This window comes from Micromys minutus (genome assembly GCF_963924665.1).
Source record: "Micromys minutus genome assembly, chromosome: 8".
Classification (NCBI taxonomy): domain Eukaryota; kingdom Metazoa; phylum Chordata; class Mammalia; order Rodentia; family Muridae; genus Micromys; species Micromys minutus.
Genome location: NC_137977.1, coordinates 19,552,753 through 19,624,545, shown reverse-complemented (window position 1 = coordinate 19,624,545; position 71,793 = coordinate 19,552,753). Strand labels below are relative to the sequence as shown.

Here is a 71,793-nt window from a genome sequence, read left to right as displayed (position 1 = left end):
GAAGGTAGAGGTATGTGCTGGATCCTTGAGTACGAACAAGGCCAGCCTGATCTATAGAGTGAGTTCCAAGACAGCCAAGGCTACACAGAGAAAGGAAATGAAATAAAATGATTACACTATCATCAACAGAAAATGAATTGAATCTGTTGAATATGGAAAAGAACATGTAAAATCCCTCTAAAATATTGAACAATGTGAATATGGTTCCTGGTTATAAATTCCAAAGGAACTCTTGGGCACATTCACAGAGCTGTTGAGTAGATAGTTTTTCAGGGCTCCTAAATCATCATTTCCTAGCAACACCTGACAGCTTTTCATTCACCTTGGGATGCTGCTTTTCCAACACCATCAAAGGCATCTCTATTCAAGAGTAATACTAAGACCCTCAGCAGTATGAACCTATATATTCCAGAATTCTATGGAAATTACAACATGATAAAAGCCATTCAGAGCACATTATCCTAACAGTAGTGAAAAAAAATGAATAAAAGAATGGGTACAAAAGGAAAATTATTAGTAGTAAACCAACTAATATAATGTTTAATTTTTGTTTCATCAAATATTTTTTTGTTTTGTTTTTCAGTCAGGGTCTCTCTATGTAGTCATGGTTGTCCTGGAACTGTATAGACTAGGCTGGCCTTGAACTCATAGAGACCCTCCTGCTTCTGAGATTAAAGGCCTATGCCACCTTGTCCAACCTTGTCAAATACATTTGTAAAAGCAACGATTAATTTTTCAAATAAATATCTAACTGAATACTTACCCTCACTACAAACACTGGACACTTCACTTTATTTGTTGATGTTCTAACAAATTTTGTTGTTACTGCATTCATAGGATTATTCAACATTCCTATAGGTGGGACCAGCTTGAAAAAAAAAAAAGAGCACTGGGTAAACACAAAGGAAAGAAACAAGGTACATGAAGAGATAACTAAGAGATAACTATTTCAACTTCTAAAGAAAACTTCAGGAAAATTTCCCAAACCATTAGGAGATTAAAAGTATTCTACATTATTAAAAGAGAATTTAGATGCAAAGTTAAACACCTATTAGCATTAATCTGGAAGTTACTTTCAGTGTCTATTTAAGTATCATATTTCCTAAATTGTTTATCAAAGTCAATACAGCAAAGTATGCTTGTAAAAACCCAAACTTAAAATTAAACTTTCTATTAAAAGACTTGAGACTGTTTAATGTTTGAATATTGCTTTCTGCCCCCAAAGTTTATTCATCATTAAATTTAAAGAAATACTGAGGCTGAGACAAAGTTAAATCAAAGTAAATACAGACATACTCCATTACCCTTCTGAAAATATGTTATTTATAAAAATATAAGAAACAACCTTGAACCAGAATTTCCATTGTTTAAGGATTCCATCACCAAACAAGGAGGTTGTAAGCTAGTATGGTAGAATTTATACTTACATCATTATAATAACCTGCATCCGGCTGAATTGCCCGCATATCTCTCTGATCTCTTTGCCATATCCTATTCTGTTAAAAACAAATTAACTTATGAGTATATGGTCTTGCAACAATCATGTAAAATTTAATTATTAATGAGATCTAATGTGTATGTTTTTATTAATGTGTGCAAATATTTGCCTTCACCCATATGCATGTAGATACCAAGTAACACATGCATGCTTGGCACCTACAGAGATCAAAAGAGCACCAGATACTCTAAAATTGGAATTACAGATGGCTATGGGCCACCACGTACATACTGAGAATCAAACCCAGGTCCTCTTGAAGAGCAGCCTGTGTTCTTAAATACACATGGAAATTCTGAGCCACCTCCCAAGCCCCTAAATGTAATGTGTATTTAAAAAGAAGAAAATAGGATTTGTGCCTATCATGATTTTTATTTTTCTTTCTTTCCTTAGACATGATCTCGATGTATAGCTCTTTCTAGCCTACAGCTCCTTGCATAGGCCATGGCAGCTTGGAATTCAAAGAGAGAAACAAACTTGTACTTCCTGAGTACTAGGATTAAAGGAGTACCCAACAGGTCTGACTATTTTCTTTCCTTTTTTGTTTGTTTTTTTGTTCCTTTTTCTTTTGATTTTTTGAGATAGCTTCTCTATGTAGCCCTAGCTGTCCTAGAACTTACTCTGTAGACCAGGCTGGCCTCGAACTCAGAGACCCACCTGACTCTCTGCCTCCTGAGTGCTGGGATCAAAGGCATGTGCCACCATCTTCTAGTTCTGATCCCTAACACATTTTCACTCACATACCCTAATAAATGGAATTGGGGGAGTGGAGGATGGGGCACATGCTAGAGAGATACCTCAGTAGTTAAAAGGCACAGTCAGCTCCCCTAAAAGACTTCGGCACCAGTAGCTCAAAGCTTGTTAATTCCAGTTTAAGAGGACATAATACACACAGTAGACATACAGGCAAACAGTAATACACATAAAATAAAAATAAGTAAGTTAAGAGGGAGGTGAGGATAGATTGACAACCATATTTCTGCCAAAACCATTAGCACAGAACAATTCTTGCATTTTGCTTTTGGATTCTTTATTCTTTTCAAATTCTAGCTTTATATTCTAGTTTCCCAAATGAAATTCCAACAAACACTAAATTAACCAGTATGACATCACACACCTTAATCTCAGTACTTAGAGGGTGGAGGAAAAGATTCAGGAATTCAAAGCCAGCCTGTACTACATAAGATCCTGTCTAAAAAAAAAAAAAACTAAAGTCTAAATGCGTCCTTACATCTGACATTTTTTACCATGTACCTGTAATATATTGGTTAGGTCAATGTGCAACAGGCCTTTGACTAAGGACATAAGGAACTCAAATGTAGAGAAGCAGAGCTGAGAGCCTTTCACTCCAATACACTCCACGGGGCTGTCGCAGGTACTTGATCTTCAAGTAAATACAGAGTGCCTCCTCCAATACAATACCTTTCTGAGAACTCAGAAGAGGACATGGCATGTCCTCAGTGCAAGGGTCTCAAAACACTGCTATGTTGATAACTTATTATTTCACATATACTGAGCCATTTTCAGAAGATAGCTAATGAATTCATCATCTGAAATGCTAATCTATCTCACTAATTCAAGAAATATGAGTAATACTTGTTACTCTTTATTAATTTATTTTTTAAAAAGCACTTTGGCTGGGGCTAGAGCTCAGCAGTGAGGCTCAGCACTGGCTGATCTTCTAGAGTTTAATTCTCAGCAACCACATGGTAGTTCACAACCATCTGTAATGTGATCTGATGCCCTCTTCTGGCATGAAGGTGTGCAAATAGAGCATTCATATATATAAAATAAATAGCTTTAAAAAAAAAAAACCACTTTGGCCACTGGATATACTTTTACTGTACTTACCTCCAAATACTTAATTACAGAGGGATTGTAGTCTATGGTTTTTCGGTTTACAGCTTTTCTCATTCGTTTTCCATCAAAGGTGAGCTGCTGCATTGCTTGCTGCTGTGCAAAATCAGGTCGCTTATAAAATAATTGTCGGGGAGCCTGGTGCTGAAACCTCGGCATATGGAAAAATCGTGGAGGAGAGCCAATTTCTGTAGCCATGGTGATGTTTCCCTACTAAGTCACTAGAATAGAAGATGAAGTATTTCAGTACACATATCACATGACTTGACAACTATGGCTAAAAACTTAATTTTTAACCTGAAAACATTTTCAGACTTTTTCAAAATGTGTGTAGGTGGTTTTGCCTACATGTATATTCTGAAGAGGCCGTAAGAGGGCATCAGATCCCTGGAACTGGAGTTACAGACAGGAGTGAGCTGCCATGTGCATGTTGAAAATTAAACTGGGATCATCTGTCTAGAAGGAGCAGCCAATGCTCTTAACTAATCTTTTTAGTCCTAATCTAAAAACATTTTTAAGTGAATGCTTTCTAAAATATTTGTTTATTGGGCTTGAGAGATGTCTCCATGCTTGAGAGCAATGACTGCTCTTCCAGAGGTCCTGAGTTCAATTCCCAGCAACCACATGGTGGTTCACAACCAATTGTAATGAGATCGATCCAGTGCCCTCTTCTGGTGCGTCCGAAGTCACCTACAGTGTACTCATATACATAAAAATACATAAATCCTTAAAAAATGTTTGTTTATTTCTTGGTTTTCTGAGTCAAGGTTTATCTGTGTAGCCCAGCTGTTCTGGAACTAGCTAGGTAGATCCTTGCCTCTGCCTCCAGAGTGCTGAGACTAAAGGCATGTGTCACCACCACCCAACTGTAAAGTTTTTATTATTTATTTGCAGAGAGATCATTGGATCAAACTCAGATTGCTAGTCTAAGCAGCAGGATACTTTATCCTAGTCACCTTACAAGCCCAGTAACATTTAATTAACAGTTTTCTTCCTTGCAGTATTTCCAACATTCACTCTATTTATTAAAAAAAAACAAAAACAAAAACAAAACATGAAGGTTGGAGATGCAGCTCAGTAGCAGAAAGCTTACCTAGGATGCATGTGGTCCTGAGTCTAAACCCCACCAAATAAATATAGGAACAAAAGACCAAAACATTACAGGGTTTATTACAAAAAAGTATTAATAAACATTTCTTGTAAATATTTGCCCCAATGAAAGAGAGTACAATGTATAATGTATAATGGCTTAGGGTATTATGGGTTATATTTATTTTGTGTTTCTTCTGGGGAAGAAAAGGCAAGAATCAACTGAATATTAACATTTCTCAAAAACTTACATACCATGAGCCCTTGTCTCAAAAAAATAAAGGTGGAAGAGGTGACAGAGGAAAAACAGGAGCTGAACTAAGATTTTTATTTTTATTCATGTGCACATACAAGTATACAGTTGCCAAGACTCTTAGCATTAAAGTTACATGTGACTGTGAGCTACTTAACCTGGTTGCTACAAACCAAATTTTGGTCCTCTTGAAACCCTCTGCAAGACCAATATATGCTCTCTAAACTATACAGCCATCTCTCCAACACCACTATTTTCATTTTCAAATAAAATTTTCATTTAGATGTTTTACAGTCTATTTTTAAGACTATCGTAAAACTATTTTTTATACCATTTTATCATAAAACTCTTGTTTTTACCCTTTAAAAAGTTGTAAAGCCTTTCAAACTTCCTATTAGTACCTGAGTACAGTAACTGTAATTCCAGCACTGGAGAACTAAAAGGGACCACAGTTACTATTATTTCAAAAGGAAAATTGTAATTTCCATTATTTTCTGTTCTTACATTTGTTTATGTTAGTCTCGAGATATTTTTACAGGAGCCTAGAAAAACCTATGATTTTTCTTCAGATAAAACTCCTCTTGGTACTACTTTCTCGTCTTGGCTATGCAAGGGTAAAAGCAGTGTGACAAAGGAAGGGTGATCATATGTGAAATCTAGATGCACAACACCAAAATAAATAGGGTAACAAAATACACATCTACTGTGTCAGTTCCTCCTCTAGGAAGTAATTCTTCAAGTTCCAGCATGTTAGTTTGTAACAAGAAGAGAAAGAAACATTCCACCCTTTAGGAGCTCTGGATGAGCTACCTTGTATAAAGCACTTAAGGCTGGTACTGAATTTGCTTACTGACATCTCATGAATCCGACTACATCTAAGATTTAAATTCAAAGTTTCACTCCAGATAGCTAGGTCAACTTTTCTAAAAGCCTTAAGTTTTTTCTAGATTTGTTCTGAAGACAGTTTCATTATGTAACCCAGTCTAGTTTCAAACTCAGAATCCTCCACTGTCTACCTGCAAATGCAAACTTGTGTGCCAAGGTCCCCTTAAAGAATGTCTTGGGCCTAAGCATTGGTTGCTCACAACTTTAATATCAGTACTGCGGGAGGCAGAGGATGGTAAATTTCCAAGTTCAAGGCCAGCCTGTTCTACAGAGAGTTCTAGGACAACCAGGGATACACAAAGAAACCATAGGGGTGAGGGGTATGCATGGGGTTTCCAACAGCATATTTTGGGCTGGCAAGATGGCCCAGCAGTAAAGGTAAATTAAAGGTAATTACTGCCAAGCCTGACAACCTGAGTTTGATTCTCAGGACTCACACGGTAGGAGGGCAGAACCAATCTCCCACCCCCAACTTCTTCAGGTCCTCTAATATCCACACATGTGTATATGTATATGTGTACACATACATACACACAGGCATGAATGCATTCATCCATAAAAACACACACACCACAAAATAAATTTAGCATTCTTAATTTAGTAAAACAAAAAAAAAAATTCTTAAGTTTGGGAAATGAGTGTGGTACTGGAGATTTAGTCTAGGATCTCACATGTAATGCCACTGAGGTACACAGCCCCAAACACCACAGAAAAAGCAGATTTAGATCTAGCTAGCTTGCTAGGTAGCTTGCTATTTCTGGGACAGGAACTCTCTATGCAGTTCTGGCTGCCCTTGAACTCATTCTGTAGACAAGGCTAGTCTTAAATTCAGAGATTCACCAGCCTCTGCCTCCCAAGTGCTGAGATTAAAGGTGTGAACCACCGCTGCCCAGCAAAAGTTCTATTTTTATAGCCATAAATTTTCTAATGCCCATGGAATAAAATATAATATGTATTATTATGCTGAAAATGTATTAAAGTAGGCTGGAGAGATGGCTCAGAGGTTAAGAGCATTTGGCTGCTCTTTCAGAGGTCCTGAGTTCAATTCCCAGCAACCACATAGTGGCTCACAACCCTCTAGAGTAGAATCTAATGTCCTCTTCTGACATGCAGATAGAGCACTCAAAAATATTAGAAAATAAATAAATGAATGAATAAATAAATAGAAAATGTGTTAAAGTAACCAAACACAAAGACCACATGACTTTTTTTAAAATAAATAATCTAGAATATGCTACACAGAGAACGTCTCTCAACTCCAGGTTACAAGAGTTCAGGAATGAGAGCTGGAGAGATGGCTCAGCAGTTAAGAGCACTGACTGCTCTTCCAGAGGTCCTGAGTTCAATTCCCAGCAACCACATGGTGGCTCACAGCCATCTGTAATGAGATTTGATGCCCTCTTCTGGTGTGTCTGAAGATAGCAGTGTACTAATAAGTAACTCTTTAAAAATAAACAAACAAATAGCACTCAGATGAGCTCCTGCTCCAATGTTTACGCTTTCAGTTTTCTGAAGAGTACATTCTTCTGATCAGAAGGAAAGTTAACCTTGCTGAGTGAGATACTTTAACTGGAGTGGTGTTCTCTTTCTTTGTGACACCTATCTATATCTTCTAAAGCCCAGAGATAGCTCACCATGCCTGATGATTTCCCAGGACCTACATGGTGTAAAGGCAAGAACCAACTCTCACAAGTTATCCCCAACAACATAGCAGAAGGGCCCATCCACATATACATAATCAATGAAAATACTTGAAAAGTTTAACACTAAATTAAAACAAAAAACAAACCTCATCATACAACACCATGAACATATGCTTTACAAAATCATGCAATGAGCACACTTCACAAGCTTCACATGCCTTACAAGCTTCATCTTCAAGTCAGGCAATCCATTACATAGTGGGGAGGGGCAAGAGAGAATGAGATGGCTTGGCCAGTGCAGTGCTCTGGCTTCAATTCCTAGCATCACAAAAATAAAAATAGCTGGACACAGTAGTGCACTCATGTTTTCTCAGCACTTGAAAGGTGGAGGCAAGAAGATAATCTTTCTGCAACATAAAGAATTTAAGACTAGCCTAGGCTACATAAGACTTTCCTTCTCAAAATGAGAAGGGAGAAAGAAAAACTTTTAGCCAAACTTTCAATAATGCTTCTTTGTCGGTGTTTTGAGTTAAAACTGTGCCTACCTCACTTCATTTATCAAAGCCCTAAATCCCAGTATCTCAGAACATAATGCTATTTAGCTTTAGGGTTCTAATCTAGATTAGGACTCAGACAATACAAAGAATAGCCATAGGAGAACACAGAAAGTCAAACAGAAAGGTGTAACCAAAAACTGACCCTTCTCTCATCTTAAATTTCTGAGTTGCAGCATTGAGAACTGGGAGGAACTAAATTTCTATTATTTAAACCGCCAGGCTGTAGCTCCTCTGGGCAATTATAGAGCAGCAGAGTGAGAGCAAAGTCCTGGACCTCCTGACTCTCCTTCAACAGGAGGTGCCAAAAGATTTCAGCTTTCTCTATGAGCAGAAAACCTGACACATAAATTTTTTTCAAATTTCAGTGACCCACATAGAACACAAAGTCCTTAAAGTTATCCTTCAAGCTTCACAGTGGAACTAGAACTATTAACCAAATGCAAAGAAATAGTAGCTTTAACCTTTTGAAAATTAATAGCAGGTTTTGTTCTCTCTGTAGTAGTCACTTCAGATACAATACTGGAATGACAAAATTCAACTAAAAGTTCCTTCCTTTAAACACCCCATAACTGAGCTGGGGTATGAGGGAGAGGCAGGTAGGTAAAAATAGGAACAGAAGTCAGGAAGAGACAAATTAGTTATATGTGAAAAGCCATAGTAAATTACATCTATAATAACTAAACATCCAAATTGTTAAGGATTAAAAACCTACCAAAACAACTAAATTCAGTCCATCTTTCCCCTAAAAATAAATCAGTAATGTCAAGCAAAGAGCACAATTTGCTTTATAGTACATACCTCAGGTAAAATCACATCATTCTGACTCATTAAATACAACATTCACTTCCACAGAACAGTTTCCAGGATCCCTAAAACCTAATCTATTCTATTTTTATATAACAAACATATTCTGACTATATAAAATTCCAGAAGTGGGCCAGAGGGGTGAGGGCATACCTTTACATCCAGCACTCAGGAGGTTGAGGAAGGTAGACCTCTGAGTTAGAGACCACAGATCAAGTTCTATCTAGGACAGTCAGGTCAACACAGAAAAACCATGTCTTGAGGGTCTGAGCTTGAATTCCCAGGAACCACAGAGGCATACGTCTATAACTGCAGCACTGGAAGACGCACAGAGAGGTGAGTTCCTAGAGCTCATTGGCCAGCAAGCTTAAAAAATGAGTGAGATCTAGGTTTAGTGAGAAACTTTTGTCTCAAAAAATTAAGTGAAGAAGCTAGGCATGATGGCATGCACCTTTAATTCCAGCATTCAGAAGGCAGAGGTAGGCTCTCTGAGTTTGTAACCAGCCTGATCTACACCCAGGGCTACACAAAGAGAACAGAGAGCAAGCAAAAAAGAAAGCTAAAGTCAACCTCTGGTCTCCATACACAAGCACCATGTGCATACACACATATATGAATGTATCCCCTCAACATATGTATGTTATGTTTTCCCTAATAGAAGATAACCCAAAAATACCTAAACACACATTCCAAACTTCAACATTAGGAAGTAGAGAAGCAGAAAACACCTCATGGTTGTTTACAATAAGCTCTCAGCTTTTTGGCAGCTTCCAATGAAGAAAAACCATACACAATAAAAACATGTTTGTTATCAGGTATAGTGGCACAGGCTTTTAATGCCAGCAGTGGTAGGCAGTTCTCTGAGTTCAACACCAGCCTGGTCTATAGAGAAGTGCCAGGACAGCCAAAGCTACACAGAGAAAACCCTATCTCAAAGAATCAAAGAAAAAACAGAACATGTTAGCAAATAAGGTTTTATACTTTTAAATGTGTAGCTAAAAAATAGTTTGGGGCTTGGAAGATCATTAAGTAAGTAAAACGCTTGCCATTCAAGTATGAGGATCAGAGCCTGGACCTCCAGTACCCATGTAAATGCCGAGAGAGCACAGTAGCTACCCCTGTAATCCCAGTGCATGGAAGGTAGAAATGGGGTCCCAGGAGGAAACTGGCCACTTAGACTAAATGAATCAACATGCTCTAGGCTGAATGAGAGGCCATGCCTGGATATATAGAGAACTAAACCAAGTGATACAATTCTCAACTTCTGTCCTCTACCCACATGTGCACACAGATACATGAATACGTTTCCATACATGTGGTACACATATACATGGAAAAGCCCTTCAAAAACAACTACAACAAATTTAAAATGTTTTTATTATTTAGAGTGAGACTGTGGGGGGGCGGGGATGGGGGGAAGCTGAAAACAGATAGTTGTTGTAGCAATAAAAGTAAATGGTCAGTGCTCTTTCAGAAGACCCAGGTTCTACTCCTAGAGCCTATATAACAGTTCGCAACCACCCATAACTCGTTTCAGGATATCCAATACAATCTGACCCCACAGGAATACCACTGCATACATGGAAGAATATTATATACATAACACATGTGTGTGTATATACATACATGTATATGTGTGTATACAGACAGACACATAGATATTCTTAAAAACAAAAAACAGCTCAGCAGTGTTGACACACACCTTTAATCCCAGCATTCAAGAGGCAGAGGCAAAGGCAAGTGGGTCTCTGTAAATTCCAGCCCAGCCTGATCTACATAGCAAGACAGTTTTTTGGTTTTTTTTTTTTGGGGGGGTGGGTGGGAGGGAATTGTTCAGGATTCCTATTTGTCTTTATTCTTTTTTTTTCATTTTTTAAAATTATTTATTTATTATATAAGTAAACTGTAGCTGTCTCCAGACACACCAGAAGAGAGCATCAGATCTTATAGATGGTTGTGAGTCACCATGTGGTTGCTGGGATTTGAACTCAGGACCTAAGTAAGAGCAGTTAGTGCTCTTAACTACTGAGCCATCTGTCCAGCCCTTATTTTTATTCTTAACTTTTTTTTTTTTAAATACATAGGGTCTCAACATGAAGACTGGCTGGCCTTGAACTCAGGGTGCCCTCCAAATTCTGGGACATTCCAAATTCTGAAGACTTTACACAAAACTAGGACACCACTAAGAACAACAAATATGCTTGAAGAGTGGAGAAGCACAAACCTATAGTCCCAGTACCTAGGAGGTAGAAGCACGGGAATCAGGAATTTGGCTACCTAACAAGTTTGAGACCAGCCTCAGCTACATGAGAAAGAAAAAGAACAGGAGGGAGGGAGAGACAGGGAAAAAGACCAACCATTCATTCACTGTCACTCCAGCAGTGAGGGCTCAAGTCTAACAGAAACTATTACCAGAGGCAAAGTGAGCCGTTTCACATAGGAAAGGAACATGCATTCAAGACTAGCATCAAGATTCCTCCTGTAGTCTCAGGAGACTAACCTTGAATTACACATTTGGATATACTGGTATTGTGTCATTGCACTCGTTTCCCTAAACCTTCAAAATACTGTCCCTAGATTTTTTTAGAAGGGGGATGGGAGTTATTCACTGTAGCGGCAGCTGTTTTAAATTATCCATCTAGGTTCTGAGTTGGATGATCAAACCTGAGGTACCACCCCAAACGACATATAAACAAGCCTAATCTGTTATGAAAATGAAGATGGCCACACTGATGGCCAGTAATGAAATTATCAACATGTTCGTTCTCTTCATTTTGTTCTCATATTAATAAGTAGGGATTTTACCTTGCATGTGGCATATGCTTTAACCGCACACACTTAGGAGGACAAGGCAGGCCAAACGCTGTGAGGTTCAAGGCCATCCCAGTCTACATAATGAGATCCTGTATTAAAAAGAATAAATCAGTAATCTATACATTCTGACTTATAAAGGACAAATAATGAAGCCATTAAACATGTAGAGCACCCCTCTCACTACTCCAAGGTTCTTATGACTGTCTCTTTTTTTGTTGCTTGATCAGTAGGTTTGCTGCCTTCTTTCATATGAAAAATAATCTTCATTTAAAAAACTGGTTTAGTGCTCAGTAACCTGTCCCTGAGCTCTGAGGAAGTTTACCTGAGCTACCCAAGTTTTCTTCTAGAAAGAGATATTATGAGAAAATTCTGCATCTTTCTAAACTGCTCATTTTGTTTTGTCTTTGTTTTTCTTTTCTCATAGACTGAATTTTGCATAGACCATCATGAGCTTTCTTCCCCACCCTTCCTCTTCTAATAATCTTTACATAGGGAGTTATTGGTTGTTTAGGTGCTGAGAAAATTGTTTCTTATAAGTACTTTCATTTCCTCCCATCAGGTAGTACATATATGATTTGCAATATTCCAACCTCTAATGTACTTCTCCCTAATACTCACTTTCAAATTATTTTAAAGAAAAAATCAAGAATTGTAAGGGACAGAAAAGCTTCCATTCACAACTCTGTTGTGGGTTCCTGAAGCTGTTGTATTCTAATGTTAGTTCTGCTTTAACAGGGTTTGCCCCAGATGAGCAGGTGAACATTCTCCCCATTTTAACTAGTCAGAAAGGCCAGAGCCTGTGATTGGGAGAAGATAGGTGAAACTAGAGGTTTGAGAGTGGGGGCAGGGAGAAAAGAAGAGGATGAGAGGGGAAGGAGAGAGGACTGAAGACAAGTGTACTGGCTGGTTTTGTGTCAACTTGACACAAGCTGGAGTTATCACAGAGAAAGGAGCCTCAGTTGAGGAAATGCCTCCATGAGATCCAGCTGTAAGGCATTTTCTCAACTAGTGATCAATGGCTGAGGGCTCAGACCATTGTGGGTGGTGCCATCCCTGGGCTGGTAGACCTGAGTTCTATAAGAAAGCAGGCTGAGCAAGCCAGGGGAAGCAAGCCAGTAAGTGACATCCCTCCATGATCTCTGCATCAGCTCCTGCTTCCTGACCTGCTTGAGTTCCAGTCCTGACTTCCTCTGGTGGTGAACAGCGATATGGAAGTGTAAGCTGAATAAACCCTTTCCTTCCCAACTTGCTCCTTGGTCATGACGTTTTGTGCAGGAACAGAAGCCCTAAGACAATGAGGAAGTTGCAATGGACCTAAACAATGAGACCAGGAGAAACCACAAGTAGCAAGGAGTCTTACAGTTGGAGAATAAGTGTACTGTTAGACCTGCCCAATCTAGGCATATATAGCTTACAATTATAATAACTGGATTGTATTTTTTTAAATATGGGCAAATTGGGTTGCAAAGTCCAGCAACACAGCTCCCCTACAAGGCCGCCAAAACCTTAGTGCCAGTTTAGTTTCAGCAATATATGCACCTCAACAGCAGCCAAAGGCACTGGGCTGACCATCAATGCTTTCCATGTTGTATTTATCTTCAATCGCCTTTGCTTGGCTTTCACAGACCTTAACAAGCTAACTCTATTGGGAAGCCTGTGGGCCAGCAGCAAGCTAGTACAATGAGCACAGCAGCCTGGGCTAACTCCCATATTTTGGTTCATGGCATGAACAATACGCTAGTTATACAAACTTCACTCTGCATTTCCAAGCATAGCAGTCAGGTTTACCATCTTGACAACTTATGCCATGCTACAGAACAGACATCCTTATAGATGGCTTGGCATCAAGCTTGCAGGCCGAGCAGTGACTTGGTATTCTCTACGTTAGCTGTGGTGATAAACAGACATGGTATCTTTTGGGTTTTTTGAAGACAGGGTCTCACTGTGAAACTCTGGCTCTGTTCCAGTCCTCTACCTCAGATCCAGCCTTCATAAGCCTCCTGTGCTAGGTAAAAGGTTATGTACCAGGCCCAGCTTAGCATTCTGTATTTTTTTTTAAATTTTATCTTATATACTTTATATATTTTTTTTATATATGAGTGCTCTGCATATAAACCCACATACTAGAAGAGGGACTCAGAATCTATTATAGATAGTTGTAAATCACCATGTGGTTATTGGGGATTGAGCTCAGAACTCTAGAAGAGCAGGCAGTGCTCCTAACCACTGAGCCATCTCTCCAGCCCTCTGCATTTTCTTACTTTAAGTTTATTGTTTGTTTTAATGGCATAAACACTCCTGCTCCTCTGAACAATGCAATAAAAAGGCAATCATGCTAAGTGTGTAGCTTTTGTGTGAGGGTTTTGTCTGTTGTGTGTGTGTTTGAGGCAAGGTCTCACCACGTCACTCTGGCTGGGCTGGTAATATAGTGTAGCCCAGGCTGGCCTCAAATTGATAGCAAATCTTCTGCTTTAGCCTCCAGATTTTAAGTGTTCACAAGCACAATGCCCAGTGCTCAGCATCTTTCTCTACAGGCCTATCTGACATCTCTAGCATGTTTCTACTCACACCTTTTTGTCTACTTTTTAAAATCAAGTTCCTTTTTAAAAATTATGTTTTGTGAGCTCTTTGCATGTTTAAAATAACCTTAATGATTTTGGGAGTTTTGGTTGGTTGGTTTGATTTTTAAGACATGTAGCCCTAGAAGGCCTAGAACTTTCTAGGTAGAATAGGCTGGTCTTAAACTCAGAAATCTATTCGCCTCTGCTTCCTGAGTGCTGGGATTAAAGGTGAACACCATCTATTTTCTCATGATCTATAAATTTTATCTACTTACTTATTTAAATTTACTTTTGAAGTACTGGAAATCAAATTCAGGTCCTTGCAAACAACATCCCTAATACACAAGCATCCCTAATACTGAGCTCCAAATTTATTTTGAATATTACACATATATAAATTTTTTAAAAACTTATTTCAGAGCTTTAGAGATGGCTCAGTGGCTAAGAACATGTACTCCTCTTACACAGGACCGAAATTCAATTTTCAGCAGGTCCAGAATCCTAACTCCAAAGGATCCAACACCTATTCCTGGTATCAGCACTCAAACAGGTATAAACCCATAATCAAGAACACATATACATATAATCAATTTTATAATAAAATATTAATATTTTTATGTAACACGTTTCTATATTTAATAGACCTAGTTTCACACACTGACCACAGTTAAGATATAGACTCTGGGGCTAAAGATATAGCTCAGTTGGCAAAATGCTTGTAAGTATGCCTAAAGCTTTACATTTGATGCCCAGCACTACAAAAACAGAATTTGGTGGCATACATATATCTGTAATTTTAGCACTCAAGAGGTAGCAACAGGAAAATCAGAATTCAAGATTGGCAGGGCAATGGAAGTACATGTCTAGTCTGCTGACAGACAGGCAGGACGAGAGCTACACAGAGCAACCTTGTCTCAAAAAGCTAAAAACCACTGAACCAAAAAAGAAAAAAAAAAAAAAAAAAAAAAAGGTGTTCAACATCATTTTCAGCTCCCTCTCTCTCCTCTTCAAACCCACACTCACTGTGTGCCTTGTACCAGTCTCCAATACTAACCTTAACTATAGCGCCCACTGAAATGTTTTTCATCATTAAAGTATATTTTTACAAACATCAGGCAAAAAAAAATTGTATCTCATAAATTTTGAGTTTGCCATGATGTTCTGTTTTAATTATTACTTTCTTTTATTGCTAAATTCTATGATGATAACCAAATTTTACCTATTCACTGGAGACATCTGGAATGTATACTGTTCATCAACTTGAATAAAACTACTATAAATAGTAATACAGCTTTTTCTATGACTATATTTTTCTTTTCCTGAAGTAAAAACCTAAAACTGAAACTTTTGAGTCATTTGAATTTCTCAATTTTCTGAAAAACTACCAAGCTATTTTCAAAACTAGCAGTGCTTTATGTACTATTAGTCCATCCTGTATTCCAGCCCTAGTACCATAATGTAAAATTGAGTATCACAAAAAATTAGGCAGAGTAAATATAATTTTCATTATTTTTGGGAGAGTTTTTAAGAATCAAAATTCTATCAGACATGGTGGTACAGACCTTCAATCCCAGCAATCCCAAGGCAGGCAGGGGATCTCTGAATTTCTAAGCCAGCCTCCTGAACACAATGGATTCCAGGCCAGCCAGGAACTACATAGTAAGACCCTGTCATGAAGGCAGAGACAGAGACAGGAGTGGAGGGTAAGAAGAAATGGAGAAGGGTGTATTAGTCAGGGTTCTCGAGAGTCACAGAACTTATGGGTAGTCTACATATAGTTGGTGATTTACAGTCTGTAGTTCAACTCCCCAACAATGGTCAGCAGCAGCTGTGAATGGAAGTCCTACGATCTACTAGCAGTTGCTCAGTCCCACAAGGCAAGCAGGTGAAGAGAGAGAGCCTTCATTTTTTTAAGATTTATTTATTTATTTATTACATATAAATACACTGCAGTTGTCTTCAGACACATCAGAAGAGGGCATCAGATCTCATTACAGATGGTTGTGAGCCACCATGTGGTTGCTGGGATTTGAACTCTGGACCTCGGGAAGAGCAATCAGTGCTCTTAACCACTGAGCCATCTCTCTAGCCTGGAAACATTCTTTTAGTATCTCAACTTAAATACCAATTGATGTTACAAATGTGTTCTTAACAAAATAAAACAAAAGCATTCGTATTACTTTATAATCCTCGTTTCTGTAGCTGGTTACATGGTCTTAGCTTGTATTTATAATTACCTTCCTCTACTACCCATTCTGTATTTCCTCTACCCTCTGCAAGCACCTCAGCAGGTCTTGGCTCTTTTCCTGGAGTGACCCATACCTTCATTCCTGATGGCTCTGTGCTGTTGTAGATTCCCATTGACTTTAATCACAGGACATGGTAGTACTAAGAAGACAGCCTAAGGGTTCTCCTGCACTCAGACATAATCCTTCTTACCTCCATTGTGGAGAAGCAATCCAATTTCCTCATGATAATCTGAATCTATCCCCCTCCTAACACTGTTATTCCTCTCTTAGCCTGTTGGTTCAAGGGCATTAGAAGCCCAAAATGACTAGGGGTAATTCTGAGCTTCCAGTTCAATGGAATGTTTGTTGTGGCTTCTGGTAGGATCACTCCCTGCTCTGGAAACAAAACTTCTAGGCCAGCAGAACCTAGAGTTATAGGGACAGGAAGCAAAAATTGACCTAGAGGGTCACTAGAAGTGAAAGTGAGTGGAACTATTCCCTTTTCCACCCCTTGATTCCTGGAACCATGGATCCTGGCTGTGGGAAAAACTGTACCATATATTCAAAGCATATACCACCTTCTGAACTCTGCCCCGGCCCTCCATGCTGCTGCCACCTAATTGACACAGTAAGATCATTCCATCTTTCTATCAGACCAGCTGCTTCGGGATGATGGAAACATAGTAGGACCAGTGGATTCCATGATAATGGACCCACTGTTGCACTTCTCTGGCTGTGAAATGAGTTCCTTGGTCAGAAGCAATACTGTGTTGAATAAAATGACAATGGATAAGGCATTCTGTAAGTCCACGGATGGTAGTTTTGGCAGAAGCATTACATGCAGGAGATACATAACCAGAATAAGTATCTACTCCAGTAAGAACAAAACTTTGTCCTTTCCACGGAGGAAGTGGTCCAATGTAGTCTACCTGCCACCAGGTTGCTGGCTGGTCACCTCGAGGAATGGTGCCATATCTTAGGCAGATCTGGCATTCAGCAGCAGCTGTAGCCAGGTCAGCTGTGGTGAGTGGAAGTCTGTGTTGTTGAGCCCAATCTGGGACAGGGGGTGATGTACTTAAAAACAATCAATATCCTGGATGTTTTGAGATGGCCCAGCAGATTGTTACAACCATGTAACAGAACAAGAACTACCATCACATAAAAGCTCTGACAGATAAACCCACCTACTTTGGCAGTCACTAAGTTAGGCAGAAGTGACTTATACTGAAACTTATACTGGATAGCACATAAGAGCCACAAATCGTAATAGTCACAGTTCCCTTGGCCACCTGAGTTCTATGCTGTTTTGGAAGTTTCGTTAGAAATTCTTTAGTTCCTGATGCTATTAGCTCTTGTGGAAGGAGACTGATTCTTGGTTCTTTAGTTAATTTTGGTGGTCTGTACTTTAAAAAACAAAAGGTTTCTCCCAATACGACTGCTCATGGTATCTCCTTAGTATATTAACATCTATAAATTTTTCTCGAAAATTCTTCTCTTTCATTCCTGATCCCTGATGCCCATTAGAATTTCCCAGCACACAAAAGGCAATATAAACAAATGTGGTATCTTACCATTACAATAAAAATGAAAAATACCTATTGCCTAGTAAAGTTATAGCCACCCCAACATCACAGCATAAGGCATTACTTGGATTTGTAAAAATAATGGTATAAGCGAATCTATATTGCCAAGCGCATAAAAATATAGCACATACAATTCTGAATTATGTACAACACACAGTACTTGACACTACGGCACTACAGGCTTATGTATACTATATAATATTCTATTTTAGAGTATACTCCTATTTAGAGAAAAAATACACAGAGATATACACATATACATACAGGGCACAACAGACCATGCCTAGTATTTGGAAAGCTGAGACAGGATGACCAATGGCAGCCTCAGACAAAAAGGTCTACAAATTCAGGACAGCTAGAGCTACATAGTGAGACCCTGTCTCAAAAGCACAACCACCCGAACAATCAACAAAGGAAGGAAGAAAAGAAGGAAAGGAGAAAGAAATGGAGGAAGGGAAGGAAGGAGAAAGAGTGATATAGATTGGTCTATACTATCACGTAAGCACCATCTATGGCGTTCATACAATAGCAAAAATCACCTAATGGAGCCCAGTAGTAGCTGCGCATGGCTTTAATCCCTGCATCTTAGAAGGCAGAGGCAGGAGTTTGAGGCCAGCTTGGTGTACAGAGAGTTCAAGACATGTAGGGCCTACAATAACCCCCCAATAAAGGTACCTAGGGTCAGGTGTCGTGGTATCCCTATAGTCCCAGCACTCAAGAGACTGGCAAAAAAAAAACAGCAAGTTTGAAGCCAACTTAAGCCACTTAGTTTTCCTAAGTACTCTATTTAAAAGCAAACAAACCAAAAAATAAATAAATAAAGCAAATAAGCAAATGAATAATAAATAATACTACTACCTTGATTATATGAAATAATTATATAAAGTAAGCTGGTAGTGCATGAAAAATATGTATTAATAAATGCTTAAGGACTGGAAAGATGGCTCAGTGGTTAAGAGCACTAACTATTCTTCCAGAGGTCCTGAGTTCAATTCCCAGCAACCACATGGTGGTCACACCATCTGTAATGTGATCTTGGTGCCCACTTCTGGCATACAGGCATATATTCAGGCAGAACACTGTATACATAATAAATCTTTTTTTAAAAAAAAGAAATAAAATATAAACGCTTAAATCAGCGATGGAAAGGTGTATCTTATTAGGAATTAGAGATGGCTCAGTGGTTAAAGGGGCTTATCCTTTTGCAGAGGACCCATGTTTGGGTTCACATGAAGTTTTGAAAGTGCCTATAACTCAAATTCTAGGATATCTAATCCCCTCTTCTGGCCTCCAAGAGCTCCATGTACACATGTGATGCACATAAACTCAACTGAAAAGGTACAAACACACACAAAAATAATAATAAATATTTTTAAAGACCTACAGAAATCAAAAGCTACTAGTAGCACACATCTTTAATCCCAGAACTTGGGGAGGCAGAAGCAGATGGATCTCTGAGTTTGGACCCCACCTAGTCTACATAGTTAAGTTCTAGGACAGCAAGACCTACATAGTGAAACTGACTCCAATAAAAAAAAAAAAAAGGATTGATGGAGATTGATTTACTGCTATTCATTTTCTAAATTTTTCATCTTTAATAAACACTCACTCATTTTGGAATAAACTATGCATTTTAGCAATCCTTTAAAGATGCAGGGCTGGAGAGCTCCATGGTTAAGAGTTCTTCAACCTTGCAGAGGGAGGCCGCTGTTTTGATTCAAAGCACCGGCACAGGGGCTCACAATTAGCTGTAACTCCAACTCTAGGGAATCTGATGCCTTCTTCTGGCCTCTTTCGGAACCAGGCAAGCATGTGATACAAGACATACAAAGAGGTAAAATACATTTTAAAAAATCCAGTTAATTAGGATAAAGGTAAAAAGGAGCTTAGCCTGTAACACACACACACACAAACAAGTTCAAGGCCAGCCAGATGTACAGTGAGTCTCCCTGTAGGAGAAGCTCCCATACCCCAAAACCAATACAAAACAAAACAACAAAAAGCCTGGAGTCTTTAGCTACAGCTATTGGCATGGTTAACAAGTGTACGTTAATGCTAAAAGTCCAAGAAGATGAAGCCCCTCTACTGTAGAAATCCTGCCTTGGAACTGACAGATACTCCCAATATAAGCATTCCAAAAAAGCCATGTACAAGAACAAGTACAAAGTTCAATGTTGAAAGGGGAAAAGGTGGGAGCAGAGGGTGCTACAGTAACGAAACTTATTGGTAGCGACAATATTAGCTGCAGATGCTTAAGCGTTGTAAACAGCCAGGTATGGTAGCACACACTTTTAAACCCACCACTCTCAAAAGCAGATCTTTGAACTCATCTTGGTATACAATGAGTCTGTTTAAAAAGCCAAATGTAGCTACACATACCTGTAACCCCAAACACTGTGAGGAGCAAAGAGAATTATTGAGGCTTGGTGATTGCCAGCCTGGCTCTAAAGTCAATGAAACCCTGTCTCAAAGTAATTAAAAGAGGCCTGGGGCTGGAGAGAAGGTTCAGAGGTTAAGAGCACTGACTGCTCTGCCATAAGTCCTGAGTTCAAATCCTAGCAACCACACCGGATGGCTCACAACCATCTGTAATAGGCTGTGATGCCCTCTTCTGGTATGTCTGAAGACAGCAAGTGTACTTATATTAAATAAATAAATAAATAAATAAATAAATAAATAAATAAATAAATAAATCTTTTAAATAAAAAGAGACAGGGTCTGACAGAACAAGACATTTGACATTCTTCTTTCCCTTCCCCATGAGCACACAAAGGAACATACATGTGGCACAAAAAAAAAAAAGTTAAAAAAAAAAAAGAGGGTGGGGAGACAGGTCAGATTCCCAGCATCCGGGAAAACGTACAGCAAGGTACATATGTATTCCAGAGGCAGTTTAGCTCAAACAATGTTAGTGAGAATACCATGTCTCACTAAAAAAAAAAAACTGAGGAAAACATGTGCAATCTCTAATATGTGCACATGCGTGCACACATACATACATACATACATACATACATACATACATATATATACACACCGCACATATATACCACACACATTAAAAAAAAGTGAGGTTGGAGAGATGGCTCAGTGGTTAATAACACTTGGTATTCTTGCTTAGAGGACCCAAGTTCAGTTCCCAGTACCCACATGGTAGCCCACAAGTTCCAGATCTGGTACTCCTTCTGGTTTTGCAGGACTGAATGCATGTGGCACACTCATACAGAAAAAGCATATAAAACAAAAACAAATCTTGTTAATAAAATGAAAAAGAAAGCTGGAAATACAGTCAGTGGCAGAGCACATGTGGCCTAGTATGCAGGAGGCTCTGGGTTATTATCCCAAGCAACACCAAAAAAATGAAATGAAAAACACAGAGAAAATAGCTGCATATCATAAATCTAATGAGAATCTTGCATCGGAGCAAGTCAGCACGTGTATAATCTCAGCACATGGAAGGCTAATGAGATACTGTCCCACAGAGAGGAATGAAGGTGAAAGGGATTTAGAATATATAAAGAACTCTTTTTTTTAATTTATTTTATTTATCTGAATACACTGTAGCTAATTTCAGACACACCAGAAAGCATCCGAGCCTATTACAGATGGTTGTGAGCTACCATGTGGTTGCTGGGATTTGAACTCAGGACCTCAGGAAGAGCAGTCAGTGCTCTTAACCTCAGCCATCTCTCCAGCCCAGTAAAAAACTCCTAAACTTAATAATAAAAAGAAAGTGAATCAAGAGCTGGAGAGGTGGCTCAACAGTTAGGAGCACTTGCTTTTCTTGCCGAAGACTCAGGTTCAGTTCCCAGCACATACATGGTGGCTCACAAGCCATCTTTAAGTCCAGTTCTAGGTGGCCCTGTACCCTCAGCTAACCCCCACTGGCACATGGAACACATACAGACTACAGACATGCAAGCAAAAACAAAAACAAAAAAAAAACAAACGCATAAAATAAAAATACCTAAAAAAGCAAAAAGGAGAAATAATTCATCGTGTTAATGGGCAAAAGATCTTTCTTTTTTTAGACAAGGTCTCACTATGTAGCACCAAGGCCTGGAACTTGTTACGTAAACCAGGCTAGCCTGGAAGTCAGATTCACAGCCTCTGCTTCCCAGTGCTGGATTAAATGCATGTGCACCATGCACAGAAGATCTTCTTCAAGCAAATATGCAACAGGGAGCTTAAAAAGACAGCTCAGAGGTTAGGAAAGACATATTTTCTCCCAGAAGACCAAGGTTCAACTCCAAGCACCCATGTGACAGCTCACAACCATCTGTAACTCCAGTTCTGGGGGATCTGATACCCTCTTCTAGCCTCTACAGCAATCATACACGCAAATAAAACACCCATGCACATAAAAAAATGTTTTTAAAAACACACAACAGTACAGCTGAACTGGGAGGAACACTTAGGTACTTGCCAAGCTTTGGCAAGGTTTAAAAAAAGTTCACAAATATATAGCTTAATGGTAAAAGTGCTTGACTAACATGCACAAGATCTAAAAACTTTAAACAACAACAACAACAAATAAAAACCAAAATAGCAAGGTACGGATTAGGCCAGGTCTACCTCATGGAAACTACCTTCGGCTACATACCCCAATCAAAAATTTTTAATTTTTTAAACTGGCTGTGATGTCACATATATACAGTCTCAGAACTCAGGAGGCAGTGGCAGTAACAGGTTTGGGGAATTGATCCAAGTTCAAGAGGCCAGTGTGGTTTACACAGTGAGTTCCAGATCAACCAGAGCTACATACTAAGGCCCTCCTGTCTCAAAAGAAAAAACACTAGAAAAATCAAAGGAAAAGATTTTGGACTAAAGAGGTGTCTCAGAGCAAAGGACCCTCATTCAATTCCTAGAACCCACATGGCAGCAACTGTCTGTAACTCCGGTTCCAAGGAATCAACAGCCTCACACAGACAGACATATGCACAAGCAAAACACCAATGCACATAAAGATGGGGTGGTGACACAGATCACTGCAGATTTGAGATCAGCCTAGGCTAGGCTATAAAGTTAAGAGCCTGTCTTAAGAGTCAGCTGTGGTGGTGCACCCTTTAATCCCAGCTCTTGGAAAGCAGAGGCAGGTGGATCTCCAAGTTCAAGCCCAGTCTGGTCTACAGAGCAAGTTCCAAGGCAGCAAGGGCTATACAGAGAAACTCCATCTCAAATAACAAAAACAAACAAGCAAACAAACAACAACAAAATAAGGATTGCCTGAGTTTAAGGACAATCTAGCCTGAACTACAGAATGTCCTATCTCAAACAAACTCCTAAATGAGGAAAATACACAAAGTCAGGAAAATGCTAACTAAAACTCCTATGAGACTCCACACCACTCCAATCAAAATGGCCAAAACAAAAAAAAAAGAAAAAGAAAAAGAAAAAGAAAAAAAGGTAAATTCCCAGCAACCACACTGGCAGTTCAAACCATGTTACTCCAGTTCAAGGTTCCTAGGACTCTTCACATACATGGTACACCAACATGTATGCAGTCAAACCATCTATCTATTCACAAGGGCTGAAGAAATGGTTCAGTGGTTAAGAGCACTGACTATACTTCCAGAGGTTCAATTCCCAGCAACCACATGGTGTCTCACAACCATGGGATTTGTTGCCCTTTTCTGGGGTGTCTGAATACAGCTACAGTGTACTCATTAAATCAATCAATCAATCAATCAATCAATCAAAACAAAACATCTATACACACAAAAAATTAACCTTAAAAAATGCTGGCCAATATTAGTGGTGGAACAGGCCTTTTATCCCAGCACTGGGAATATAGAAACACACAGATGTCAGTGAGTTCCCAAACCAACCAGAGTGCCATAATGAGGTTCTGACTAACAACAAAAAATGCTGGAAAGGATGAGAAGAAACTTAATTCAAATCTGATGGTAGAAATGTAAACATATGCAGCCACTATGGAATTCCTCAAATACTGAGAAGAGCTTATGACCCAACTACCCCACTGCTAGGTACATATGTATAAACTTAAGATTATGCACCAGAGATGCTTGCACAGCAGGCAGGAATGGAACCAATCCAGATGCCCATCAACAAGTGAATGAAGTGGTAGAACACATCTATAATTCTTTCACTTAGGGAGGCAAAGACAGGGAGATCTCTGTGAGGCCAGCCTGGTCTAGCTCAGCAGTGAGTACAATATAATACACACATTCAATACATTTTCATATCTTACTGGGACTGGATATGGTGAAACCACTTTTGCTTTTTGGGGGGTTTTTTGTTTTTTTGTTTTTTTGTTTTTTGGTTTTTGTTTGAGATATAGCTCTAGCTGGCCTAGAACTCACTGCAGAACAAGCCTCTATCTCCTGGAGTGCTGGGATTAAAGGCATATACTATCACAGCCATAACAACTAACATTTCTATATGTGAGGAAACTAAAACTCCAAGTGTTTAATTAACTGGCCCATTTTAAAAAATGCTTTAGAGCTCAAGGTGTACTAAACACACATTTACAATAGAATTGTTCAACACTCACCACATTCTCCTACTACAAAGCTAGCTTTCAGACCTGCTACAGAACCCCATGATTTTCTTTCCAATTCATCTCCCTCAGGTTTAGAATCTATAAACACTCAAATAATAGAAATAAGGCACCAGACAACTTTTATAAAGTTGGTGACAAAATTAGTCACTACATATTTTTACCAACCAAAGAAAGAAATGAGAACTAAGCTTTCAACTTCATAAATAACTATTTTTTCTTTCCTTTTGTTTTGGTTTTCCCTGGGGTTTCTCTGTGTAGCCCTGGCAGTCCTAGAATTCAGGCTTTGAACTGGAAAACACACTTGCCTCTGCCTCTCCAAGTGCTGAAATTAGAGGGGCATGCACCACCACCACAGCCAAATTTACTTTTTCTAATGCAGTGTGATATAAGCCAACTTCTTCCCAGGACTGGGAAAAGGGTGTCAAAAATGTTCTCCAAGTCTCTATAATAAACAAACTAAATACAGTACTTCAAGTTTTGACTCAAACCCAAATCTGTACAGTATATTGCCTTGTACTGGGCAAGAAAATAAATGCACAAGTACCTAATAGTAAGATTAGATAGTAAGATTAGAAAGGGGAAAAAAAGCCACCAGGGAAACAATTAAAGTGTTTTCTTTTAACAGTCTCTAAGTGCTTTGTTTGGGTTAAACATTCATAGGTAAAAAGCTGCCTGCGTTATGTCCAGAGTGTACATGGAAGTTTTGCTCCCAAGAGGTGTATGTAACCACTGTGCCTTGGTTCCTGTCTTCCAAAGCTCCTGAAATGCTAATGTCTCTCATATAGAATTTAAAGCATTCCTTACAATACTTACACACACTAACACACACTTTTCTGACTTTGATTCTCAATCCAAGGAGGTAATCCAGTCTCTCCGTTACTCCAGAAAGGCCATAGGATTACAACCAAATATCAACACTTACTTTCTTTAGGAGGAAGAGAGGAAGAGAGAAAAGAAGAAAGGAAGGAAGGAAGGAAGGAAGGAAGGAAGGAAGGAAGGAAGGAAGGAAGGAAGGAAGGAAAGAACCAGACAGACAGGAGAATGTATCCCAATAGATGGCTAGGCTGTAAAAGCACCTACTGCAACCTAAATTCAAGCCTCATTTGGTGGAAAAGCGTTCTCCAGGAAACTGTCCTCAGACATACCTACAAAAGAGTATGAACGTGTGTGTGCGTGCGTGTGGTCTGTCTGTCTGTCTGCACCTCTCCCTTCCTCCCTCCCTTCCATGCATACACTAACTATTCTTTAAGAAAGAAAAAACAGGAATTCTATGTAGGCCAGGTGTGGAGCCCCAGGCCTGTAATCGCATCTCTTGGGAAGCAAGAGGATTAAAGAGTAAGGCCAGGTCAGCTGCATAGGAAATAGTAGCTAGCCAAGTCTAGTGGGGCTCAGGAACATCAAGCCCACGGTTGGGATAATAAACCAGAATGATTCCGCTGAGTTTGAAACTTAGCTACACATTGAAACCCTGTATCAAAAAAAAAAAAAAATCAAAACAAAACAAACAAAAAAGACCGCTAGCCCAGGAAGGATAAGTATCCCGCTCTTATCTCTCGCTTGTGACTGGCAGGTGGAAGACTGGAAATTCTAGGTGAACACAGGCAATACAACTAGGCCAGTCTCAAAGAAATGGGGGCCCCCGCGGGGGAACGAGAGAGGGAGAGAGGGAGGAAGGGAGAGAGGGAGAGGCTTTCTAGTACCATAAATTTCTAGATGCCAGGAGGTCTTTGTTTTTCTCATATTCTGAGACCGGAATTTAATTCCCAGTTGGAAATGGAGAAACAAGGTTTAATAGGACATTCGTAAGTAGCCAGATAGGAATAAAACTCGTGCAAAAGAGCAAGGTTCTGCCTTTCTCCCACCCCCAGCATGGATCTCGATTCTCAAAAGCACCCAGGCTGAATCATTTCAGCTGTTTCTCGGGATTGCCAGGAACTTCTCCAGCCCCTTTCTGGGCTGCCCTCAAAGCCGCACTGGATTCCACTCCCCTCTCCTCCCTACGCGCTTCCTTCCTCCGAACTTCGCGTCTCTGCGGCCGGCCTCGCCGTCCCGGCTGGGCCTCGGTTGCCTCACGGCCTCCTCCGCATAGTTCCTCCGCTGGGACCCCCAGCAGCTGCGGCCGGCCCGGCGGATGTCTGCCCTCCCCTCTCCCGCGACCTGTCCCCGCCGGACCCCCGAAGCACGCAACGGCTGGGCCCAAAAATGGCGGAACGCGACCGCCCGCGGCCCTCACAGGTCCCAAGGCGGACTTACCGTGGGAGGCCGGGAGGAGCTCCTAACCGCGAGCGCGGCGTCCTTTGGCGCCGTAGGGAATGTCTCTCCGTCTGGTCCTCTTCCCTTCTCCCCACTCTCAATTCCTCTCCTTCAAAGATGCAGGCGCCATCTTCCCCGAGGAGCCACCGAGCGTACGCCTGTGCGTCATCACGGCCTCTCGACGCTGCGCCCCGCGCGCCTAAGTCGCAGGTCTACCGTAGGGCTCAAATAGAGCATGCGCGCAGGTGAGGGGGTGGAGCTTAGATATAGGCGCCTAAAGATTTGATTTCGTCTTGGTGGTGAAGGAGTTATCTTACCACTAAGACTTTTCGCCCTACTTTCCTCACCGCGTGAGCCATCCTACATGTTCTCAAAGCATCCTAATTCACAAAACTAAATAATATGCTTGTAAAAGCCGGGTGTGGTGGCTCATGTTTGTAATCCGAGCACCTAGGAGACTGAGACAGGAGAATTACCCTGAGTTCAAAGCCTCTCTCGAAAAAACATACCATAAGCCTGTGATATGGTTTATCAGTAAAGGAGCCTGCAGGATAGCCTGATTATCTTAGCTTGATCTCCAGACCTACATAGTGAGCAAGAAATAAAAATGTTCCCTACAATTGTACTGTTCTTTCTTGTGTATATACACACACACAATATATATATGTGTGTATTATAATAAGAAGGGATGTGGATGTTGCTTGGTCAAGCATTTGCGTGTAGGAAGCCTTAGAGTTCATTCACCAACACTGCATAAACTGGGTTTGAAAGCCTATGAACTGAAGGCAGGAGGGTCAGAAGTTCAAAGACAAACTTCAATAGAGAATTCAAAACTAATCTACGGAAAGACATCTACAGAAAGACACACAGAAACAAGGGAAAAGACTATTTCATGTTCTCGAATCACACCTCTTTAAGGTAATGATCATGTTATGGTATCAGCACCATAAAGATTAATTCTTTTATAATCCCAACACTCAGGAAGCAAGAAGATTGCTATTCATTCCAGACCTTTTCTCAAAAACAAAACAAAATAAGCAGGCAGGTGTTGTGGCAAATGCCTTTAATTCCAGCTAAATACCAACTATTCCTTAAAGAGATGGCCCAGTAGGTGTCCAGGATATGTAAAATAGACCTTGTGATCCTTGTTTTACAAGGGTTCAATCTATCAATTGTCTACTCTCAAGCACCTTCTCCACCTCCCTTGCATTCTTCCTGGCCATCACTGGCCTTCCCAGTAGCCACTGGATCCCCATTTCTTCTCAACAGTTCAGAAAGTGAACTTCTGTGTATTTGCATTGTTCCTCTGAGCACAGACAAGCACTCTGCAGCTCTGTCCCATGGCTGTTCCCTCACATGGTCTCACACGGTGTCTGTCTTCCAGCTCCTCTCTACACACTTCCATGCTGAAACAGACTCTTCTGTAGCCACTCCTGCCTGGAGCCCATCATATTCTTCATTTTTGGTAAGCAGGGTCTTTGATTGCACAGGCCTCCTCATCCACTCCTCAGGCCTCCAGAGAGCAGTCTGAGCAACTTGAATTCATTCTCCCCATCAGTAATCGAAAACACCTGCTTGTCTATTTCGTTTTTTTCCTGCCATATAGCTGTTTCCTCCAAGCTGGCTGTGAGCACTGCCATCTTGAATCACAGTAGCCTGTGATCCATTACAGTGAAAGCCCCCCCCCCCCCGCAGAGGGGAGACCCTCACTCAAGTCTTGGGATAACACAACCCCCCAAGAACTCACGAGAGACCATCCTTGCTGCAATTACACAAGGTTTATTGATGAACCAGTGCACTGGGGTCAAGACTCATATCCCACACAGGGGTAGAGAAATCTGACTCCAAGTGGCTGGGAGAAGGGGTTTTTAAAGAAAAAAAATCACAACCAAGGGGGGAGGGAGTACGTCATTGGAAAATGCCCAAAATATCAGTGAAGAATCGCAAGGGAAACACCCGGTTTCTCAAGAATGTTTATAAGGTGTTATTTTAACTTTTATGGTTTTATGGTTAGTCAGCTCCTGAAACAGAGTCACTGACCAGATATCCTACATTTTTGGCTCTATTCTACCTGCTAGGGGTCTTCTACTTTACCTGTTAGGGGGTCAGAATTTATCTTGGCCTTTCAACAGGACTTCCTAAGATCTAGCCTAACATCCCTTAATGTTAATCCCTCACAGGGCCAATGAGCTCTCTCCTTTTCAAGCATCTTTTTCCACTTTTCTCTTACTTTCCCTCTAGAAAGGAGGTGAATGATGAGGGGTCAGGAGGGTCAGGAGTTCACCGCTGTATGTATGTATGTTTGGGTGCCCTGGAACTCTCTATTGTGCATGCCTCTGCTTCCCTCCAGAGGCTGGAATTTAAGATGTGAGGACACTGGTCCTGATTTCTAGCACTGAGTACAATCACTCACTCCTTCCATATCTCCTGTGTAACTGACTACCTGTCACTCTATTGGACCAGAATTGGATTAGGTATCTATCTCGTGAGGAGTTTTAAGTGTTTGTCTTCAAATCTGGCCTAGGAAGGAAAGATCTTAATTTGAAGATGACAATAAAAACTCTTCAAGGTCACTTCAAATACATTCTCCAAGACAGCCCCTTTACCCCAGATGAAGGACATCTGCCACAAGGCTAAGGACACTAAAGATTAAGTGCTCCTCATGGTGTGCTTTCCCAGTCTCCAGGTCAGGCAGAGTGGTGCCAAATTCTCAGTCAACTGTCTCTAATTCCTTTTTTCTGTTATCCCTTAACCACACCCAACTCCCATCCCCCCTCCCCCTCCATTTCCCTTCACAAAAGTGCACTCCCTCCTAATAACCCTCTCCAACCCATTGCCTTGGCATTCCCCTACATTGGGAAAACATGCCCTCCCTGGCCAAAACCCTATTTTCAAATTGATGCCAGACACTGCTATCTTCAGCTACATATGCAACTGGATCAATAGGTCTCTCAAAGTGTGCAAAAAGGGTGGTGTTTCAGTCCATGGAAATTTTGGAGGGTTTGGTTGGTTGATAATGGTGTTCTTCCCATGAGATTGCAACACCTTTCAACTCCTTAGGTCCTTTCTTTAGCAACCTCACTGGGATCCCAAAGTTGAGACTGATGGTTAGCTGCAAGCATGCTCAGCTGTATCTATGACTCTAGCATAGTCCCTGAGGAGGCATCTTTATCTGGTTCCTGCCAGGAAGTACTTCTTGGGATCAGCTATAGTGCTTGGATTTGGTGACTGCATATGGGGTAGATCCCCTGGTGAGGTGGCTTCTGAACTCTTTCTTTACACATTGCAGGGTGGCTGGAGATTGGCTGTGAATAAGCACTTGCTATACAAGCATGAAGATCCAGTCTGTACCATTAGCACTAAATTAGTGAAGAGACTGCTGTGTTCTAGCTGTACATGCCTTGAAACCCAAGGCACAAGCACAAAGGGAAAGTCAAGACAGGACCGTTGGGGCCTTTAGTCATCCAGTCTAGGTCTAGGTTCAGTGAGACAGTCCCCATTCCAAAGGACAGAAACATGGGTACACACCCAACGTCTTCTGCTAGTCTCCTTACATGGAAGCACATACTTGCACACACATTTGTGTAACACACAAACAGAAACAAAAGCAAGTTCAGGGCTAGAATGTTGCTCAATGGTACGGCACTTTTCTAGCATGTACTAGACTTAGGGTCTAATTTCTTAAGTTGCAAAAATGAATAAATAAATTAAAAATAATTTAGGAATTACCAAGGTAGTCCAGTGGGTAACAGCATATGCCTCTAAGCCTGATGCTTAATCCTGAAATCCCACAGTGTTCACACCTGAGCTTTGCAAGTTACTCTCTGACCTCCAAACATGTGCCGTAAATCGCGTATCCCCTCCCTATAAACAAATAAATAACCAAGTCATTACGGTGTTCTGGTTTATTTCTCACCTTTGCAACAAAGTAAAAACATTCGTCACCTATACAAGTTTCTTATATATCATTTTAGCTTCAAAAACTACAAAATAATATTGACATTAAAAATTGAAATGTCAAGAACAAAAACTAACACGGGGTCCAAAAAATCCACGGTAAGGGGTAGTCACCAAATGTCTCACATCAGTCTGCCTCACCAGTTCAGGATGGCAGCAGTATTGACCATAGCAGCCCTTGCAAGGAGAACAGATGGTAATTATGTCTAATAGTCATCATGAACTAACAGTCACTTCAGAGAAGGCACTTGGAGCATCAATAGCCAGCTCTTCTTTCTTCTCCAAAAGCCAAGATGTGAGTTTTGGCTTACACCTCTAAATCCCAGCACTTGGGAGGCTGAGGCAGGACTGTTAGGACTCTGACAACTACAGAGACATTCTATGTCAGTAAAGCAAAGACAAGGAAGAAGTCCCAGTGTCTTCTGAAGCACTTTTTGCGGGAGGTCCCCCAGGGTTCCATCTGTGGTGGTCTGTGGTGCTGTCTGGAGGCGTCTCAAGGAGCAGCGGGATGTCTGGCGATTAGTACTGGAAGCTGCGCTTCGTCTGGATATCATCAAGAATCTGCTGCAGTTCCTCATCTTCAAAACGCCCTTCCAGGCTATAAGAAGACCAAGAAACTTAAGAGACTTAGCAACTGGCAGTTGTCCCACACTTTTTCAGAGGAGGTTCATCTCTGAGCAGCTCACTGAGTTCTACTGCCTTTAAGTTTAAACTAAGTTTCTTTTGACATTCCCTTATAGAAGCACTAAAAAGTTGTAAACAAAAGACTTTTAAAAGCTTCAATAGTCACAAATGACTTGACTTTTTCTTTGGCTGTTTTAGCTTGCCAGCCCCCCCTTTTTTTGAGACAAGGTCTCATTATGCAACCTTGGATACTGGAGAATTCACAGGGATCTGCCTTGCCTCTACTGGGATTAAAAACTGGACCTAGGCCCTGCAATGATACAATCTGTAAGTCATTCACTTGTTGAATGATTTAATGATTGTGTCCAATATCTGTTATGCCAATACCTATAGCACCTCAGCAGTGAATACTGGAATACCTTGGGGTAAGGGGAGTAGTCACACTGATTTCACTAGATACAGTTATATGCTCTGCTCTTGCCTGCAGTGCCTGTTTCTAATGCTCCTCTATGAGGTACTGGGAGATCAAACTCAAGAGTCTCACACACAATAGGCAAAAGTTCTACCACTGAGCCATATATTCCTAGCATCCTCTTCTCTTCCATATTCTTCCTGTCCTGTGGTATACGACTCTTATTCTCAAGTTTGCAAGATGGTTCAGGTTATAAAGATTGCTTGCCACTAAATCTAACAACCTGAGTTTGATCTCGGAGCCTACCTAGTAAATAAATGGAGAGAAACTGTCCACTGACCCTCATGCGCTCTGTGTGACATTCATAGGCATGCATGTGTACACACATATACACAAACTATTCTTAGGCCAGCATGATCGTTCACACGTGCAGGCACGGCCCTTGACAGGTGAGAGCAGTACAATCAAGAGCTCAAGGAAAGCCTTGGCTACCTGAAACTGCCACCAAAAATCCACAGAACCAACCCCCAAATACTACATCAAACACCATTTAATAACATCCTTATTCAGTGCTGGCACGTCATCAACCCAAATGTTAAATGCATACAACTTTTGGATCTGGCAATCTCCCTTATAGAAATCTATATAAAGTAGACAAAACCCATCCCATCTGGTACTAACCTTGGAATCAGAGCTTTGGACTCTTCAGCAGTCTCTGGGCAAAGATTGGCTAAACAAGCCAACTCAAACTTATGTAGCTTTTTCTGGAGAAGCAAGCTGATTGTAGGGGAAAATAAAAACACAGAAAGATAAATAAAGAGAGGGACTGAAACAAAAGAAGTAATGAGAGGAAAATGAGTACCATCAAAATATATTATATACCTGAACTAAAATGTCACAATGGAACCCATTATTAATGTAGTTACATGCTTATAAAATCACAAAATCACATTTTCATTCAGTGCTGGTCAAATGCTAAATTCATCAAGAGCAAAAAAAGATCAAATGTAGTTGAGATAAAAAGTATTTATAACCTTTGATTATGGTTATGTGGGCATCAGAACCCCCCTTTGAGATTACTTTCTGTTCCTACTCCAGAAAATCAAGAAGTTCCAGAAAAAACAAACGAACAAACAAATGAACAGCAGGTAGAGGCAAGAACCCTGAAAAGAGCATGTATGCTGGGTTGGAGAGAGTTAAAGAGCTGTTCCTTTCAGAGGGCCCAGGTTCAATTCACAGTACCTACAGTGGTTCACAACTGCCTAAATTCCAGATCCACTGGCTCTGATATTTCTCACTGGATTCCATGTGTACTAGACACGTATGTGATGCAGTGGCAAAACACTCAGATACATAAAATAAACATTTAATAATTTAACAAATATTAAAATGTCTGCCTTTAGGAAGTGACTCTCTAGCTCTTTGCTCTACCTGCTACCTTTGATAAGTTAATGTCAAACAACACAGAAGATCTGATTGGCTAGTCTATTAAGTATGTTGATGTGGAAACACCTCTCCTCTAACTTTGAAAATAAATACACCAAACAATGCTTTGTGAAAATCTGTGTATAAGCTGCATCTTCAGAATTTCCATAGCCTACACTATAAAATAAAGCTGAACAGAGTAAGTTTGCTTTCAAAATGAATGCATTAAGAACTTATACATTCTGGGGGGCTGGAGAGATGGCTCAGTCATAAAAGCATCTGCTAACCTTCAGAGGACTTGAGTTAGGTTCCTAGCATCTACACTGAGTGGCTCCATGTGTCTACAACTCCTCTCTGGCCTCTGCTAGTGCTGGCACTGAATACATATGGGGCACATATAGACAATCATGTATATACACATAAACAAACTAACATTTAAAAAATGACGTGCTGTGCCTAATGGCACATACTGAGATCTCTACACAGCAAGCTTTCCACTAGACAGATACAACTCTGTCTCAGTCATCACCATCATCATTTTTTTTTCTAAAAAAAAAAAAAACCAAGGACTGGAGAGATGGCTCAGTGGTTAAGAGCACTGACTGCTCTTCCAGAGGTCCTGAGTTCAATTCCCAGCAGCCACATGACTGTAATTCCAGTCCTGGGGATGTAACACCCTATTCTGGCCTCTGTGGGTATTGTACTCACATGGTGCACAGACATACAAGTAGCCAAAACACCCACAACACATACTAAAGCAGAGTTTGGTTTTGAACTTCTGTTAGTACTCACCTGCGAACACTGGCAATGGTCTCTCTGTTTTTGAAGCGGCTGAAACGGGCTGTGTAGTTGAGGGTTTTCATGAAGACCTCCGAGAGCTCCTGCTCGTCCTCTGCACTCTCGTTCTGCTGCTTGCGATGCTCCAGGAGCATGTGGACTTCAGAGTTTAGGAGTGTCTCAGCTGTTTCAAACTCTGCAAGAACAGGAAGTGTCAACTGAAACGACTGTTTTAAAATTCTCAGCATTTGGGAAGCAGAGGCAGGATGATCTCTGTGTCTGAGGACAGCCTGGTCTATTATTAGTGAGCTGTAGGATAGCCAGAAATACACAAAGATTCGAAAAAATCACCAAAAAAAAAAAAAAAAAAAACAAAAAAAACCCCACAACCAGAAGGTTAGAAAAAGGAGCATGCGCTGCTCTTACAAAGGAAGTTCAATTCCCAGCACCCACATGAGAGACCTCATAGCACTTCTCCCCTCCTCAGGTATCTGGACAGACATAATTAAAATAAAAATAAATTTTAAAACACTAACATAGGGCTGGGGAGACAGCTCAGCACTTAAGAGCATTGGCTAATCTTCCAGAGGATAAGGGTTCTGTCCCCAGCACCAACAAGGTGGCTCACAATCATCTTTTACAGATAGTTACAGGGATACAACATATACTTCTGACTTCTATGGGCACCACACATGCATGCAGACATACATTCAGGCAACATAATCCTTATACATAAAAATTTAAAAACAGATTCTCCATCTCAATTGAAAAGTACACACAAAAGACAAAAGATAACACGACTTTCTGGGGCTGAGCAGAGGATTAAGTGGATAAAATACTTGACACTCCAATGTGAGAAGGAGAGTTAGGATCCTCAGAACCCACAAAAAGGTATAGAAGGTTTCTATAATCCAGCAGTTGGTAGGAAGAGACGGGATTGATTTCCTGGGGCAAGGTGACTAATTAAACTCACATGAGCTCAGCAAGAGGTGTTTTTCAGCCGCTTCAAAAACAGAGAGACCATTGCCAGTGTTCGCAGGTGAGTACTAACAGAAGTTCAAAACCAAACTCTGCTTTTGATATGTGTTGTGGGTGTTTTGGCTGCTTGTATGTCTGTGCACCATGTAGGTACAATACCCACAGAGGCCAGAATAAGGTGTTAGATCCCCAGGACTGGAATTACAGTCATGTGGCTGCTGGAAATTGAACTCAGGACCTCTAAAAGAGCAGCCAGTGCTCTTAACCACTGAGCCGTCTCTCCAGCCCTTGGTTTTTTGGGGTTTTTTTGTTTTTTTTTTTTTTTTTTTTAGAAAAAAAAATGATGATGATGGTGATGACTGAGACAGAGTTGTATCTGTCTAGTGGAAAGCTTGCTATGTAGAGATCTGAGAGTATGTGCCAGGCTGGGAATGTAGGTAAGTGGGCAAAATGTTTCCCAGTATGCACAAAGCAGTAAATTCCATCCACAGTACCACATAAACTGCGATATACCTGTAATCCCAGAATTTGGGAGCAAAGAAACCCTTATTACAGTCTCTAAACCAGGGTGGCTCACCTTTGTAAACCTAGCTGTGTGGAAGCAGAGGCAGGAGAATGGGAAGTCCAAGGTTATCTTGGCCTTCCTATCTAGTTCCAGGCCAGTCTGGGTTACCTGAGACCCTGCCTCAAAACAAAACTCACAACAGCACAGCATGAAACTTGAAGTCTTACAGCAATGCTCAGACTAGCCTTGAACTCTTGGGCTCAAACTATTCTCCTACAGAAGGCTCCAAGTAGCAGAAACAGGGCACTTTTGGCACACATCCAGCAAAAGTTCCAGACATCCCAAACTGGAACTCATCTTGCTCTCAAACGTTCTTCCTAACTCGAAAAGCTACAACGAGGGTTCAGAAAACAATGGTGACAGCATCTCTCCTCAAACGCTAGGGCAAAGACCACTTCTGACCTACAGATTTTGGAAGGCTTTGACTAGCACTGTGAGAGCAACCATAACTCTGTTCCTACTAGTTGCCAATTTTTAAATTAGATCTCTGCACCAGATATGTCTTTTGCATGACAGGAAAAGGACATAACTTAAATCCCCCTGAAAATCAAAAGTGATGGCACGTGCCTTTAATTCTAGCACTCAAACGAATGCGATAGGAATGTAATAAGGTGGAGGCTAGCATAGGATACTTAATAAAACATCCTCAAAAAAACAAACTGCTTGATTTAGTGAAATTATCTGAACCACGCAATTGTCCCGGATCCTACCTTTGGGAAAGATGAGCTGGGAAGCGTCTTCTTCTACGTCGCCGGCCCGAGGATCGCTGCTCCCTGCAGCCATTGCTGTAGGAATCAGCCGCCACAGACACTGCCGGAGACGGAAGCCGCGACGGCGGACTCCTCCAAGGAAGAGAACCAATCCGGCTCAGAGGCGGGGCCAAGTGAATGGGCGTGGACGAGGACGCTGAGAGGGCGAGGGAGGGTAGGTCAGGATTACGCGAGCGGAACCCACGAGGCTGTCCCGGAGGAGGGCGGTCCGGGCGCAGTCCTAGCGACTTCCGGTCGTTGGAGGCGGGGTTCCGTACTGCCAGCTTGGAGATTAATTTATTTTGGACAACACACCCTTACTGTGGCACCTGGGAGCGTCACATAAGTCTTTTGAGAAGAAAGTGAGGTGCTAGAGTGAACTAAATGCCTGATCCAAGGAATGGCCTATGATGAAAAGCTGGGTAGGTGACTACAGAAACAAACTGAAATCTCTTTCAATGATTTGATTATGTTAAGAAAAAAAAAAAAAAAAAAAAAGACTAAACCACTGGGCGCGAGGATAGAGTTGAAGGAGATAGGTTTGTAGTGGCTCATGCCTTTAATCCCAGCATAGTTAAGGTAGACAGATCTTTTGAATTCCAGAGTAGCCTGGTCTACAAAGTGATAGTTTCAAATTCCTCAAATCCATGCCAGCATGCCAGTTTAGGTTACATATTCTTTTGCCCCTCCCAAGAGTGGGGGAGAGGTGTTAAATTGTTCCTAGTTTATTTAACAATTCTGTGCAGGTGAACTTTAATATTGAGAATCCTTTAGCATATCTGTTGGGACATTTGAATGATAAGTAAAAAGCTAAATGAAAAAAATGATTCTGTATTCAATGTAAAGAGAAATAAAAATCTGTACAATAAGGGGGAAAACTCTTCTCCATTGCTTGGTTCATTAGTGAACACTAGTCAACTCTGCTAACAAATAAAAACTAATTCTTTTTTTTTTAAACATTTATTTATTTTATGTATGTGAGTACACTATCTTCAGACACACCAGAAGAGAGCATCAGATCCCATCACAGATGGTTGTGAGCCACCATGTGGTTGCTGGGAATTGAACTCAGGACCTCTGGAAGAGCAGCTGTCAGTGCTCTTAACCACTGAGCCATCTCTCCAGCCCATAAAAACCGATTCTTAACATTCACATAAGTGTCTCACACAGTCTGTAACGATGATCCCATGCAGTTCTAGTGTGTTGACATACATATTGACAAAATTCCTATACACGTAAGATGAATAAGCCTTTCTGATGGTTAGCATATGCTTGGCCCAGGGAGTGGCAGTATTAGAAAGTGTGGCCTTCTTTAAGAGAGTGTTTTACTCTGGGGATGGGCTTGGAGACCCTCCTCCTAGCTGCCTGAGGATGCTCAGTCAGTCCCTGGCTTCCTTTGAATGAAGATGTAGAACTCTCAGCTCCTCCTGCACCATGCCTGCCTGGACTCTGCCATGCCCTTTTCTTGATGAAAATGGACTGAACCTATGAACCTGCAAGCCAGCCTTAATTAAATGTTGTTATTTATAAGACTTGCCTTGGTCATGGTGTCTGTTCACAGCAATAAAACCCTAACTAAGACAGAAGTTGGTACCAGAGACTGGGGTATTGCTGTAATAGGCCTGACCATGCTTTGGTTTGGAAGAATGTGGATTTGGGACTTTGGATTTGGAAAGCAGTGGAAGGATTCAAATGGGGCTTAATGGGCTATCCTAGTAAGAATATGGAAGACTTTGTTACTGAGAGTGATTTGAAATGTGCTGACTTGGATCAAGCAGTTTCAGTGGAAATTTCAGTATGTGGCTAAGAGACTGTTTTTGTAGTATTTTGGTGTAGAACATGGCTGCTTGTTGCCCTTGTCCAAAGAGTCTGCCTGAGTTTAAGATGAAGAGATTTAGATTAATTGCTTTGAAAAGGGAAGTCTCAAAACAGCCTGGTGTAAATTCTGTTGTGTGGTTACTAAAGCTCACCCTTATAAGAGCATTTTAATAAAAAGGAGCAAGTTGAGAAAGGAAAGATACAAAATATATGGTTCCAGTATTAAAGGGACACCAGGAAGTGAAATTGAACTAAATTCTATGTTCAAGAATTTTAAATAGGATTAAGGAAGTAAGGACCTTGGGGCAAGACACCACCCAGCTAAATTAGCTCCAGGCAACTTAGTGCAAACCTTTAATCCCAGGAGTCAAAGACAAGCAGATTCTAAATGCAAGGCCAGCCTAGAACAGAGCAAGTTCTAGGTGAAGAAAAGCTTAAATCCAGGTGTGGTGGTACACACCTTTAATCCCAGGAGACAGGCCTACAGATCTCTAAATTCAAAGTCAATCTATAGAGAAAGATCCAGAACAGCCAAGCTTAGGTAGTGAAGGACTTAGAAAAGAGGAATCTAGTGATAATGTAATAAAAAGGGAGGGGGGCGTGTTCCATGTTCTGCAAGCAGCAGAACTTGGCAGCTTCGGCCATGTGGCTCTGGTCTCATATTTAAGAGGAGAAGGAGACCACGGGGACAATTGATGCTGGTTAGCTGGAGCTATGAAATTAGTGGTGATTAAGAAGAGACCAACATCACTGAGATGAAATCTTCTGTGAAGTGTTTTCTGAGAGGATAAAAAGCTGTGTTCCAGAGATGGCCAAGGTTGTACCACATGCTGCAGCTGTACTTGGTAATGTGTAAGAATCACCCAAGTGGTACTGGTTTTGAAGGCATGAAAATGTCATGAAGAACAGCTGAGGCTTGTGACTGAGAGGCCATGGAAGGCCATTGGTGAAAGTGCAGCCTCAGTTGTAGTTGACAATCCAGGATTGAAGGGGTCATGCAAAGGATTTGAGGCTTGGCACCACGAAGGGAGCCTATGACAGGCTGTTGGTGAAGCCTAGTTGCAACGGAAGACCCCAGTATATTTGAGATGCCAGTACCATGGGATGATCACCAAGAATAACAGCAAAGGTGTAGTCGATCACCCTGAGCTTGAAGTGCTACAGAGGGCAGCGCTGGTCAAGTGAAGCTAGCCCTTGGAGGAGCCCACAAGATCAGGTGTGGATCCCAGACACTGAAACGAGAAGCCATAACATTGAAATTGCCTTGGAGACCCAAAGATGTTAAAGATACCAGAGTGGCGGGATATGTACCAAGGAAAGCTGCTAACAGGGAGTGGAACAAGTCCAGGAGAAAGAAGTTTCTTGTAGTCAACAAAGATGAAAAAGTAGTTGAAGATTTGAAGACCGCTTTGACATCAGGCATGGAGATGGCAGAACTTGGAGTTTGCCCAGCTGGTTGCCTGACTTAATTCAAGGGTTACAGTTAAGTGATTGGATGGATCTCAAAAGAGACTTTGAACTTTGGACTTTTAACATTGTTGATACTGCTACAGACTATGGGGACTTTGGAAGTTGGACTAAATGTACTTTTTATTATGCTATGTTTAGGTTTGGCCCCCATAGACTCATGTGTTTGAACAAGCCTATGGGGACCAAGGAGTGGAATGTGATGGTCTGCATATGCTTGGCCCAGGGAGTGGCAGTATTAGAAGGTGTGGCCTTTTTGCAGGAAGTGTGTCACTCTGGGTGTGGGCTTCAAGACCCTCCACCTAGCTTCCTATGGATGCTCAGTCTGTTCCTGGCTTCCTTAGGATGAGGATGTAAAACTCTCAGCTCCTCCTGCACCATGCCTGCCTGGATGCTGCCATGCCCTTTTCTTGATGATAATGGACTGAACCTCTGAACCTCTAAGCCAGCCTCAATTAAATGTTACTTATAAGACTTGCCTTGGTCATGGTGTCTGTTCACAGCAATAAAACCCTAACTAAGACTGCCTTAAAGCAAAAATCTTTATTACAGATATGTTCAGGATTCTCAGAACTCCTGCGAAAATATTTAGAGCAATGGTTCATGGTCATACTACATCCAGGGAGTGGAAATGGGCTTGAGATTCATTACACACACACACCCAAGAGCAAAAGATTAGCACACATAAACATAATTTGCCAGGATCTGGTTTTATATGTATTTTAGGTCTTCTGAACTGAGTAACTTCTAACTCATAAATATTATTTGGCAGCTCTTATAAAATTTGCATGAATTTTGCTGTAGACTTAGAGCCACATAAAATAGGATCTTGGAGCTAGGATGTAGTGCAGAATGCTTGCCTATATCAAGCATGAATCCCTGAGTTCTGACTGAGCACCTCATAAAAGTGGGATGGTGAAGGCTTGTTTCTAATCCCAGCTGATTTTAGCTATAGGGTGAATTCAAGGCCAGGTCAGGATACAGGAGAACTTAACTTGCTATCCCTCAAAGAGGAGCAGAGGTAGAAATTGAAGAGTAGTGTTGGCATTTTTCAGTAATGTAACTGTGAGTTGTCTGTACTCCAGTAACCCTAATAAACTAATTTTTTTTGCCAAATTGGACTTGCCCAGTTTCCTTTGTTAAGTCTGCAACTTCAGGAAGATTATTTTGACTTGAAACATAAACAATGCCTCCTGCTACATGCCCAGGTTCTAAAGCACCAGTTCTCAAGTTGTGGTTCATGACCCCTTTGGCAAATTTACTAGATTATGATTCTATCTCCAAACATATTTACATATTACACTAAAACTCACAACAGCAAAACTACAGTTATGAAGTAATACTAAAAATAATTTATGGTTCGGAGTCAACATGAGGGTCACAGCATTAGGAAAGTTGAGAACTACTGTTCTAAAAGGTTTTCCATTTTTCTAGAATCCCACTTTATACACAGCACTGCTGACAATTCAGATGGCTAGAGAGCCATCCTGCCCTGGCACTATGTTCTGGACTTGGCTTAAGAATTTCCAACAAGCTAGGGCTAAAGAGATAGCTCCACAGTTGAGAACCCTTGTTACACAATCATAAACCTGGATTTGAATTCCGTTAAAATGCCAGTTCAGAATGAGATTTTGTTTTTGAGATAGGGTCTTACTATATACCTCTAGCTGACACTCCTAGAACTTTGTAAACCAGGCTGGCCTTGAGCTCTCAGAGATCTGCCTGTCTCTGCCTCTTCTAAGTAGTGGGATTACAGGGATGGGGGGCCATGCCCCTTAAATCCTAGTGTTTGCCTGCATGTATCAGTATATTGTTTGTGTGCAGTCTCTAAGGAAGCTACAAGAATGCGCCAAATCCCCTGGAACTAGAATTACAGATGGCTCTTAGCTGTCATGTGGGTGCTGAACACTAAATCCAGAGCCTCAGTTAAGAACAAATGCTCTTAACCATCGAGACATTCCTCCAGTCCAGATGATTATTTAGCATTGCTTTACTCTGTAGCCAAAATTACAGTAGTCAGTCTGCCTGAGATTACAGGCATGTGCCACTAATCAAGTTTTCTTTTTTGGGGGCTGGAAGAGGGAGGTAAGATTTCATTCTGTAGCTCATTCTGGCTTTGAACTCTTGTCCATCTTCCTGTCTGTCTCCCAAATCATGGGGTTACAGAAATGAGCTACTATGCCTAGTTTTTGGAAAGAGCTTTACAAGTACCTTATCACCCATCTCACCAAGAATTAGCACTACTAGCCTCACCTAGAATAAAAATGGCCAATTTTGCACCACGTATTTAAGCACCTCTAATCCCAGTGATGGAATCTTTAAGATTTTATCAAACTACTTATTTTGTGTGCATGTATGTGTGCCGGACCACGTGTATAAAGGAGGCAGAGGACAGCTTGGTCTTCTCCAAATATTATGTTCCAGGGCTAGAACTCAGGTTGTTTGGTGGCAACCGCCTTCATCTGCTGAACCATCTCTAGTTTTTGTTGTTTTTATTTTTAAGGAACAGGGTCTGTATTAGTCAAAGTTCTCTAGAATCACAAAACTTATGGGTAGTTTCTATATACAGTCTGTAGTCCAACTCCCTAACAACGATCGGCAACAGCTAGGATCTAGCAGAAGCTCAGTCATCCCACAAGGCAAGCAAAGAGCCAGCCTTCCTTATGTAAGTCTTCAACTGAAGGTGTGTCCCCGATTGAAGGTGTGTATAACCACACCCTGATCTGGGACTAGCTCGGTCCCAGAGGACCTTGAGGCAAAGGCAGACAGATCTTATGAGGACCATCAACAGAAACAAAAGTAACTGGTAATCTGTTTCTGATAACTCAAGACACCTGGCTTCAAAGAGGCAAAAGACAGTTGTTATCCATTATGATTTATTCTCTACGATATTTCAGGACTCTGATGACTTGTACTCAGAAGTTAGATAGCCAAGAGGCAACCAAGTGTAATACAAATAATTGGTCTGAAGTCTTTGAAGTGAAGGCCATATAGTAGTCTCTTGGAGGAAACAAAAAATAAAAGCACAAAGAACATAATTTTCTTGAGGATTCAGAAATCTCATGGAAAGTAATACCATTTATGAAACTGTAGATTTAACACAGAATGGAAAACAGATTTTACACAAAATATTAACACCCAAGACTTTTATATAGATGTTTTATTATAAACAGTAAAATATATGTAATGTCTCAACTACAAACCCTTCATTTGGGAAGGGTTTCTAACATGAGTTATTTTAACATTATGAAGCGAAAACGTTTTTAAGAACCTCACAAGGGAAACAACCCAACACTGACAAACTCTAGTGATCAAAGACATTCAATTTTAGCTCAGGAAAACAAGGACAATTCATAATTACAGAGTATATGTCCTAGCTGTGGGTATGATGAGACAAGCCAACTTTCCAGACCAAAAGGCACTCACAGCTAGGGATGAAACAAATTCCAAACCAAGCCAGCAGAGTTTGGCTGGTTCTTTGAGAACAGTGGTAACCTCTGTTTGAGCAGCTTATCGCTAAAGGAAACCCAGGGCAGGAAACGGTCCCCCCTTCCACTATCACCACTAACTGGCCCCATACTTGCCACCCTTATCAGTGCTTTGGTCAATGTGTGGAAGGCAGCTTAGTTAATTCAGAGCATTACCTCCCTATTTGAAGCCCCCATGTGGACAATCCACAGTTGCTTTTTCCTGAGAGCCATCTGCCACATGTTCCCATGAGGTGAAGTGACCAAGATTGTGTACTTCAACTTGTGAATGACTGCTCCGGTCAGGACTGACCACTGGAGCCATTTCTTTGGGGCCAAATAGTATTCCTTGGCTGATTTCCATGTCTCCGTGACAAGGCAGGAGAATCTCAAGCATCTGTACTGCCAGACTACTATGGGAACATGAGGGAACGTGCAGGGAGTAAGGCCTCTTCACCCGGAAACCACTGAGCCCACTCCAATCTGATGCCGGGCTTTGCCAGCCGGATCTTGTTTACTGATCCCCCACCCCCACCTTTTTGGGTCTTTCTGTTAATTTCCTTAAATGGCAGGTATTCTATCCCACCCTCAATAAAATAAAATACATATCATACATTGGGGAAGACAAGATAGGGCAACATTTCTACAAGAAAAACAGGCTTGAGGAGCATGGCACTGTAGATGTTTGCATGACCAGTCTCACTGAGAGTGCTCAGGGGTGAAGTTTAGCACCATTTTTTTTTTTTTTTTTTTTTTTTTTGCATTTTGCTTTAAATCTTTAGAAATTAAACAACTCTTAACATAGAACACTTGAACAGTAATGAGTGTAGCCCTATGTATCAATACTGTTTTACAAATTGGAGGTGGGTGGCTCAGTCCAGAGCTGAGCACCCTACATCAATCCATGGCACCTGAGAGCACCTGCTGTTACATGTCAACAACACGCCTTCATTGCCCTCAGCAGCATGAGACCCCTTCATCCTATGGATGTGAAGGAACCCAACCTGGCAGTAAGGGGCATCCATCCTGGGCATTTCAATGTCATCAGCACTTCCCTCATCTGCTCCAGGTCTGTGATCACTCCTGGTACAACCACTCTGCCCAGTTTAAAAACAAGAACAAAAACACAACCCCAGGAACTTTGAGAGTGATGCCTAGAATAGCACACAGGAAGTAGCCATACTTCCCTTCCTCCATTCCTGGCAAGAAACTCAGATGGTCTTATGAATTATTTGCCCATTTTGGAAAGTCACACTATCACCCCATCAATTCTAAAAAAGAAATCAAAACATGTTCACCGAGGTGAGGCCACATCTCCCTCATGAGTTCTCTATGAACATTGCTGAAAACAGTTTGTCATCCTCAGGAGCCTTTCTTCCAGTTGGCTGTTTCCTCTGAGTTGCCTGAGCAGTGCCTTTGACAAAGAGCTTTCAAAGCACCTCCCTAGGTTCCTAGTACTATGTGGTTTGCCACCAAGTGAGTGAAAAGAATTTGCTAACAGCTATTTTGGAATGAGTAAAGGTGGGAGAGGGAATGTCAAAAGTTTAAATGAGCAACACCAACAGTTTGGACATTTGCACTGGTGAGGTGAAGAGTCCCAGGATGGTAGGCAAGTTAAAGGTTCACCTTGTTTTGTTACACAGCATTGTTCTAGAGTCCTACTGAGGACTGATATATCACGTCTTCCTACTTCTGCAGGCAAATCAGAAAAAAAGAACTCCCCTACTTAAAGGTCCCTCAGGATATTTGCCTGTGAAGAAAATCAGCTCAGAGACCCTGGAAGCTCTCCTGTGACAGGATGTTCTAAAGCCCAGCCCATCCACCTGTTTACATGTCTGTGCTTCTGAGAACCTAGATGCAGCTACATAGGCACTGCTACCAAAAAAAGAGTTGAGGTAGCCGGGTGGTGAGGAAGAGATCTCTCCTTTGACACCTGCTTACGATGATGACCACTATGGGCATCTCCATTCCATTCCTCAGCAGGCTATGCCACAGAGCTCTCTGTTCAACACTAGGAGACTCAATGCAGGAAGAGTACCAGAATGTCCACTGAGAGTCAGATAAGCACGAAAGCCTTCACAGCTTACTGCACAATGAAATGTCATCCACAGGACTTCTGATCTTGGTATGAGAATCTTGTCCAGGACTCACAGGGGCTCATGGTGCCCACATTCAACCCTAACACGGTGTTCACTTATGAAGCATGGAGGTTGTGGATCAACTCTTGGTACACAATAAACTGGAAGTTTAAAAAAAGGAATTTAAAACAACCTAAAAGTGGTTCATGTTGGTCTCCGTTGCAAAGACTGCCAGGGTAGTACACCTAATTGATCTGGTGGGCTGTGAGGGACTGGGGAAGAAGCCTCCATGGATCACCGTCAATTCCAGTTTTCAGTGTGTGGTCAGCAAATGTGGGAAATCACCAGACAACGGTCTTCTGAACCCACACAGCCATTCTCACTGGTTATTGGGGAGCCCTGATCCAACAGAACCCCAGATTGAGGAAAGGCTGATATAAGGCTTGGGCCCCTCATGTTCTGTTGCATTCAGTGTATCCCCACACCCTCCAGTCAGCAGGAGGCAGACTTGGCAACGGAAGCTAGCATCATAAAATGGTGCAGTAATAGAAGTAACTGGACCAGGAAGAGGAGGCATCTGCTCCAATGATGTCATAGCCATTAGTGGCCACAGGGGGGTGGGACTGGTCATGTAGCCGTGTGTCAGGAGTAATGATTGTAGAGGGGCGGGGCATGAAGAGTGCCATTCTGGAAACAGTGCTGTCGAGAAGCAATATACTCTGCATAACTGATTGTCACCTTCTCACTCCGATACCTGTATGAGGAAACAGGGAAAGGCATTAGAAACCCCAAATATCTCAGTGTGAAGAGTCACTCAGTAGAGAAAACCAAAAGCTTATCCCACAGTATCAAAGAATAAAATGGAAGACCAAGAGCAATCTTACTTACAGAAAATGAAAAGACGGCACAAGAAAATGATGCTGTTATTACAAATGAACAAGATGAGAAAGCACAATCACAGTTCACCCCTGAGAATGTATCTCAGCACATCCCACCTCAAAACGCTACATATGCTTATCAACAGGCTGCTGGTAAGCAATCTGCTACCAGGATCTGGATGAGGAATTTCAAAGTCAAATTACATGGGTGGCAGATTGGAAGATGGCTGCACCAAAACCCAGTGTAAACTGCGTTATCTATGTTCAGGTTAAAAATGAGATAAATTTGACAGAAATGCAACCTCAATTTGTAGAAGAGCAACAAACAAGTTATAACTAAAAGGGGGCATAGATACCTAATTCTGGGTCAAATTCTGATGAAGCAGGTTAATGGATCCTTGGCTATAGGAAGGTCTCAATCCCCAGATGAATATGCCATATCACAGGGTCATCAGAACAGAATTCATAGCACTTTGGCTTTGCTCTGGAAAGAGCCATGAGTCAGGATGCAAAGCATGGGTGTTACAAACCTATGGAGCCTACTACAGACCACAGGAGCTGGGTGACAATCCTTACCCAGAGCCATCTCTTTCCCACTGTAATCACTCCTCCACTGCAAGGTGATTATTCCTGAATTTTGACAGGGAAATGGCTGTTCAAATAAATTGTAATAGTAATGATGCTTTGTATTTGCAGTGTTTTTATTATTACTATTACTATTGTTATATTTTGGTGCTGGAGATGGAACCCAGGGCCTTGAGCATGCTATGTATTAAGCTCTACCACTGAGCCAAAGTCCCAGCCCCTTGAATTTTTGAAATTTAATGCATTCAAAAACACTGGGTTATCTTCCAAACAGACCTGTGAGGCTAGCATACGATGACTCAGCATTTTGTAGATGAGGGTCATAGCAAAGACCCACCAAAGCTAACCTCTCTGTTCCCAACATCAGCACAAAGGGGTAGAACACTGACATCCACTGAACACTTCCAGTGTTGCCCTTGGCTGAAAACACTACACCTTACCTTAAAACCTGAAGGAATTAACTCACATCTTACAGACAGGAAACAGTTCAGGTGATGAACTAACTGTCCCAGGTTACAGACCCAAGTTAGTATGTGTTCCATAAAATTAGTCAACTTGTCCTAGAAGTACAATACCCAAAATGGAGCCTTTTTACTCCTTGTTAATATAACTCTCCTTTATTCTTGGCCACCTGACTGCATGGTGACTCTGGATTTACATTTCTGGAGCCCTCTCCTTTTAAATCCTACCTCCCCCTAAATTTCCTTGGAAGGTCTAAATCTGCTTCAATCCTGTTAGAATGGCTATGGAAACAAAGAATAACTGGGGAGTCTCTGCTTTTGCAGCCACTGCTTCCTCAGAGCTCCTGTCTCACACAAACTCCTGGCTTAGAAGTATAAACACTGTTTTCTTTTCACCCCCCATTAAGAAAACCTAACAAGGAGAATAGGGCAGTTGCTTACCTTGTGAGTTTGATTGATTTTCTGAATTCACTGGTAATTGGAGCCTTAAAACCACCTTTCCTGAGCAAGGAGTCTATTGTCTGGATCTGATCCCAGTCTGAGGAAAACAAGCCACAATATGATCAGAATGCAGCCAGAACATGGGGGGATGACATGAGAGCCAATATGACCAGTGTAAGAAGACAAATGGGATTCAAGAAACAGAGTGTGCTGGGGAGAAGGAAGCACTGGTGGGCCCTGGTCCCACGCACTGGACACCAGTCAGCCTCACTAACAGTCCAGCAAAGACCCTGACACATGACATTATAACTCAGTATGCCACAATGCTGTGCCCAAGTCTTCTACTCTTTTCTTACCAGGTGTTACCTAAGTATAATTCTGAAACCCATGGCTGCTCTACAGAAAGGCAGAATAGAAAGACGGGGGTCCCACTATATTGCTTAGATTTGTTTTTCAGATTTTACTTTTTGTTTCTGGGTATGTGTGTGTTGGAGGTGGTATGTATGTAGGACAAAAGGATGTATGATCCACTGAAATTGGAGTTACAGGTGGTGAGCAGACCATCATGGGTGATGGGAACCAAATCGAGGTCTTCTGCAAAGCAGTAAGAATCACTTTTATTTTTGGTTTTTCAAGACAGGGTTTCTTTGTGCAGCCCTGGCTGTCCTGGAACTCACTCTGTAGACCAGGCTGGCCTCAAAACAAAGAGACCACTCTGCCTTCCCAATGCTGAGATTAAAGGCAGGCACTACTACCACTACCTGGGTTTGGTTTTTAATGTGCACTGGTGTTTTCTCTGCATGTATGACTGAGGTGTCAGATCCCTGGAACTGGAGTTACAATCATAAGCTGTCATGTGGTTGCTGGGAACTGAACCTGAGTCTTCTGGAAGAGCAGCCAGTGCTCTCAACCACGGAGCCATCTCTCTAGCCCCACCTAGGTTGATCTTGAACTTCTACCTTCAAGTAATTTCTCAGCCTCCTATGAAGATGGAACTAAGGACATGACACTACAGAAAGAGGGGAATTGGTTTTTTAAAAATTTTAAATTGAGTGAGTGAGCGTGTGTGTTTGTGTGTACCAGAGTGTAGAGACCCCAGAAGCCAAAATCAAAGGATCCCCCTGGAGCTGAAGTAATTGGCAGACTTGGGTACTGGAAATCAAACCTCATCAAGAGTCATTCAAGAAGGACTCTTAATTGCTGAATCATTTCTCTAGCCAAGAGGGGAATTTAAATTATGTGGCTTTTACTGCCTTGAGCTGCCTTCCTTCAGGTTGATACTTGGTATGACAGAGAACTGATAGCAATAAGAAAACTAAGTCCTTAATGAAAACAGAGAAGTTCTTCACATTTGTCCTTTACTGTTTTTTGTTTTGGATACAGTCTTGTAATAAATATGTCTCCCCCAGTTTTATACTCAAACTCAAAAAGGCAATCAAGTGTCCCAAGTGTGTACCACTGGGCCTACCTCAATTTTACACACACAAAAAAGCCACACATATTTTTTTAAGGTATGTCAGTATGCCTGTATGTAGGTTAAGTGTCCAGGTGCCCAAAGATGCAAGTGGGGTTATTAGATGTCCCTAGAGTTCATAGCAACTGTAAGCTGCTACCTGAGGTAGTTGCTGGGAAACAAAATGTGGTCCTCTGCAAGAGCAGTACACATTCTTAACACTGGACCAGCCCTCAGTCTTACATCAAATTGAACTTCCTTCTCTGTTACCACAGAAGCTACCAATTTTCTCAATTTTAAAATGGGAGAAACAATTTGATTATTTAACTGAGCTATAATTCATATCTAACTACTAAAAATCTATTTGGTATTCTTTAAACAGGAGCATATTGGATTTATGACCTAACCAAAATGTCTTAAAACTCATCCTTTTTATGCTACAAACACACTGCTTTTTGAACAAGTTTAAACACAACCACAATGAAAACCAACAAAGCGATCGCTTTCCACAGAAGTAGTTCATTAATATACTTAACTGGGTATTTTTCTCTATTCCAGGTTCACACCCAACAATTACTGTGTTTCACATATTATTTTCAAAACCAGACTAATTCCAAGAAAGAAAGAAAATGGGGTTACATATCATAGAAAGTACAAGAAAGGAATTCTAGACACTCTTTCAAAGTGAAAATGTGCCCAACCCACTTCTAACTACGGAGCTCTTTGTTTGTCGGAGTCTACGTATCCCTGACTGGCCTTCTGGTCCTACAGTGACCAGGCTGGTGTTGAATTCACAGAAATCCTCCTGTGTGTACCTCCTTAGTGCTGGGGATTAAAGTCACGTGCCACCATATCTGGCAACTACTGAGCCCTTTAAAAGCAGTAGAGAAGATGTTTATACTTTTCCGAATATAACACCGTGTACAGATTTCACGGTTAAAAATATAGCACTCAAGATGAAACACTGTCATTCTAGTTGCTGGGATTTTGCTGTGATGATCACTGAAGCTTATGGGGGCAAAGAAATATAACTATTGATTGGAAGGAAACATTGAGGCCATAATCAAGTAAGAAAGCTATTTCCCCCCTCCGCCCCTTCACCCCCCATTCCCAGTTTCTAATGGCTTTGCCCTACAGGAATCTGGCAGGAACTAAGAGGAAAAAGGGCATCCATATTTGGTGGCAGTTGAACTGAGTATTTCTTTCTCCTGCCCTTTAGCTTGCATGGCTTTAAGCATTACAGCTCAGTGGCCATCTGTCCAACTCACCTTGTTCCTTAGCAACCTCAGGTAAATATGTGGCTGTTCGTTTGATTCCTTTTTCATTGATGAATTCAATCCGAATCCCATGGACCCCTACCTACAGAAAAATATGACCAAGTACATGGCATTTTCTGATTCTAACAATATTTCCATAACTCACATATAAATCAACATTGTCTCCTGAGTTGCTTAACACAGGTCTGGGAAAAGAATTTTTTTACATGACTAATTCTAAAGCCTAGAAACCAAAGGGAAGGTAAAATATGTGTAGTTGCACCTCTGAGAATATGAAGGTTGCAGAAATTCCAGTAATAGCATATCTAGTTTAAATATTCTACTTCTAGCCCAACTCTACTCTATATGAACATGTGAAACTGTTTCTAGAAGTTCCCTTTGTGTGTTTTTGTTGTTGTTTTTAATTGTCTTATTATATAGCCCAAACTGGTCTGGAACTTGCAATCACCCTCCTCCTATCTCCTTACATTATAGTGTTGGGCTAGCATGCCCAGATTCATAGGATTTCTTTCTTCCTTTTTTTTTTTTTTTTTTTTGTTTGGAGGGGGGAGGGGCTTTTCAAGACAGGGTTTCTTTGTGTAGACCAGGCTGCCCTCAAACTCAAGTGCTGGATTAAAGGAGTACACCACCGGAATTCTATCTGAATTCTAATAAGCTTTTCTCTAGGGCTTTATAAAGAGACATCTGGAGTGTTTTGTTCTCATTCCTTTGTCTCTTGGGGTTTCTCTGACCTCACTTTATAGACCAGGCTGGTCTCACAGATTCATCTGCCTTTGCCTCCTGAGAGATGAGATGAAAAGCAAGCACCACCACACCTGGCACCTCATTATTTCTTAACTAGACATAGAAGGATCAGATGGAACCTTATTTAATCTAGAATCTGGAAATAGAGTTTTTTTTCTGGAGTAGGGGGACAGACATGTTTGTACTATGCAGTACTAGCTGACTCGACCAGGCTGGACTTAAGCTAACAGTGTGGGATTAAAGGTGTTTGTCACCACACCTGGCTCATAGCAAGAAGTACTGATTTTCCATTTATTTTCTATTCCTAGTAGAGGAGTACCTTTTTCTGTCATTCTTTTACCCTCTCTCAATGAAGGAGATACATTACCATGTACTAACCCGAACCCAAATGCAACGAGAGATGCAGAGTTCCAAATGCAGCTGTTCTCACCTCCCAGTCCAGGTAATCACTGGCATCTTCAAAGTTAGTAAGGAGGGAGACAGAACAGAAAAGTTTGGGCAGCTCCTCTCGGGTCAGGGGGGGGAATCGGCTGTCCTTAAGTGCACTAGAAAAGACAAAAAACATAAGTGAGGCCACCTCCAGTTAGAAGACAACACTGCATGCCACAGAGCCCACGTAGCTGATTCCTAAGGTCCTCTGACAGCATCTCCCAGCATCTAACACTAATGTCAGTATAAACTATCTTTGCATGAAATTATGACCCCAGGTTATAGTCCTTACATTTCCTGCCTACAAAAAGGGACTGTCGAGACTCTATCAAATATTTTTGAAGAAACTGGGGTATACAGCTATTTGTGATTTTATTTAATTTATGCACATTTTCTTGTATTTGTGCCATTACCTGGTTAACGTGTATTCCCTGAGTCCTGAATGAAGATTCATGGCTGAGAAGGTCCCAATGCAGCCACGAAGCCGCTTGTCTCGCCCTGTCTTCCAGGTCACAAAGAGTGGACTAAAAGAACAAAACAAAAAGAAAACATAAAAAATATTCATTTCATTTATTTCTGTTATTGCCCAAAGGAATTTCTGAACTGCCAGCTACTCTGCTCCCAGAACTCTGCCTTCTGCAAGTTGCTCAGCCCTGGCTAGAAATACAACCTATCAAGAGATGAAGGAGCTCTGTGTACCCTTTTCTATGCTATGTCCTCACAACTTTCATTCACTTAATATGTAGTATGTTTTCTTTCCTGCCTTGAACTTAACCTTCCCTTTAATGTTGCTAGAGACTGTCACTCATAGCTAGCCAAGTACACCTGAATTTGAGATATCCTTACTTCTACTCCTCAAGTGCTGGAATTACAAGTGTGCTCTATGGGCTGGAGAGATGGCTCAGTGGTTAAGAGCACTGACTGAGTTCAATTCCCAGCAACCACATGGTGGCTCACAACCATCTGTTATGAGATCTGATGCCCTCTTCTGGTGTGTCTGAAGACAGCTACAGTGTACTTATATATAATAAATGAAAAAAATCTTAAAAAAAAAAATTATCCAAAACAAACAAACAAACAAAAAAAAAAAAACCAAACCAAACAAACAAAATTGAACAAGTGTGTTCTAAAGAACCCAACACTCTGCCCTCTCCAACTGTCCACACCCTCCTTACTCCATCGTTCCTGATGGCACACCTCGTACATACTGAACTCCCCTTACCTACAAGCATCACCACTATTGGCAAACTACAAATAGTTCTGGCTCATAGACTTTCATTAGATAACAACATTTTTCAAGAAAATTTCACTTTAACAGAAATTGTCATTTCTGTTCTTAGGCCAAAGTCAAATTGGCTGTTATCAGATTTGCCAATTGACTGCTACAGAGATACCTCCACATTCCTACAGCCCTTAGATTTCTGAATTAGCACTTCCCAAACACAAAGTAAATGCAAGAAGTTACCTAGATTTCTCCACCCCTATAACTTTAAATAATAAAACCCAGGCTTGGCCTCAAACTTAAAAAGATCCTCCTGCCTCCAAGGTCAATTTAACCTTGGATAATTAACAGTCTTTTAAGTAGGAACAGTGTGTCCTGTTCTTTGCTGCTTGTTTTCACCTCCCATCTCACTGGAGTACTGGAGCACAGACAAGCACCATGTCTCTTTCTGTGGATTCTGAGGATCTGAAGTCAGACCCTCACCTAGATAGTAAGCACTTTACTCACGGTGCCATCTTTCCAGCCCTCGCCTATATCTCTATCTCAACAGACAGATCTCTCACCTACGCATTTCCTTCAGATAGCATACCTGCACCATACCAGTCAGCTACTGTGCCAAACCTACTCAAAAGTCTAGTTCTGCCACCCACAGGCTAAAATAAAAGGCCCTGAATAAAACAATCCCTATATATCTTAATCAGCCTTGAATCTCATCTGCTTTGTTTTTGATCATAGCACCCCGCATCAAGAATTCCTTTAAAGTAGCACACACCTTTAGCCCCACCATGGGGAGGCAGAGGGAGGCCTCTTGAGTTCAAGGCCAACCCCATCTACACGGTGAATTCCAGGACAGCCAGAGCTAAATAGTGAGACCCTATCTCAAAATGAATAAACAAAATTCCCTGAGAAGTCACATTTTTCTCCACATTTCCTCCAAGAACACATTTGAAGTAATTTCCCTTACATGCATGTGTGTGGCTCAACAACTCAAGAGTCTTCCTAAGACAAAGACCTTTTCTTTCTACTCCCCAACTTTGCTCAAAGTTCTGAGGAACCCTCAGCACATTAGCAACAGCTGGGGAGTGAACACCAAAGCATGCCCTGGAAACAAACACCCAAAAGCAGAAATATTTTCTTCTCTCCCACCCAAGACAGAGCTTCTCTGTGTAGCCCTGGCTGTCCTGGAACTCACTTTGTAGACCAGGCTGCACATGAACTCTAGAGATCCAGATGTCTGTGTCTGCCTCAAGTGCTGGGATTAAAGCACTGGCAGAAGTGCTTTTTGAAAGCAGTGCAGAATTAGCTCCTATTTTGCAGAAAAAAACTGGCATGCCTTTCTTCATTTTATCTTATACTTTATAAAAGTACTCCTTAAATAAGATGAAAATGGTTCATTGCTTAAAAAAGCTTTGTGGTACAAGTGTGAAGACTAGCATCTGCATACTCAGAATCCACATAAATGACAGTGTGTATGGTGGCCTGCCTGTAAATGAAAAGGTAGAGACAGCAGATCTCTGGCCATGCTAGCTAGTTGACACTAGCCATACCCACCGGTTCTAGGTTAGACTGAGATCAACCCTGCCAAAATAAGGTGGAAGAGCACTCTAAGATGAGTCCCAAGCATCAGCCTGAAGCCTCCAATTACATGCATGCTCAAAACACATGCATGCTTCTCTCAACCCCCATGCACACACAAGTATGCACACATGCATGAAAATGGACACCAATTAAAAAAAAGATCTTTCTTAAAAGCACTGCTCCCAATGAGAGTTCCTAGTCTATAGCTCAACCCTCAAACACTTCAGATTCACATTCACTTGAATTTCAACATTATTGAGGTCCCCAGTGGTTTGATAATATGACTTCTCTATCTACCCTATGCTGTATTACATACCCACTACTGCCAACAAAAACGAGCCGTCTGTTTCTAGAACCCTTTAGGTAGACCCTGATTAGAGAGTAACCTCAGAAAGATGTTACCATGCCCTCCACATTGTCCAATACCTAATTTACTCACTAGGGGTCATTGGTGAATCTAGGAAGTCGTGGCTGTGGAAAGCCATAGAGGTGACAGTAGAGTACATCAAAGCAGTAGCAGCACATTTCTGCAGTCACCACTAGATTCTTAGTGGTATTGGCAGTTCCATTGGGTCGGGGGAGAGGGCTCAGGGCTCCAGATGCAGGATTCATTCGTGTAATAGGAGAGTTTCCAGGTCCCAGAGTTAAGTCTGATACATTTTCCCGACCACTGCTGCTGTCTACATGCTGGTGGTTTTGAAGAGGTCCTGAACTTGAGCCAGGAACAGTTGTGGACTGGTTCCCGTGACTGTGTGTTCCACTTCCAGATAATTTGGGCTTCTTGACCCCACAACAGCCTGCTGCCAACTTGGGCTCAAGGGGAGGAACACAACGTCTTTTTCCCATCCTGATTTGGTGTACGTGATCTGGAATGCTGCAGAACCCTACACAAAAGAGAACAGGTAAGTAAGTACTAATTGGAATGATTCAAGAACAAAAGTCAAAAAATTGTTTGGGTCAGTTAAAAACTGTCAAGGACCAGTAAGATGGCTCAATGGGTAAAAGGCGTTTGCTGCCTGCCAATCAATGCGGATGGCCTGTGTTTAACCCCTGTGACTAGTTTGGAAGGACAGACTGACTATAAGTTGTCTTCTCACCTTGACACATACAACACAGTAGTCTTTGTCTCCCCTCCCCAAGCAGAAATGAATTGCAATTAATTTTTTTTAAAGCTGTCAATTTTTTTTTTCTAACCAGAAACTCCACGTGACATGGTCAAAAAGGTCAGATAACTCAAGTTCTAGACAGGAATCTCTTAAAGAGTTCCTATGAAGTTTATAGCCACCACGGAGAGAGGCAGGCAATGAGCAGCTTGTTTATCCCAAAATACTTTCAAGGGCACTGGGCAGAGATAGGATGCAACTACATATTTTAATACCCTCTTTACAAGTTAGGTGATATGGTACAAGCCTTTAATTCCAGTACCTTAGAGGAAGAAGCAAAAGCAGGCAGATCTCTGTAAATTCAAGGCCAGCCTAGAACATAATATGGTATAGTCCAGGGCAAACTGAGCTACATAGTGAGTTTGTCTCAAAAAAAAAAAAAAAAAACAAAACAAAACCCAAGTCTTTATTGTAAATAATTTGCAAATAAAAACCATTACTCAGCAAGATTAGACAGACCCATAGTTTATACTTTCAACAAACTTCTATATATTTAAAATAGCCATTCTAAAACTGTGGAGCTGGGTTTCTCATTTGTTTGCTTGTCTTATTTTTTTGAGAGTTCTTTGTACATAGTCCTGGCTTTCTTAAACTTTTTATGTAGATTTCACAGGCTCTGCCTCTGGAGTGCTGGGAATAAAGGTAAGTGCCATCACACTCAGCTCATTAATTTATGAAATTATCTGCACCAGATTTTCATTATCCAGTCACTTGCTGATAGACAACTAGGTTGGTTTGCTTTCCTACTATAGTGAACAGAGCAGCAACACACCAGCTCACTGTTCCAAGGGATCTGATAGCCTTTTTTTTAGCCTCCATGGCACCAGGATATATATAGTACACTCAAATCCAGGTAAAAACAAAAAAATAAAAACCATAAAAATCATCCATACACATTAAATTAAAATTAACATAGCAAGTTGCAGGCTAGACAGTGAGAGCCTGCCTCAAAACAAAAACATGTAAGACAAAAACCAGCCAGAGCTGGGAAGACTCACTCAGTAGACTGGCTGCCTAACACATAGGCTTTGTGTAAACTAGTATCCCTAGCACTTTAGAAGCAAAGGCAGGAGAATCAAGAGCTCAAAGTCACCCTTGGATCTCTATATATTATTATCTCCAGTTCCAGGCTACATTGGGCTGGCTATATATATCAGACACACAAAAAGCTACGTAAAAGTGGTAGCTCTCATGCCTGTGATCACAGTACTAATGCAAAAGGCAGGTAGATCTATGAGTTTGAGACCGGCCTGTTCTACACAGGAAGCTGGCTAATTTAGATACTTAGAAAGTTCCTATCTCAAACCAAACTAAAGTTGATAGTGCCTCTACACCAAGTTTAAAACTTAATCTAAGACTGAGTTTCCTCAAACTAGAATAAAAGTAACTGCTCTCTGGAGTTACTGAGAGTTAAATTAGTTTAGTAGTCACAGGGCCTTAAATAAAAACACTACAGTTAGCTGCTTTTCTCATTTGGGCTTTTAAACCACTGCTCCCTCCTAGAGGACAACCTAAAAATTGTCTAGACATCATCTTTACACTTAGAATGCTTCATACTCCAGAATTTTACTCCAGGTTGGCAAGACAGACAAATTACCAGCGTTACAAAGGGAACGAGCCTCAGATAATAAGCACGGGATCCTCCAAGGCCACACTTAAGGAGCAGAACTAGGACTTGGACCACAATCTGTCAGGCTCCGAGACCTGGACCTTCTCACCAAGACACATGGCACAGTAAGATCTGCCAACAATACCCACTGGGTTTTAGTGCCTTTTTCTAAGAACGTAAGAAAACACAATGCAACCTAAGACATACTAAACAGAGCTTAAAGGAGCAGGTCAACAAAAGGCAATGAAGATCTCAGGCTCAAAGCCAACATACTGAACCATAACCAGGCAATTGTAAGCCTTCTCCCCTCACAGCAATGCCACTGTGCCGAATTCTCACTGTATGCTAGTTAGCCTAAGATACAGGTCAGACATCATGGGCACTACACGTTAATACACACACATACATGTAAGCAAAACACCCATACACATAAAAAATTTTTTTAATTAAAAAAATATTAAGGAGGTTGTAAGGACAGTACGTAAACACACACACACCAGGCATTGGAGTAACATGGCAGAAAGCAAGACTCTTGAAGCTCACTGAACAGCAACCAGCCTCGACCAACCAGTGAGCCCAGCCAGGTTCAGTGAAAGTACCGTACAGAGTAAGGCCCAAAGAACCTCCCTGGATCACTTCTTTCTGTTGGCCAGTTAGTTGTCTATCTGCCTGCCCTTAAACACCTTAAACTCAGGAATTATTTCATTGAAAAGAACTTTTAAGGCTTGGCATCGTGGTTCATGCCTTTAATCCCAGCACTTGGAAGACAGGCAGATCTCTGAATTTGAGGTCACAAAAAACTAACTAAATAAATAAATAAAAATCTTAGTTTTTGTTCTATTTCTGTGAAAAGACACCATGACCAAGAAAATTCTTAATTCTTTCAAGGAGCCACACTCCCTGGTGACTAAGCATTCAAGTATCAGCCTATGGGAGCATTCTTATATCTTATACTGAAACTAAGTTTTGTTTTGGTTCTGCTGGCTTTTTTCCCCCCAAAGATTTTTTTTTTTTTTTAATTGTTAACTGTGTTATGTGGAGAAGGCGGTAGGAGTAAGTCTTTGCAGAAGCCAGGTGGAGAGCCTTAGATGCCCTGAATCTGAGGTTATAGGTAGTCTTGAACCTGGGTGGTCTGGGAGAATAGTATCTTTTCAGGTCTTTGTTTTTGTTTTTTGATGCAACCTTGAACTCCTGATCCTCTTGTCTCAACCTTGCATGCTAGAATTATAGACATGTGCCCTATGTGACAAAGTTTAATATACAATCACTTTTAAGATGTATTGCTTACTTCCTTTTTGAACAGGTTTGAAAAAGCCTACTTATCTGCCAAAATAAGCAAGTACTAAACTAAAGGTAAAAAAATGTAAAATGAACAAGAGTACTGACAGAAAACATCTCAGCCACTAACTGTTAAGAGCACCAATACAAACATTAACAAGTACCTGCCAAGTGTGTTAAAACTTCCTCTTTACACACTGCAGGAATCTCAGAGTAATTGACAGCACTGGTTGGTCTTTCAGGACCAAGTTTGGTTTCCAGCTCTCACATCAAGCACCTGTAAGTTGTAATAGTAGAACTCTGGCCTTTGAAGGTAAGCACATGGTGGCAGTCCACACACTGAGTGAGAAGAACACCATAGGGCTCCGGTTTGAATGCTTGGGCCCCAGTTCGTACAACTATTTGGAGTTCTGGTCTTGTTGAAGGTGTATCACTGGGAGGACTTTTGGTTCCTAGGACCAGTGTTTTTCTCTTTCTGTCTGTTGCCTATGGATCAAGATGTAAAGCTTTCAGCTACTGTTCCAGTGAGATGCCTGACTTCCTGTGTCATGATCATGAATTAACTCTCTACAACTGTAAGCAAGCCCCAGTTAAATATTTTCTTTTAAATTAATTGCTTTGATCATGTCTCCTCACAAAAGGACTAAGTAACTAAGACTTCAGAGTAATAGAGTGTGGAATGTAAGTCAGTCATGCTCAAGACTCTGGGATCCATTCCAAGTACCACAGAAACAAAAGAACCCCCCCCCCCCAAAAATTCTTTATTAAATGTTCTGCTACCTCTTCTAAAACTGTGTGAATCTGTTGTTCTTCCCAAACAACTACCCATGTTGTAGCCACAGTGGGTATGTGACCTTGGGCACAGAAACAGTCCCTTGATCAAAACATTCAACATTGTGACCCAGTGGCCCGGTCTGCTGCCTTGCAAAGTTCAGGAGTCAGCAGTAGTCAACCTTTCCTACACACTTCCACAATCAGCATGAACACAGTAGTTAACACCGAGCTCCACCAGATGGAGACACTGCCCACGCATAACATGAAGCTAAGGGAAATAGTAGTAGGTAATTTATGATTTCAGGAATATAAATAATTTCTCATACATTTCTCTTAACCTTGCAAATATCAAAGTTAGGCCTGCCCTCCATTCAAAGACCCTGCCCTTTCCTTGATAGGCTGCTAAAGCATCAGCTTCCCTGTCTAATGGTTAATCAATTTCCTGTATACCAGATGTGTGACAAATATGGACATATATAAATAAACAAATTTTAAAAATGATGATTTACAGGGCTGGAGAGATGGCTCAGCAGTTAAGAGCACTGACTGCTCTTCCAGAGGTCCTGAGTTCAATTCCCAGCAACCACATGGTGGCTCATAACCATCTGTAATGGGATCTGGTGTGTCTGAAGGCAGCTACAGTGTACTTGTATACATAAAATAAATAAATACAATCTTTAAAAAAATAATAATAATGATTTACTCCTGATTGGGGAATGACGCTCAGGGTTTCCAGAAGTATATAGGTTTACATAGTTGACATAACAAAAAGTCTAGCAAAAAATTGACAACACACATATATGCATCAGATTTGATAGCCCATACCTTTATGGTTATCTCTTCAAGTTCAAGCTAGCATGATCTATGAGTCCCAGAGGAGCCAAGGCTACATGGTAGGACCATGACTCAAGACAAATCAGGGACTAGAAACATGGTTCACAAAACTAGTATGTGTGTATGTATCACTTACATTATCACACATACACGCGCACATGCACACACACTGGGACACTGGGTATGGTAGCTGGATGCCTGTAAGGTGGAGATGAGCAGATTCACAGAAATTACTAACCTGCCAACTTAGCTCATTCATACGCTTGAAGCTGAATGAGTGATCTTGTTTAAAAAGAAAGTCTCCTGACATCAACCTCTGGCAGCCACATATACTTATACCTGCAATGTGTACAGAGCCAAAAAAACCAAAAAACAAAAACCAAAAAAAAGACCCCAAAAACAAAACAACAAAAACAAAACCTAACGCAAACAAGGAGTTAAACACTTCATTCTAAATATTAGGTCAGTTATCCTACATATTCTCATCTTGATCCAATTTATTCTGGAAACTGTTATATTCACTCAGTTCTGGACACAGGTGCCATTTAATATTTTTGGGATGACCCAAAGGCTTACTTTGCATAGTTGATACAACTTAATTTAGAAAAAAATATGTTTTAACTGGGTGGTAGTGGCTCACACCATTAATCACAGTACTCGGGTGGCCTTGTCTCATAAAATATTCCCAAACAGAAACCAGAGAGATAGCTCAGCAGTTAAGACCATAGGTCCAGCCTGGTGGTGCTGGTGCATGCCTTTAGTAGAAGAGCTTATCCCAGTCATCTGGATGTTTCAGTGGTAAAGTCATTTGGCTATTGCTTACGTTACTTTAAAATAAGCCTGATGTTAAACCAGATACGGTGACGTACTCCTTTAATCCCAGCGCTTGGGAGGCAGAGGCAAGTGAATCTGAGGCCAGCTTGGTCAAAAAGTGAGTTCCAGGACAGACAGAGAGCTATATACCGAGAAACCCTGTCTCAAATAAATAAATAAATAAATAAAGTAAGTAAGTAAGTAAGTAAGTTAGTTTTAAATGCTGGGACTTTTAAGCGATCCATTATAGTATTTATTTGCCTGGGTAGCAATTTATGATTTCAGGAATAACATAATTTCTTGTAGATTGCTAACATTTATAGTATCAAAGCCAGTATTAATTTGAGAACACAGAGCTGCCCTGATTGACATGGACAGGCAAAACGGACTTCCTTCTTCCCTATGTGTCTTTCAAAAAAAGCCCATTACAAAACAACCAGAGACGCTCCCACCTTTTGAGGACAGAATCTTGGCTGTGAGTTAACAATCAAGCTGCCAACTCTGGCTCAAATTCCAACTCTGAGATCCAAAGTCTGACTGCAAACTCAGGCAAACTGTAACATTTTTGTGTACATGGTTCTGTGGGGTTTGCTTGTTTGTTTTGAGACAGGGTCTCTCTACCTAGCCCTAATTGTTCTAGAACTCACTATGTAGACTATGCTCAATGGCTGGGCAGTGGTGGTACACTTTTAATCCCAACACTCGGGAAGCAGAGGAAGGCAGAACTCGGGAGGAAGAGTTCAAGGCCATAAATACATTAGTTTACAGGCTCTGGTCTGGGTAGTTCAACAATGGCTTGATAGAAAGACCAAGACTCTGGTCATTGTTCAGTCTATGAGACTTGATGTCTCAGCAGTCAGGGTACTGGGGATTCCTAGAGAGCTATTGGAATTCTGTCTTCATTGAATCCTGAAGGAGAGTCTAAGGTCAGGAAGGGAATACATCAATAACATGATAACTTGCCAGTAAGACTGAAGGCAAGCAGGCAAAAAGCAAAAGCTTCCTTCTGTGTCCTTTTATATATGGTATCACCAGAAGGGATAGCCTTGAACTCCTATCTCTACCTCCTGAGTGTTGGCATTGCAGAAACATGTGGGCCACCATGCCCAGCCTGACAGGGATATCTGAATCCAAAGACATGAAAGGAACCTGACTGTTCTTTGGCACATAATTACTATTAATTTACTCTAACAGCTACCTTGTAGTCTAAAAGACCTTGGCACTTCTTTAAAATATAATGACCTCTAAGAAACCATTTATGGTTTCTTTTCATCCTGTGATCGCAGAAGCCATAAAGAACATTGGAGGTCTTCTAGGAAGACTAAGGAAGGGAAAAAAGAATGTGAAGCCAGTCAAGAGTTACAAAGTGAAACCCTATCTCAACAAAGAATAAAAACAGTTTTGTATTTCACACCTTTAATCTCAGCACTCAGGAGACAGGAAGAGTTCAGGGTTGGCCTAGTCTACATACAGAGTTATATGTACCATACAGGGCTACACAGAAACCATGTCTTTAAAAAAAGGGCGTGTGTGTGTGTGTGTGTGTGTGTGCTGAAGAGACAGCTCAGTGGTTAAGAGCACTGACTGTTCTTCCAGAGGTCCTGAGTTCAATTCCCAGCAACCACATGGTGGCTCACAGCCATCTGTAATGAGATCTGATGCCCTCTTCTGGTGTGTCTGAAGACAGCTACAGTGTACTTATACATAATAAATGAATAAATTTTTTAAAAAAAGAAATAACCCAAAACAAACAAAAGAATACAAAACAAACAAAGAAAACCAAACAAGTGTGTTCTACAGAACCCAACAATCTACTGAATATATTGAGTGAATACTGGGATTACTCTACACATGTAACTTTGTAGAAATACACCAAAAAAGCTTAGACCATTAAAAAAAAAAACAAAAAAACAAAAACAAAACAAAAAAAAACCACAACCTTTACTTGCTAATTGTTATTACCACAAACATCTTGATACAAATAGAAAGCTAGAGATTTTTGTCCATGGTTTTCAATTCAAACAGTAATCATAGTATCTAGAAATATAAAAAAATTCTATCCAGATGTGCTACACACCTTTAATCATACCACTCAAGAAATGAACACATAGGCAGGCAGCCTGGTTTACACAGAGAAACCTTGTCTGGGTTTATCTTTGAAGACAACCCTTACAATAGTTTATCAGAGGACATGACCTTTTAAAGATCTGGGAAGTAGTGAAAAAGCTTCTGTCCAGAAGTGTCCTCAAATAAAGCCTTCCTCAGATAGGAACAGGCTGGTGTCTCTCCCGTGACAATGCAATAATTATATCATGAGTACTAGACTAGTGTGTGCATGAGCTACATGGCTATTTATGGTATCTTTCCAAGGCAGTCAGATGAGAGATGCTACATTCTGGTGCCACCATTTCAAACAATCATTTCTGTCTTTAACTGTGGTGGTATATGCCTATAATCAAGGACACCATTAACCACACAGGAAGTCTGAGGCCAGTATGGGCTCCAAGGGAGTCTGTCTCACTGTCTCAACACCAAAGCCAAAAAATGCATCTGTCATATACTTATCTAACATTTGATACACAGACAGCTTCCTTTTACAATCTATTTATAAATACTTAAGACTTAAAACAACAAGTAAGTAACAAAATGCTTACACTTGAGGTAGGCATGGCTCATTATAATCCCAGAACTGGGGAGAGGGTTGTATTAAATTGGATTGCAAGGAGTTCATAGCCTGAGCTACATAGAGACTTTGTTTCAAAATCAAGTAAATAAAACTGGACTTGGTGGTACATACCTTTACCCCTAACACATCCCCAGAAAAAGCAAATAATCTCTAAATTCAAGGCCAGCCTGGTTGATCTACATAGCAAGTTGGCCAGGTTCATTGAAACCCTGTCTCAATAACCAACAACAAAACCCAAAGATCAAATCCTACATTCTTATATCAGTTTAAAGAAAACATTACAGGGTTTCCCCCTAAGACTAGGTTTCTCTGCAGGGATTTGTAGAGGTCTGCTCAGAGTAGTGACTAATAGTTGTGGGTTTGTTCCTGACCATCCCCCTTCTCTTTCTATGTGACCTCAACTTTTTTCATCTATGAAATTAAGACATTTCCTCTTCTGTTTCCCTCACAAAAGGTTTGGGAGGCTTTGACAAACTCTTATAGTAGTGAAGTAGAATGATTTTAGGGTGTTGTACTCGAGATACATCACAGGTACCTGAGCATTCTAGCCAAGTATTCCTCACGGGCCTATGCCATCATTAATAAACTCAAAGGGACGACTAACTTTATACAAAAACTATATTCAAGGTTTACATGTACAAGTTTTGTTTTTCAAGTGTCTGATGGGATTTAAAAAAAATTGTCACCATAGCAGATATAGGTCAAAACAACCCAAAAGTAGGTGAAGCCCAAATCTGTATGAATGAGAACTGATCAGGAACTTCATTAACCTTGGAACTACTTGTGCCTAAACTCATTTATATAGCCCAAGATGACCTTTAATTCAGATTCACTTTCCAAACGAAAATATTGCATACATGTACACAAAGTGAGTCAGGGTTCTAACTCTAGGAATAAATCAACCTAATTAATAATTAAGGCCGGGGGTTAGGGGGAGAGGCTTCTTTGGTTGTCTTTTAAAGGTGAGTAATTGGGGATTGGGTTTAATCCCAGGACTCGGGATGCAGAGGCAGGCTCAACACTGAGTTCCAGGCCAGCCAGGTCTACAGAGCGAGTAAGGCTACACTGAGAAACCCCCATCTTGAAAACAGTAAGGCTACACTGAGAAACCCCCATCTTGAAAACAGTAAGGCTACACTGAAAAACCCCCATCTTGAAAACAGTAAGGCTACACTGAGAAACCCCCATCTTGAAAACAGAATGCAAAAGTACAAGTGGAAGGCCAGCAAGACGGTCCTTGGGGAAAGGACTTGCCACCCAACCTGAAGTCCATGACCCACATGAGAGAGCAGATTCCCTCAAGCTAAGTTCCTCTGCACATGCACTGTGGTAACAACCACACACATATGGGAAAACATATATTTAATGTAATAAGTTTAAAAAATATTAGAACTTAACCTTAAGACAACTGACTCTAAGAGAAATAGAAATGAAGTACTCACATCTAGGCCCAAGCCAAAACCAAAACATGCAACAAAAATCCCACTTCAAGTATGCCCAAGGTGATACTCACTGAAAGCAGAAAGCTTATAGTCCCAGAGGAAACAGCTACAATAGGAAAGGGAAGCTATTTTGTCTCTGGAATGAATCTTCTTTCTTCCAATTCCATTCCTTCTTCCAATCCCTAAGACAGAAATTGCAGGTGCAGTGAACAAAGTTTAGGTAATGTGGAGGTTTTTTGTTTTGTTTTGTTTTGTTTTGTTTTTTTGCAAAGCTACAAAGTTTTCATTTGCTTGTTTTTCCAGACACAGTTTCTCTGTGTAGCCCAGACTGTCTCAGAGCTCACTATATAGACAGACCAGTCTGGTGTCAACTCTAGAAAGCTGCCTGTCTCTGCCTCCCAAGTGGTGAGATTAAAGGTGTGCAACACCACACCCGGCTTTACAACGGACTTAATTTGTTTTAGGACAAAGAGCCAAGAGAATTTACCACTGAAAACCTTTTTAGATTGCTTCAATGATAAGTGTGGGGTTAAAGGTGTGAGCCCGGATCAAAAGTTACAATTTAACAGAGCAGTCTCTGAAGCAAAAAACAAAAACAGAACAAAACCATCTGGAAATAAGCTTACTTTCAAGATAAGTAACAAAAGTCCCACAAAGGATCGAAGGCTGTATTCTACCACCTCCCATCCCCAACACACAAGCACAGCACACACATAGCACACACATACAGGTAAAAACTTGCTCTCTAGCCAGGATCTTTCACTTTGAGCTCTCCACAGGTTTCTGTATAGAAGAATACTCCCAACATACCGGACAACATGCTAGGCCCCTGAGGACAAGGCACCTTGTGCCAGGAGACCATGGTAAGTGTTGGTGGAGCCAATCATCCTTACTCAGCTTTGCACCTTTCCTACTTCCCCAATGCTACAGAATTTATGCAAAGCAGAAACTCCAGGCCCCACCCGCTCAATCCTAAGAGAGGGCACTGAAAGCGGATAGGCCCAGAGGGATAAGTGAGCAGAGAGAGAGGAGTCAGATCAGGGCAAGGAATGAAGGGCAAAAGACACAGAGCTCCGAGGACAGGCATAAGACCCAAAGTTTAAGATGGAGGGTTGGTAGTAGGCAAGGGGGGTTATAAGTAGATGCGGAAGAAGGAGCCGGAGGAAAAAGAAAATAAACTGAGAAAAGAGAGTTAAGCAAGAAAACAATAAGACAAGAGGGAAAGAAAAGGCCAGGAGGGGTTTAACAGGCAGAACGAAAAGGTGAAAAGGAGGATGTGGGACAGGAGAGTACAGGGCGCAGTGGGAGTTGGGGAAACGACAGGGCGACGGGTAGAGCAACTGGGTCTGGGCCGCGGGGGTGGAATCCAGACGCCGGGCGGGGGAGGGGACTCTGGGTGGGGGGCCACCAGGCGGCGCAGGAGACCACCAAACTTTCCTCCGACTGTTTCCTGGAGGGACTTTAGGCTCTAAGGATACAACTGCTGCCTCGCCTTCTTGGCCGGGGGCGACAGCTGCCACCCAGAACTCGGGCACACGGCCTCACGATCCCGTTGGTCCTCGACGGGGACAGGCAGCCCGGAGGAGGCCTTGCCCACCCGCGGTGGCCGCCTCCATGAGCCCCTCCCCCATGGCGCCCCGGGACCCCTCGCCCGGCACCTCGAGACCCCACTCTCCAGGGTACTGTCTGCCTCCGAACTGAGCAGGCCTCGAGAAGGCCTGGCAAGAGAAAACTCGACACAACCCCCTAGAATTTCCCACCTTCTCTCCTGACCCAGACGCGGCCGGGGCGGACGGGACCTCTCGCGCTCTGCCTTCTCTTCCTCCTTCTTCATGGAGCCATACGCCTGGGTGGAGGCTCCCGAGAAAAGCAGAGTCCCAAGGCGGGTTAGAACAGCCGAAGGAGGCCGGCGGGAGGGGAGAGGAGGAAGCAGCGGGGCGGTGGCGGCCGGGGAGAACTAGAGGTATACCAGGGGCGGGTGGAGGACTAAGTCGAGTCGGGACCCGAGTCCTCCTCTATCCCAGCAGTCACCGGAGGCAGTGAGGTAATGGAGGAAGAATGTAGGGAGTCCTCCAGTGGACCAAACGTCCTCTAGCGAGTCGATGAGAACCATAGAGATCTCGAAGCTCTGGGAGTACCGCCCCTTAGTCACGTGGCTTTGGTCCCCACATTTTTTGTGATTGGCGCTGGTTAGCGTATAGGCAACTGCTTTCATTTGTGGGGGCCGATGGTAGTGACAGAGTCTCTCCGCGAAGACCAGAAACCTACTGGGCTCGCCTTGCGGGTGAGGAGCTCACTCATTTCGGCTCACGGGTGTCAGACCGGCCGCTGCAATTTGCTGGGCCGACGGACCAGGCCGCAGCGCAAAGCACGTCGGGATTTGTAGTTCTGGTCTAGCGAGGGCATTGTCCGGGAGGCTGCAGGTGGCACTTCAAGCTGCCATTCAGGGATCTGCGGCCTTGCCCAAGCAGTCGCCCACGTTGGCAATGCAATTCGGAGCTGCCGACGGCTTTTCTCATCTTGTGCCCACGCTCACATCACACTGCCTGACCGAGTTCCGCCTTCGAAAGCGACGTGGAAGTGGGCAGTTTAGATCAAACCAAAGACGGCCAGAACAAGGCCCATGTAGAGTATGCCAGGCTGAATGTCAGACATTGGCATCTGGCCTCCTTAGCTTCCCATTGCACTGGAGAAGGGCAGGCTGACTCAGCTTTAGGGATGGCCCAGGGAACACCTACTCCCATCTGTAGTTTAACATCACCAGAAACTCCAAATGACATCAACAAAATACCCACTATCCAGGAGTAGGAAGAAGAGAGAAAGACAGACAGAGACAGAGAGGGAAGGAGGAGGAAAAGGAGAAGAAAAGGGGGAAAAAGGGCAAATAACTCCAGACACTGAGTAGGACAGGTTTCCACATGGTAGCTCACAACTGCCTGTAACTTAAGTGCCAATAAGTCGCACACCGTCTTCTGGCCTCCCAGGCACTGCACACAGGAGATGCACATAAACACATACATACACATGTTTTTGAAAAGTCTTTTTTAAAGTGGCTCAAGTACATTTTGCTTTTCTGTTAAGGCACGCATCCTTAATGTGCTTGTCTTCAAAAAAAAACAAAGGTTTTTTTTTTAATGTAAATCATATTTAATAGTGAAACTTTCCAACAAACCATCTGCTTGAAAATGCATGATGTTTGAAATAAATTCTACTAGTGCATAATTACCTGTAGGAAACAAAACCCAAGGAAACCTGTTTAGTGCCTTTTGGACCCAAGCTTTAGAGAGACTCCAAAGATGTCTTTAAAGAAAGGGTGGTTTCTTTTTAAAAGATGTAATCCCTACAACAGTGTTCACAGTTCCTATCACAGCCTTGAGGTGCTTACTTCTGTTGTGTGTCTGCCTTTCCCTGTCTGCCTGAACAACTGAAAATGTATGATCATGACTTAGAGCCAGAATTGTTGGAGGCATGAAAACAGAAATCAAGTTTTTTTTTGTCTTTCTTCTGAATAAGGAGGCAAATTCCAACTTTAATCAAAATAAATTTCACACATCAGAGTTCTTTTCTAGCTGAATGTTTTAAAACACAACATTTGGGAAATGGCCTGAGTCTATTGCTCCCAGGGTAGTCATTAAACAGCCCAGAGCTAAGGGAGCTATTGCTCCCTGGTTATCAAGCTGCCAGGAGGTAAATATTAGAACTAAGCTGGACTTAAAATATCCTCAAATTAGAAACACAGTTGTTGCTTTGACCTGGTAAGGAATAGGGTCCAGATGCTGTCTTTGTCTTTAAATGATTCTGAAAGGCAGGGAACAGAACTTAGAGAAAAAGAAAAAGAAAGAAAGAAACTACACTTCAGTGTCATCTTCTCCACAGGCAGTGGACAGAACTGATGAGAATGCAAACAAAGCAGGGCTATGTTGTCCCTGTGCACAGCATCACCTGGCATGCATGTAGTTCACGCCTCAGTTCCCGCTACTACCACAGGGAAGAGGAACCCAGGATGGAATTATGAGCAGCAGGAAATCCTAAAACATGCCTTCAGTATGCAAAGAGTGGTGGCGTTTCCTCTTTTCTGCATTACACTCAGAAATTCCCCACCTGGGAAAGAGTTACTCTGTGTAGCCCTGGCTGCCCTGGAACTCTATAGACCAGGCTGGCCTTCAACTCAGAAATATACCTGCTTCTGCCTCCTGAGTGCTGGGATTAAAGATATTTGCCACCACTCCACAGCTATATAATACAGAAATCTAATATAATCTAAATCCAATCTAATGGAAGAGGGAAGATGCCCAAAAGCTGAGTGGTGCCAGCCTTCTATCTGAGCCTGACATGCAGCTCTAATCTGTGTGACATAGCCTTACTGTTACCAGAAAAACTGTCTCCACACAGTTACCACCCAGATGTTTGCCTTTCCATAATTGCTTACTTGAAAGTTAAAACTACCCTCATGATTCCATGAGTTCACTCTGGAATAAAACTGTCTAGCTCCAGCTTTGAGAGAACAAACTCATAGGCTGTTTTAAAAGAGACAGCTGGGTTGGAGAGATGGCTCAGTGGTTAAGAGCACTGACTGCTCTTCCAGAAGTCCTGAGTTCAAGTCCCAGCAACCACATGGTGGCTCACAACCATCTGTAATGGGATCTGATGCCCTCTTCTGGTGTGTAATAAATAATAAATGTGTCTTTAAAATAAAAACAAAACTGCAGCAGTAACCACCTCAAAGAATTAGTATGTTTTGTTTTGTATTGTTTTACAGCCTGTCATCTAGCACAGGTTGGCCTCAAACTCCATATAGTAAAAACTGACTCTGACCTGATTGTCCCTCCTCTTGCATGCTGGGATTACAGGTATGCATCACATGCCCAGTCATTAATGTGGTTCTGAGGACTGGTCCCCTGGCTTCGTGCATATATAGCTAACACTCTGCCAACTGAACCAACTTCCCATCCTTAGTGTTTTTCCATTTTTTGGCTTTTAAAAACATTTTTACATTATTTTTATTTTGTGTATATGATTGTTCTGTCTACATGTATGTGTGTGTACCATGTGCATGCAGTGCCCGCAGAGGCAAGAAGAGGATGTTGGATCCCTTTAGAACTGGAGCTAGAAACAGTAAGTAGTTAGCTGCCATGTAGGTGCTGGGAGTTGAACCTGGTACATCTGGAAGGGCAGTAACTGCCACCTGGATTTGTGTTTTATGTTGTTATTATTGTTTGGTTGCTTGCTTGGTTGATTGTTTTCTGTGTAGCCCTGGCTGTCCTACAACTCAATTTGTAAACCAGGCTGGCCTCCAACTCAGAGATCAGCCTGTCTCTGCCTCCTGAATGTTAAGATCAAAGGCATAAGCCACCACACCAGGCTCCTGTGTTTGTTTCTTTGAGACAGGGTTTTCCTATGTAGCCTCAACTGGATTGAAATTTACTGTGTAGATAAGCCTGGCCCAAAACTCGGAAATATTGCTTGTTTCTTCATAGAGAGTGCTAGGATCAAAGACACAAACCATCAGGCCTTGTTGTTTGTTTGTTTGTTTGTTTCTAGAGATAGGGCTAGTATCTCACACTATAGCCCAGGCTAACCTGCAATTCATTATCTGAAACTGACCTCAAACTTGAGGCAGTTCTCCTGAGAACTGGGATTATATTAGTTAAGTAGTCCCTTATGCCCACTTGTGAGAAATTAATAACAATGTATTAGTATGTGTGGTAGTTTAAATGAAAATGACCCCTATAGATTTATATATTTGAATATTTGGGTCTCAGTTTATGGAATTGCTTGGGAAGGATTAGGAGGCATGGCCTTGTTGGATATTTGTCAGTAGAGGCAGGCTCCTATTTGTAGGACATGATATAAGCTCTCAGCTACTGCCTGCCTGTCTGATGCCATATTTCCTATCATGACAGTCATGGGAGAATCCTCTGAAACTGTACACCTCCAATAAACTCTTTTATCTAAACTGTCTTTGCCATGCTGTCATATCTTTGTAGTAGCATAGACTGATAGAGAAATATATCGGAAGTTGACCTCTGGTCTCCACTGGAATGCACACACACATGAACACCCTTCCATAGATGAACATACACATATCACATATGTACACCTACACACACAGGGTGGGGGGAAGAGCTACCTACTCACCTACCAAGACCCTGCCTCAACATCTACACCTCTTCCAAAAAAAAAAAAAAGACAAACTAAAGTCAAATAAGCAAATGAACAACTCTTGAATCTCTAGATTTAGAAAAGGGAATAACTCTTATGTTGGAGTCAATCTTAGGGATGAGAGACCAAACCTACTCCATTTTGAGACTAGACTCCACCTTAGAAGAAACAAACAAAACTGATAACTTGACCTGCAGCTGAACCCAAGCTGCACCCAAGTACCAAGAAGGACCCCATGGCTTGTCCTTGGCCCAGACCTCAGAATTACTCCTTAGCTACTTCCTAGCAACAGTCAATCAAAGACTAGTCTAGTCATTCCAGTTGTACTCTCTGGCCTCTTGTGATTGTATACGGTCTTGCTTCAGAGCACCCACTGACGGCTTACAAGAGTCATTCTATTAGATGCTTGCTACACTGAACACCCCCTTATGCTCCCATTTCCTATAAAACTTTGTCTTGCCAACGGTTCTGGGTTGCTCCACCTTTCTGTCCTGCGGTGTCAGGGTTGGGTTGGAGGAGAAAGCCCAAGACTGAGCGTGTAATAAAGAGTTCCTAATGTGATCATATTGGAAATGGCTCCTTGGTTCACAAATGCTTCCTGACACAACAGGGCAGCTTATAGGTCCTCTAATTGAGATTGGTTTCCAAGAATACCAAAGCATGGAACATAACAGAATATGCAATCAACTCAGGCATAAGAAAGTTTCCTAGTAATAGCACATGAGAAAGTTTCCTTGTAACAATAGTAACATCATAAAATGGCTGGCTAGACAGACAATGGTAACCCAGGTCTTAAGTTTTTTTAATAAATGAATACCTTTGGCCAGGCTTGGTGGTGCATGCCTGTAATGTTAACACGTAGGAGCAAAAAAGATCTCAAATTTGAGGCCAACTTGTTTAAAAGAAAAACACAATAATAATGATTCACCCCTTTGGTTATCTGAAGGTATAGTTTATGTCTTTGCTACATAGGGATCTGTGCTAATCAGGACACAATTAATTGATTATTATTTTACATATTTGAAAAGAATATGGCAAAATGTGTTTATTCATTTTTGCTTTGCTAACTTGTGTGGACTCAAATTCCCACCCCATCCTTCTC

The 71,793-nt window shown here is 41.5% G+C and overlaps 3 protein-coding genes across 8 annotated transcripts in view; all 3 read right to left on the bottom strand.

The window, feature by feature from the left end:
• WDR33 (WD repeat domain 33) overlaps positions 1-26,684 on the bottom strand; it is a 94,643-nt gene extending 67,959 nt beyond the window's left edge. For 3 of the 5 annotated variants that reach the window (XM_080920019.1, XM_080920021.1, XM_080920023.1), the window contains exons 1-4: positions 26,546-26,684; positions 3,347-3,573; positions 1,428-1,496; positions 764-868 (exon numbers count right to left, since the gene is read on the bottom strand). In XM_080920019.1, coding sequence (XP_080776145.1) covers positions 764-868; positions 1,428-1,496; positions 3,347-3,550 — 378 coding nt within the window. In that variant the 5' untranslated portion in view covers positions 3,551-3,573; positions 26,546-26,684. Of the gene's footprint in view, positions 1-763; positions 869-1,427; positions 1,497-3,346; positions 3,574-11,388; positions 11,487-26,545 lie in introns of all 5 variants that reach the window. The other 2 variants (XM_080920020.1, XM_080920022.1) reach the window with 2 other exon arrangements.
• A 3,761-nt stretch (positions 26,685-30,445) lies between these two features.
• Positions 30,446-36,093, bottom strand: POLR2D (RNA polymerase II subunit D). Its single transcript, XM_080920050.1, has 4 exons — positions 35,994-36,093; positions 33,756-33,936; positions 32,220-32,315; positions 30,446-31,100 (listed from the first exon to the last, which is right to left on the bottom strand). Exons 1-4 carry the CDS (start codon positions 36,064-36,066, stop codon positions 31,022-31,024), a joined length of 429 nt encoding a protein of 142 aa, XP_080776176.1. The 5' UTR covers positions 36,067-36,093; the 3' UTR covers positions 30,446-31,021.
• A 6,177-nt stretch (positions 36,094-42,270) lies between these two features.
• On the bottom strand, positions 42,271-66,522 carry AMMECR1L (AMMECR1 like). 2 transcript variants are annotated; one of them, XM_080920249.1, is made up of 9 exons: positions 66,290-66,522; positions 64,601-64,711; positions 54,370-54,814; positions 51,544-51,654; positions 51,132-51,246; positions 49,949-50,039; positions 47,228-47,324; positions 46,097-46,224; positions 42,271-45,616 (listed from the first exon to the last, which is right to left on the bottom strand). In XM_080920249.1, exons 3-8 carry the CDS (start codon positions 54,774-54,776, stop codon positions 46,143-46,145), a joined length of 903 nt encoding a protein of 300 aa, XP_080776375.1. In that variant the 5' UTR covers positions 54,777-54,814; positions 64,601-64,711; positions 66,290-66,522; the 3' UTR covers positions 42,271-45,616; positions 46,097-46,142. The 2 variants fall into 2 exon arrangements, with proteins under 2 accessions (XP_080776375.1, XP_080776374.1); XM_080920248.1 differs by lacking the exon at positions 46,097-46,224.
• Positions 66,523-71,793: the final 5,271 nt, after the last annotated feature.

Bases quoted from the DNA above. Each gene is read 5' to 3' on its own strand.
- AMMECR1L (XM_080920248.1), bottom strand. From the start codon at position 54,776: ATGGGAAAAAGACGTTGTGTTCCTCCCCTTGAGCCCAAGTTGGCAGCA. The intron at 50,040-51,131 runs GTGAGAACAGCT...ATTTTTCTGTAG, and splicing joins GTGATTACCTGGACTGGGAG to GTAGGGGTCCATGGGATTCG. The intron at 47,325-49,948 runs GTGAGTTGGACA...TGTTTTCCTCAG, and splicing joins TGAGGTTGCTAAGGAACAAG to ACTGGGATCAGATCCAGACA.
- POLR2D (XM_080920050.1), bottom strand. From the start codon at position 36,066: ATGGCTGCAGGGAGCAGCGATCCTCGGGCCGGCGACGTAGAAGAAGAC. The intron at 32,316-33,755 runs GTGAGTACTAAC...CCCTACAATCAG, and splicing joins ACCATTGCCAGTGTTCGCAG to CTTGCTTCTCCAGAAAAAGC. The intron at 31,101-32,219 runs GTTAGTACCAGA...GTCTTCTTATAG, and splicing joins TCCAAAGCTCTGATTCCAAG to CCTGGAAGGGCGTTTTGAAG.